Here is a 60,827-nt window from a genome sequence, read left to right on the forward strand (position 1 = left end):
GAACTGTCTTCGTCACGGGCCGGGCTAATGTGGTTACACCTCCATCAGTGGCAGATGGAAGTCTCTAGTGCTCCTCTGAAAGGTAAATAGTTGAGAATGGACTATTACTAATGAAATTATAATATTCCCAAAACGCTATCTACTGAAGAGGAAGACCGTGTTGCAGTTCAATGAAGCGTACAGCTGAAAATACCACCAATGATTTGATGAGTTTTCCAGTTGCAATATTCATAATCACAACCATCGGCTCTTTGTTTAGAAGAAGAAGAATCGTGACTGGCAAAAAGAACCCCCAAAGCTCTATTGTAAAATGTCAACTCAGCCAAATTATGAAACAATATATACATTTATTTTATCCAAAAAAGTGCTTAAATTTAGGATGGAAGCAAGTTAGGAGGCAGGTATCTCAACATTTTTATTTTTTTATTAATTTTAGTCATCATTTGTTCCCTTTTAGCTGTATGTTTTCAAGAATTAATTACCTACAAAAGATAGCACTCATTAGAATTAATAGAGGATGTGGATGGATTGTATTGAACCTTTTTTTGGCCATACACGATATTGACATGATATCACTTTAATAAGCCAAGTGCATAGGATGCCAGGGTGTGACTGAAAACCAGCCCACATTCATAAATATTTCAAAATAATGAGCTGAAAGATGCAAGAAATTGCTCCTTGAAGCTGAGTTGATAAATCTCTGTGGGAGAGTTAGACAGTCATTTGATGCCATTAGCAATCAAACCAAAAGCCCATTTGTAAGTGGTATACGTCTATACCAGGAAAAGGGAGAAAAAAGGACTCAACTTTAGCTTACATTAAATATTAAACACTTTACTAGAGGGTGCTTTAATATTTGATCAAATCAGGATTTTCTTCAGATGTTGTTTGTTGATAATGTTGTTGGTGTATTGGTGCATTGTGGACTCAGGGTAGCTGGTAGGCACTATATATGACTCATTTAGGTCCCATGTTTTTGCCTGCTGCTGTGTCTTTTGTTAGCATGCTTTTAGTCTGACCACATTGTCCGTTTCACATGTGTTAGTGTGTGAGGCTATACTAACCACCCCTGTGGTGTCTTCTCTGCCTGGGAGAAAATGGGATTACATAATTGAGTCTTTCATCAGCAGCCAACAGGCAGCCAGGGTCCTTTGCTCGGCCCCCTCTCCACCGTTTATCTATTATCAATTCACACTTCATTAGAGATGCCAGAACAGTTTGGAAAATGACTTTGTTTCACGAAAACTCTTTGTACCATGAGCTAATGTATTTCATTTTTTTTCCTCAAAAAAAGCTTTTAGCATAAATTGACTGGTAGTTCTGCATCAGGAAAACCTGCGATATGTATACTGAATGTATATATCAAGATAACGATACCTTTTCGATATAGTGTGCACCCCTTACTGGTATAATAAGTATATGTATTTGTTTTTGGATAATAAGGGATCATACTTTATAATGCAGTGAGAAAGCTCCACAGCTGCTCAGTAAAGCCTATATATGCACACTGCTATTTGTTATTCATAGGCAGAGAGTCAACCACAGTCACTCTCATTGCAGTATCTGCAGCTCGTAAAACGCTGATTGGATGTTGATGGGCTGCCTCAGACGGGCCTCACAGTCTCCTGGTACAAAGGTTGTGACCATGGTGATGAAAGAGGGCCGACCAATCAGATGACACTTCAGAGAGGGAAAAGAAAATGTATTTGATCACTGTGTGCAGAGATGGATGTAGAGGATTCCACTTAGCCACACTGTCTATAGTGGGAGATTTATAATCAGCCTCTGCATCTAACTCACTGACCAGATCTTATGTGACACAGTGGACTGAACAGGACCTGTAACAAGGAGCCACCTTTTAAAGCACATTGCAATCAGTAAACTTAAAATTATCTTTACAAATAATAATCCTTTAGGAAATCAATATGTATGGAGGATTGCATGAAGTTCTTGTTGAATGTGTGTTAAATATCCATATATCTTCGCTTAAAAACATATTTCAAACTTTTCTGCATGTTCAACTCTCAGCTGTGTGTAAAAATTGTCTCTCTTTTCCAGTAAACCTTTTGGGCTATTATAAGGGAAATCATTTTGCAATGGCTAACCCCAACCTGGAAATAATTATTTAGCCCTCCTTAGTATGTAGCGTATATATTTCAAGATTCACCAGTTTGATCTTTTTAACAATAATTGAAGGTTATTGTTGAAGGTTTTTCTATACAATTTAAACATTGGCCATATAACATGCTTTTCAGTGATTTCAGGCAGCAAACATCGGGCAGTTTACAGCATCAATAGATGACACACACACATATTATATTCCCTTTGGGGAGTTATATGGATCAGATTTAATAATTCAATAATTTTTTTTAAGCTCCATGATTGATATGTTTGCATCGCTCATCAATCCCTGCACATTCTTCTTACAGGGGGATTGATAATGCCAACGCACACAGTGCTCTCCCCCTTCCCCTGTTCAACATATTTACCTAGCTATAAAACCTCCCTCTGTACCCATAACATTATTGTTCTTTTATGGGAGCGGTGTAGCCTGTTCAAATGACAAACATTACGTAGAAGCGAACTGAATTGATTGCTTGTTTTTACTGGCTGCTGTCATCTGAAAGCAATAAATTCGTACACTGAATATTGTAGTGTGTAGCCAACTCTCTATGCATAAGGATGAATCAGCACCGTAATAATATTCAAACACATCACTCAGGTGCCTGGAAAATGCAAACAAGGTAGTTTCCTTTTTGTTCACTGTAGCCCTTATCTTTAATGCATTCTGCACTGTAAGTTACATTGTGTGCCGTCATGTATAGTCTCACCTATACATTTCTGGAGGAACGGTGAATCTGAAGTTTGGAGTATATCTCTTGCTTTCAGTTGCTCTTTTGCAGTTTTTTTTTGTAGCCATGAAATGCATTTTTTTCTGTGTAGGAATGAGCAGGCACAGACATCATGGCTGACAGTGACACAGCCTTTAATATATTCTTAATGGAGCAATCACTTTCAAAATTGCTTCCAAGATATAGATTTGAGGAAGTGAGGTTAGGTATTCAGACTGTAATGGAGAAAGAATGCCAGACTATTTCAGAGGAGAAGGGTTTATTACTCACTTTCTCTACAGTTGGTTTTTGTGGGGCTTTTTGGAGGCAGACTTTAGTACCATTCAGCTGTGGCAATATCCCTCTGGAAGGAAATTTGTGGCATATAATTTACGAGGCCAGTTTGGTGCTCAATTATTTTTAAATGTATCGGTGAAGTAATGGGTAATCAATGTCATGGTACATCTGTTTTACCAACCGAGCTTAGCTGAAAGTAATGGTGTAGATACGAAGACAGAAATACTTTTACCACACACTTTCCTGCAGGTAGCCAGCTAGCACTATGTGGAACTTTCATGAAATGTACTATATATAAAAAAAGGTATTCTTTATTTGAATAACAGATTAGAAAATACCTACAATACCTTGATGATATTATCCAACTGACTCTATACGTTTGTGTTTTATGTGCATGGTTCAGACATCTAGGCTCATCATTTTGCACTATAATTTCACGAGTTGGTCATTCAGTTTTCACAAACATACTAAACTAAAATGAGCAATTCACAGGATGAGATCCAGGCCGATGACAAAGCACCAAATGTCTTTCACAACATTTGCTCACATGTGATGCTGCCCTTCAGAGGGAGAAAGTGTCCAAACAAAAGAGCTGCAGTTTGAATAAGAAACGAAGGATATTGATGGATATATGCAGATATGGTAAATGGATAAATTTATTTTTTTAAATACAGTTAGTTAGAGTAACCATAAGAGATAGCATAACTTTAATTTGGACAGTAGACACTGTCTTGAGGAAAATGTGTGAGGCTGAAAATCTAAAGCAGTAAATCTGTTACTCAGCAACGACAATGTTTTTTAGCAGTCGGTGTGAACACAGCCTTTAGTTAAGGGAGCAATTGAGCAAGACTTGACACAATGGCATGGTCACACAGGCGATATCGATTTAGCCCTTGCAGCTTGTTCCAACAGTTCAACCTGATGTATTTGTGTTGTTGATTCCTAAATATTGGTCACTGGTGCAGTTCAGGAACCTGTACATCCCCCTGCTTGTTTGGTGTCACTAATATATCGACAATGTTTCAATCGAATGAAGTGGTGAGGTAAAGTTCAGTCCATCTGTTTGAAAATGAAAATAACTCTAGATAGGAAATACATTTTCTATATTATATTATTTCAGTTTGTCTTCCATTTTGGTCCAGACTGAAATATCTCAACAACAATGGATTGATGGATATGGATATTGCTCCCCAGAGGATTTAGCCAATTCTGTAATCTCTATATTTATTTTACTAAGGCTATTCTAGACCAGCAAGTGTGAGTGAAGAGAGATCTAAGAGAACCACTAAATAAACCTCCCCCCCTTCTTCTCTGGTTTCAGTTTCGGCCTACTTTCAGTGAGCCTGGTCTTAGCTAGCCAGCCGTCCCAGCAGACCTGTGTTGGGTCGTGTGATGTTAGCTTGGCAGCAGTCTGTGTCTGTCCAACACCCCTGAGGCTGTACAGGAAGCTTTCATAGACTCCCTCCCTGCTGCCCGCTATACCCTCCCCCCCCCTCTTCTATGGTTACATCTGCTGTTGTTTTCTTGCTGTAACCACATTATAGTGCACTTTGTTACAAACATAATGTTGTGCCAATTGGTTAAGAACATCTTAATGAACAGGACTCAACGATAATAGTCATGTCACCAAGGTTAGTTTGCTGTTTATCTGCACTTATTCTGTGTAATTTAAGGTGGCCCCTCCACTGTTCCCAATATTAATTACATGGCCCATTGATCTATTGATCATTAAACTGTCAGTGCGGTTGCTTCCTAGACATCGAGACAACAATATCAGCGCTGGGGGCTTAATTGATAGCATGATGTCGTTTGTAAAGGCCAACATACATCGCATAAACAAGAATGTACAGTGTGATCCCATGATGCATTATATTTCACAGGTTAACTAGCTGTTTATGAGCGAAAGTATAAGGAATAGATTAAACAGTGTGTTTATGCTGCTCTAACATTGGCTGCAGTCGTTGTAGATGTGAATAAGTTAACTGCAGCTAGCTATGGCTGATATAATGTTAACATGAAGCTGCTGTTCTCCGCCACTGTCCGACATAATGCCTCCCAATGTTGTTGATGTAAGGTACATGTGCCATGCTGAAATAGAAAGTAACCAACTATTACTAACGCTCAATAGTAGTCTCAGTAGCAGTCAAGATTGCTCCTATTCCTTTGTATTCCTCCTAATTTCCAGCTCAAGCATGTATGAGACGTATGAGAGAGGTAGTTGTTAATTAGTTAGCAGGGTTGGACCAAAAATAAACAGAGAGAATGACTCATAAAAACTGGATGTGAGCCCGCAATGCTCCTTCAACACCTTCCTTACTTTTGTTGTGGCTGAAGACATTGGACTGAAACTATTTGATTTAGTCCATGAAATTTAACCTAGGTTGATTTTCCATTGCTTATTGCGAGAGGTTCTGGGTGTCTCAGATAAGCTGTTCTGTGAAGCATCACATAGCCTATTGAATAGTGCTTTGCAGGAAGTAAAAGTACTGGGGTTGGGTGAAATAGTAAGAAAAAGTGTGAACGGGTATATGACAGCAAATTTAACAATCAGCACAAAGTGGAAGTAATTCTTTTTTTAATTTGAATTGTAATGAATGACAGAGGCAGACGGTGCTGTTCCCTTTGACGTGACAGCATTCTGCAGGGCATTGAGCGAGTGTTTGTGGTCGTGTTGTTGAACATTTTGTCTCTACTCTCCCCCCATGCTGAGCTGCAGCTTCTGCTCTTTTTAAAGAGACTGTGGGAAGCTACTAGAATGACTTCAGTGTGTTGGCTACAGCTGCAGTCTACCCCCCAGAGACGTGCTGTCTAGGGGCACATCATCTCTGCTTGCTCTCATGGGCATACATGTGCTGGAGATGTTTTAAAGTTGCAGTCAGACATATAGTAAACATTCTCTTATTTCTAAGACATTGGACATGTCAAGCAGAGGTTATAGGGCTTCAGTAGAACAGAGTATAGGCTACAGTTGGGTGTTGAACTGAAAAACTGAGTAGTCCCCCCCATTGATCAGAAAGTTATTATTGAACAGTTGGTCAGGCTAAAAGTCTAGTTAACTCCCTTTTTGGCAAAGTTATTGTACTGTATTGTTGCTTGTTTTGCCAATTTTAACTGATTGATAAATGTGTAGCAGCTTTGTGTGTATTAAAGCTACAATTTGAACACGTCATAGCATGTCCAGTGCTCACAGAAATACATATGTTAATATGACGACGTTCTCCCTGCTGAGTTTGATTTACCTATTTGTAGCACAGCACGACTTTGTCATTGAGTAGAACAAAGGCAGCATCACACTGACAGAAGTGTCACAGAATAGAGCAGGATAGCCTGATGATAGAAGACAATGGTTCATTCGGTTTGTTTCTGTGTTTTCTGTTTTTTTCATTTTTGTTAGTGGAGACAAGAAATGCCAATGTCTGTGTTTCGCTAATTGAATGGTTTGGTATTCAGATTTTGATTTGAAATCGATGAAAAATTCCACCTTAGCAACTTCTACATACACTGGCCTAGAGCACATTGCAGCTCTGCTTGTTCATTACAGATGTCTGTGTCTCAGCGTGGTCCGGTACACGTTAACTCGGCGGTGTGCCATTGTAAATGCCACACTGTGATTTGTGCTGTGCTGAGTGGAGACCTATGAGATAACTGCTGTTCAGTCAATACGGGCTGCTGAGCTCCTCGACTCCCATGTCAGCCCCTTAAAGCTGTCATGTCCTTTTTTTTTCTCAACCATTAGTGCTGAGCCACACAATGTGTCCTGCCAAAGGCCACGTGATGTAAAGGCCAATGCTCCTCAATGTTTCAGTACAAGCTGGCTCTGATCTAGATTGTTTAAAATGGATGTTTCTTCCTCACCTGCGCTAAACTGCCAGAGTGATAAATCATTCTAACACAAAACCCTTGTCTTTGTTTTTCTATAGGATTAAGTATCTGAGCACACGCTGGCCATAGTCCAACCAGCAAGCAGTCCAGTGGAGCAGAGCAGGGGGGAGCTGTCCGCGGTGCTGAATTCCTCAGCTATAGCACACTCATGTGCTTGGGCCGCTCCTGATATTACGTCCCATTTCCTAAAAAAGAAAAAAAAAGCAACCACCGACCACCACCACCGAACCCTTCCGGATCCAAGATGGAGGACGACGGGCGTTACAGAGACGGGCGCTCGGACTTCATCCGCGGCGCCAAGGACATCGCCAAGGTGGCCAAGAAGCAGGTCGGCAAGAAGGTGGGCAAAGGCGTGGACAAGATGGGAGACGAGTACACCAAGCGCTCCTACAAACGCTTTGAGGAGGAGGACGATGACGATGACTACGCCGGCGTCCAGGGCAACGACGACGGCGGAGGAGGAGGAGGAGGAGGATATTACCGTAACGACAGCCGGGCCAATGACGAGGAAGGACACAGCGACTCTACAGAAGGTCACGATGAAGATGATGAGATCTACGAAGGCGAGTACCAGGGCATCCCCCGGGGAGAGACGGGTAAGGCAGGAGGAGGGGACATGGACGGGGTGACGGGGGCGGCCCACCAGGCGGGACAGTTCAGGGATCTGTCTGCCTACGAGGCGGAGAGGAGGAAGGACCAGGAGGAGCTGGCCGAGCAGTACGAGACCATCCTGCAGGAGTGCGGCCACGGCAAGTTCCAGTGGACGCTCTACTTCGTGCTGGGCCTGGCGCTGATGGCCGACGGCGTGGAGATCTTCGTGGTGGGCTTCGTGCTGCCCAGCGCCGAGAAGGACATGTGTCTGTCCGAGCCCAACAAGGGCATGCTGGGTAAGATTTTTTTTTTGTTTGTTTTGTATTTGTTGCAGATATCTCTATGTCTCTTTTTTTGCTTCCAAGCAGAATTTTCCAAAAATACTTGCTTACATAAAAACAGTTGTATAAAGACACATAGCCGTAGGGATTTCACGTGCACACAAAAACACACACACAAACACACACACACACAAACGCGCACAGACACACACACACGCAAACACACGCAAACACACAGCACCAACATATTGTTGTGTTGTTGGCAAGCATGCAATTTTTTTTCAAAGTCATCTACTGTCTTCTGTTCCCTTTATCTTTGTTTATTTTGGTCTCAGTGCTTCCTGTGGGAGATTGTTATGCCACCGCTTCACATTTGATCTCTGCCATATCTTAGATGTTACCTTTGCAGTTTACCCCAAAGTAATTGCTTTTTTACAGCCTACTTGGCAGAGGAACCACAGCTATTTAAGATTCAACTGCCCGTGCAGTTTCTGAACAGCACTGGAATGTTAAGTCAAACACTCAGCCAATCCAAACACAATGTTCTCTGCATTCACTTCAGCTGTTTTTGAGCAAGACAGTGTTTGTTTGTATATGTGTGTGTGGGAAGGTGATTGTGGGCAGTCTATTTATCTTCCTCCTGTTTGCCTTCCCAACAGTGTAAGCTGCGTGCCCACTGCCCATCACTGTGTGTGTCTGTGTGCCGTGAAGCTGGCAAGGACCTAATGATAATTTCCTATCCTCAGGGCCGTTGTCCAATCAGAGTCCAAACCTGCCTCACCATCTGTCATTGGCTGCCCAGCAAGGACACTGTGCACACGGGCCACAGGTCTCCTGGGGGTGGCAAATTCATCCACAATGTTGTGTTTATGTAAAGAGCGTAGATATGAAGTACACTGTATAAAACATGCCAGGAGACACAAAACAGAACGATCTTCTATAGAGATACCCAGAGAGGTGCTTTGTGCGTTTTATTCCACTGAATGAATTATGGATCTATAGTTTGACATCACACCACGATAATTCTTTCCAGCATCGTTGGAGCATGCTGGTAGAAGATGTCAAGCATTGTTGTCGTTTTACAGCATGCCAGGGACACACCCATTCTTTGTAGACATACAGTATTTCACCCACTGAAGTCCTGGAAGACATTTACAATCTGAAATGTCCTGATATTCTGCACAGAATTCAACGAACCGATAACACATCAGATCAATCAAAAGCTATTTCACTTGGGTCGGATGGTTGAATTCAAAGTAGAACTAAATAGGCTTCTGAATCCACTTAATCGTAATTATAAAACAGATTGAAGTAGATCAAATCTGATGAATCAGTAGCTCTGTTAAAATGAATATGTATCCACAATGTCTCGACATGGACTAACATTTTCAGTTGCTTAATGAATTTCTATGAATTGGATGAGATCCTATTACATATGTTTCACTGTGCACTCCCTCAGGAATTTGACTGTTAAACTCTACTGCTGCCACATGGATGAATTTTGGCCTCCATGTAGATAGGGATGGTGCCTGTGCATTGAGCATTTGTGCTGTATGCAAATGAACACATCGTGTATTCAGGAATCAGGATTATTTCTGGCCCCTATGCAACAAACCGTATATTGTCATCCTCTGTCCAATTCATTTCCAGTAGACGATGGGGTCACGTGCCTTTTTCATTTGGGAATTTTTCCTATTTTCCAATAAACCTTTTCCTGTCCGATTGCGTGCAGTTGTTTCACTAATACACTTTATTTTTTTGTTGTTGCATTTGAACAATTAGGCTTCTCTATGTTGTACACACATTCGTAGTATATTTGTACACCCATACTGCTACATTTGGCAGGCAACCATGCCTTTAATTGGTTGCTGGGTTGTGTGATTTTTCCCAGTGGTCCATGTACAGAACAAGGTATGGATTTGTAGCTTCGACATGCACAGCGACCGACCTGTGTGTGAATGAATATGCATGTCTGCTTATACGTCCATAGCAATTAGCATGTGTATTGCGTTTGAGTCTCGTAATGTGTGTCTATTCTAGTGGGAATAGCAGCCGCAGTAGGAACAGCCGTGTGGAAAAATACTATCATTTTCAATTAAGAATTGAATTTTAAAAGTATTCTTATTCTGAACACAGGGCTTTGGCTAAGTTAACTGGTATTTTGACGTGACTAAGCAATGATATGCTGCTGTGAAAATCCATTAATAAGGACTGAATAGACGAGAAAAAGGAGAACTATTCTAAACATGGCCAGTAGCGCTGCACAATAAATTGAAATGTAATTAAAATTGCAATATGGACTGCTGCAGTTTTCAACTCGCAGGGAATATTGATTAAAGTAAAAATGTGAGTGTGATTATCATATAAATTCAAATATTTTTCGGTGCTGCCCAGTTGTCCTGGCCTACACATCATATTTCACAGACTTTAAGACTTTCAAAATGAACATGTTCAAAGTCTCTGCAGCCTCCAAATCAAACACTGTCTTACAAAGTACAATATTTCTCTCTGTAATGTGGCTGAGTAAAAGTAAAAGTACATCCTATAACATGATATAACTAAAATACCTCAAATGTGTTGTACTTGCATTACCTTTGATTAAATATTCTCAGTTACTCACTTCCAACTGTGGTCCATCACATCTCTCCCTCCCTCCCCTCGCGTCTGGTTTGCTCTGGTCTGGGTTTGTGTTATACCAGGGGGGGAGCCAGTAGGGAGACACACAATCGGCCCAGATTCCCTCCCCCTCTCTCTCCCTGTTACGCAACACGCCTGACTCATGCTACAGAGCTTTCTTTGCTCATGCCTCTCTGCGTCCCATAGAGTGTGTGCTTTTCCCCAGCCTCCCCCACTTTCACCCTGCTCTTCTCCTTCCCAACACGGTCCAATTAAATCACAGCTTCCTCTTTGTATATTAGCCGTCATAGTTCCCGCCACTTATACTTGATGCACTGTGGCGGAATCATGTATTGTGTGTGTGTGTGTGTGTGTGTGTGTGTGTGTGTGTGTGTGTGTGTGTGTGTGTGTGTGTGTTCATTTGAGGGTTATAACGTCTGCAGAAAAATGAACTCTAACCAGAAATTGTTGAGATTTTACTCAAAGAGAGGACTTTGACTTTGCCAGATGTGTTGGTACAAACTGTACCAACCCACACACACACACACACATTCATTGCAACACTGACAATTCAGATGAAATAAGGGAATTAGGAGCAGAACATCCATAGAGAAGCTCTCAAATGATAGTGGTGTTGATGCCTGTGGTGCAGCGTTTTAGCACGTTGAGATACAGGAGACACTCTCACAGGCGGAAGGGAAGGACAGAATGCTTGTCATTGATTTGTCCTTGTTGTGAAGCGGCAGAGGTTGCGTCTGCAGCATTGGGTTTTTTGCCGTAATGAGAAGAAGAAGAATCTGAGGTTTTTGTTACACAGAGCAGCAGAGATTTCTAGCAGAGTGCTGGTTAAGCATAGGCTTTTGAATGTCAAAGTGATGTCACGATATTGGGCCCTAGGTGGACTGCTGTGACAGTTTGTTGGACGAAGAGAGAAATGTACAGTCCCCTCCATAAGTATCGGAACAGTGAGGCCAATTCCTTTATTTTTGCTGTAGACTGGAAACATTTGGGTTTGACACCTAAATATGAATATGAGACAATAGATCAACATTTCAGCTTTCATTTCCAGGTATTTACATCTGGATCTGATACACAACTGAGAAGATAGCATTATTTGTAAAGGAACACCACATGTTTAGATGAGCAAAAGTATTGGAACAGATAGACTTAAAGTAAATTAAAGTGAATAAGACTTAATATTTTGTTGCAAATCCTTCGCTTGCAATAACTGCATCAAGCCTGTGACCCATTGACATCACACAACTTTTGCATTCTTCTTTTGTGATGCTTTTCCAAGCCTTTACCGCAGCCTCATTCAGTTGCTGTTTGTTTTGGGGGTTACACCCTTCGGTCTCCTCTTTAGCAGGTAAAATGCATGCTCTATTGGGTTTAAGTCTGGAGATTGAGTTGGCCAGTCTAAAACTTTCCATTTCTTGCCCCTGATGAACTCCTTTGTTGTTTTTGCAGTTTTTTAGGGTCATTACCTTGCTGCATGATGAAGGATCTTCCAATCAGTTTGGTTGCATCTTTCTTTAAATTGGCAGACAGAATGTTTCTGTAGACTTCTAAGTTTATTTTGCTGCTGCCATCATGTGTTACTGTGTTGTTGTCAAGATGAACCTTTACCAAAGTGATGGAAAGGCTAAAGTTTGGAGAAAGAAAGGATCTGCTCATGATCCCAAACATACAAGCTCATCTGTGAAACACGGTGGAGGCACTGTCATGGCTTGGGCTTGCATGGCTTCTTCTCGGACGGGCTCATTATTCTTCATTGATGATGTAACACATGATGGCAACAGCTAAATGAACTCAGAAGTTTACACAAACATTTTGTCTGCCAATTTAAAGAAAGATGCAACCAAACTGATTCGAAGATCCTTTATAATGCAGCAAGATAATGACCCAAAACACACTGCAAAAACAACAAAGGAGTTAATCAGGGTCAAGAAATGGAAGGTTTTAGACTGGCCAAGTCAATCTCCAGACTTAAACCCAATAGAGCAAGCATTTTACCTGCTAAAGAGGAGACTGAAGAGAGTAAACAAACAGCAACTGAATAAGGCTGCGGTGAAAGCCTGGAAAAGCATCAAAAAGGAGGATTCAAAAGTTGTGTGATGTCAATGGGTCACAGGCTTGATGCAGTTGTTGCAAGTGAAGGCTTTGCAACAAAATATTAAGTCTTATTCACTTTAATTTATTTTAAGTCTATCTGTTCCAATACTTTTGCTCACCTAAAAATGTGGTGTTCCTTTACAAATAATGCTATCTTCTCAGTTGTGTATCAGATCCAGATGTAAATACCTGGAAATGAAAGCTGAAATGTTGATCTATTGTCTCATATTCCTATTTTGGTGTCAAACCCAAATGTTTCCAGTCTACAGCAAAAATAAAGGAATTGGCCTCACTGTTCCGATACTTATGGAGGGGACTGTATATGTATACACTCAATGTGCTGGTTATCATGATGTTTCCAGCCATACTTCTGTTTCATATTCTAGGAGATTGCAGCTACAATCTTTAGTCATTGCCTTACAGCAACAACCAAGATTGCCAGCTTCTTTTTTTCTCTTATTTTTGAGAAAGCTATTGCACAGTTGCACCGGGGGCTAAAAGGAACCTTTGTGTATCATACTGTCTTTTGGGCCTTTACATGAAAATAGAATCAAGAACTGAAATTTAAGAATGAATGGAGAAAGAAGGAGGATGATGGAAGAGAAGAAGTACCTGTGTGTCTGTTTTCGTTATTGGCTCCATACGGAAGAAACCTGACAGATATAATGAAGTATTTCAGCAATAAGATTTTGGTTCACATTGTTTGTATATGCTAGGAAAGACAGCTTTTAGCTTCAGTGCCCCTGACTCCTGGAACAACTTACAGCAACAAATTAAACTAAATAACTTCATATCCTTTAACCAATTTAAACAAACTATTTTAAATCTGCCAAACTCTACCTGTAACTGTTTTAATTAGGCTATATTGTACTCTCACCCATTTAATTTTAATTGCTACCACTTAATTTCACCACTGTGTAAATGTTTCAATTGTTTTTCTCTTCACCTGTTGTTGTGTATTTGATGTATTTGCGTTGAATATTGTTAATGTATTGTTGTTTTTCCTTTGAATTTGTTTGAACTCGACGTCATTGAAAATGAGGGTCACCCCTCAATTGGTCTCTCGAGGATAAATAAAAGTTAAATGAAAATGAAATGAAATATGGGAATGAGTGTCAGAAATTTGAATTCATCTTACATATTAGTATGCAGCCTGCATCTGACAGTAAATATGCAAGCTATCAGGCGACAGCTGGTTTCACTTTTTTTCCCTTCTTCCCCATTCTGTTATCTGTAATGCCGTGTTTGAAGTGTCAAACAAAGCTGTTAATTAAATGTCCTCTTTGTTGGTTTTATTCTTTGATTTTTCCATATAAACTTTGATCGTGATATTTAAATTGACGCTGCCATATGTTGGAGTTCTTACAAAGAATCGACAGCACATTTTTCGTTTAATATAATTAGCATTGTAGGTGATTGGCTGATTGTCTTATCCATAGTAACCAATCAGAATGAAGGTTGATGGTATAGGCAGATAGTTTTCTTTTTCATACTTTAAAATAGCGCTAACAAAAAAGTGAGTGTTGCACCACCATTGACTTGAAATGAGGGTAATGGTGTCATATCCGTCCATGTAAATATGGCTATATATATGTATACGCAGGTAACAATTCAACCAAGCAGCTTCTTTCACACGTTATTCCCACGCTCAGAAGACGTGTTGATGACGTGTGAGCGCTGCTGTAGTGTCTGTTAGGCTTAAAAAAAACCTGAATACACGTCATACAACAATCACAGGGTGAGACCGCTGCTGGAAAACAATTCACCGTCTTTCATTTATCTTTTGCCCGGCTTTCGGTGGTTAGCAGTGACGTTTGTGATGGCTGAGTGACCAAGTCAACTGATGAGGGACTACTTTCTCTCCCGGTTCCCGAGGAGCTTCGGCCGCCAGCCCATTGAAAAAGCCCTGTGCACTGTGGCAGAAAGGGAAAAAAACTGGCTATAAATAGTGGCCCCCTGCCCTGCCCCCTCCCTCACCCATGTAGATAAATGCACACCCCTGCAGTGGCACACACTTTATCTATCTATGTTCATACACGCACGCACGCAGGCACGCGCACACACACACACACACACACACACACACACACACACACACACACACACACACACACACACACACACACACACACACACACACTACCCTGGAGCCCTTGGGAGCTCTGTCACAGCGCAGACTGGCCACCATCGTCCCCTCCTCTTTCCTTTTTTTCGCTCTCTCTCTCTCTTCCTTGTTCTTCATCCTTCCCTCCCCCCACTTCCTCTACAGAGCGCTGAGGTGCTGAGCTGTCTATAGACTACTGCTTCTCCTCTCTTGCGCCTTTTCAATACTCATCTCTCTCTCTCTCTCTCTCTCTCTCTCGCTCTCTCTCTCTCTCTCATTGGGTATCACCTCTATCTGAAAAGAAGTATCTCATAATGTTACGTATCATTTGAATTATTAAAGAGTGGAAGAGACATTGCACATCCCCCACACTTGACTGTACAGTGTGTCCATTCGTGGGATTTTTATTTATTCATTTAATTTTGAATAAAATCAAAACTACCAGCAAACTTCATCGATATAAATCAATAAGAAAATTATTTAAATGAGCAAAATGCATAATTTAAGGTATGAAATTGTCAAATAAATGTAACATGAATCAATGGTTGGCAGATTGCGCCTGCTGGATGTGTCAAAGGACAAACGTTGATGACAGCAGAATCATTGTCAGCAGTGTATATGTCACCCTCAAACTTTGCCGTGGCCTTTGAGTCTGCTTACTGCTTTTCGGCCAATAAAAACTGACAATTGCAAATTCAAACCGAACCGCACAAAACTATTTTAGAATATTAAGCATTTTAGCGAGGGAAGTAAAGTACAGGTGAAGGTAACCTTTCTTGCAATTCAATTATTTTCACCTTTTTTGACAGGTGGAAATGGGGAGAGAGAGTTGGTGTGACATGTAACCCACTCAGCCGACAGACACCTATGCAGGGGTTAAGACATACAGTAGGTCTCCACAGAGAAGATGTATTTCTCTTTTTTGCTGCACTATGCGGTTGCTCCGTTTACAGTTTAATGTCAGCTGCCTTAAACCCGCAATAACTGATTGTGTTGGCTACTTTAAGGCTTTGGAAACAAGATGTCAACACCACATAGACTTAATGTCACTTTTTAAGCTGCTATTTTTACACCGCTGGCAGTTACAGAACAATATTAGTACAACTTATAATTAGTAGGACAGTATTGTTTCTGGCCATTTGGATACATGTAATGTCTCTTCAAGCTTTTGCTCTTAAGCTGCTGCTGCCGAAAACAGAGTCAGAACCAAAACAGTGATGTTGTTGTAAAGCTTCACTGCATCGAGAATTAAGATGGTAAAAATGTGTTTCTTAGACAATCAAAAACTGCTTTGTACTTCTATGGTGGGCCGTTAAGTACACAAGTATGATCTAAAAATATATATATTATGTCCCTGTGTATGACTAGTGTGACAGACTTTTCAGGGCAAACATACTGTATTTTCTTCTTGTGCAGAAAATAAACCCACCCACTGTCAGACCATGATCAGTTAATCTCTCCCTAATGGTCCTAATTGTTGTTATTTAGTGGCCGAACTGCAAAGTGACACTCTGCTAGCCTTTGTATATTAATGATAGCAAGATTTGGCTTCTGGTCAGGCTTTGCACATTAGTAAGACTCCTAATGAATACAAAACACTGTGGAGGGTCTGTGTGATCTAATAAGACAATGATGTATTACAACACTGGTGCAAGAAAGCAGACTCCACATTATTAGAGATTGGAAAGGGTCTATTCTATTTAAAATATGTATCAAGGCTAGTTATACCCATAAGAGGTCATTAAGAGGAGTGTGTATGGCTCCTCTTTAGCTTGCTTGTCCTCCCTTATACACCAACATTCGGTCAGAACAAGTTGCCAACAAGCAAGAAATTGTATTCCCTTTTGAATGGCAAATTATTTAACAGGGATTCAGCAAGTTACATAAAGGACTTCAGTTATTCCACAACTCCTGACCAATTATTTTGTAAAACACATAACATTGATGACTTGGGACTTCATTTCTCATTGAGTCAAATGCAGCTGCTTATGCATTCTAACCAGTTCTGACAGACAGATGTGAGCCAGGCCTAATGTGACACTGGGGGGCTAGCCATCCTGTTACAGTGAGTGCTGAACACGGTGACAGGTCAGCACAGAGTCCCAGGCTGCAGCGTATAGGGAGGCTGGAGAAGAGATACTTCACTGTGGCTGTCTTTCTCTCTTTCTGTCTGCCTGTCTTTCCGTCAATCCACCTCGATGCTGCTGCATTGCGGCGCTAGCTATTGAGCCCAGCAATCATCAGAAGCGGCTCACAGCTGTCTCTCTGCCCACACACACACACACACACAGACACATGTGCACGCACCCACGCACGCACGCACGCACGCACGCACGCACGCACGCACGCACGCACGCACACACACACACACACACACACACACACACAGGCAGAGGCTAGCAGGAGTGTACACACATCATGAGATAATGGGGATGTTGACACAAATTAACACGCAGGACCACATATTAGACACACACACACACACACACACACACACACACACACACACACACACACACACACTCACACACACACACACACCTGGGAACAAGGGGGCACGCCAAAGTACACAAACAAGGGATCCCATGCAACCAATCAAACAAGGGCGTGAATACCACCTTTCCATATTCAGCAGTGCAAAGCTGAGTTACACAGGGATACACAGACGTATGAAATTGATTCACACACTTTTACAATTTATAATAGTGTTTTTATCTAAAAGAAAGGGACACCCTTATTCATATTATGTTAGGTAATCTTCTGATCTTGGATTTTCTTTGCAAATTTTTTTAATTCTTGCGAATACTACATTAACTGCCCGTCCAACTGTTATCATCCGAGCATTTAGACTGTCATGGTTTACGCTGTTTATAAGCTGATCCAACAGACCTGTTTAAAGCCTATGAGGTCTTTTCTCCCTCCTTTTTCTTGCTGAATTGACCCCATGATAGCTTACCTTTCTGGCTCATTCACACAGTTCAGCAATATAAAGCCAGGGGACTGATGTTAAGTCATTGTAGTAAACACCATCAGCTGATGTGTAGCGTTTGTTTTTGTTGCTGGACTCCTTGATGGTTTTTTCTTTGAATTAAAGAGCAAGATGGTCAATGCAACAACAAGTGAGGGATAGGCAGAATATATATTTCTTAGACGCAAATTATTTTACAAAGCACAGTTTTTTGAAGCATGTGAGGAGGGGATCTTGTAGCTTGGAAGTTCATTCCCCGACCTCGAAAACAATAGTTTCAACAACTCAAAAGTTGACAGGAGTTTAAATTGTTTTATCGATCGATCCGCCGTTTGTTTGCCTGCAGTGACGAGGTAGCATTCTCAAGACATTGTCCTTGAGATTGATCTTAAATCTGGAAAATCGATCGTCTTGTCTCAGATACGACGTGATTATCCGTGACTGTCCAATCAGATGCCAACTTTTTTTTCTTGAAGAAAACTGAGAATGAGATTGAAACTTAGATGTCACCACCAGGCCATTTCCTGCTCATTCACTTCAGAGTGATCTCACCAATAACGTGTGACACTGCAGGCAGCACGGAGACTGTTGACAGAATGTCAATAAGGCAGCGATAGTAAAGCGTGCAACTAATGTGTGTGTGTGAGAGCATCATCAGTGCCACAGAGGGACAGAGAGAGAGAGAGAGAGAGAGAGACTTGGATGAGTGCATGGAATGTGAGTCCTGTTAGCACCTCGAATCACAAGACTGGATCGACAACGCTGCTGCCCAGAGCCGGCCCAAGCCTTCAGGGGGCCCTATCTATCTTTGATTGTTATGTTAAATGGCAGAATTTTACACTTTGGAAAATATGCTTATTATCATCTTAAGGTTTGATACCACTGACATGTTGATTTGCTAATCATGAAGCTACAGCCATCTTAGACTAGCATAAAGATTGTGGGCTCCTAAGTGCGCATTGCACTGATTCTAATAATGCTAAATTGAGCTAGGCTAATTAATCGACATCTGATTCTAGCTCCATATTTAATACACACACATGAGAGTGGTACTGATCTTCTCATCTAATTATCTGCAGGAGAGCGAGTAAGCGTATCTCCCAAAACTATTTCCCTTTGAAGCAGAAGTTGTAAGATCCCATCAGTATCCCATTACGGCTGCCAAATGAGCTGATTTTCTAGGCATTGGAAATCCAATCAGAGTGGAAGCAAGTGAGGTCTGGAGAGTAATATCAGTGAGTTTAATGATGAATAATAACATTCAAAACCACCTCTCCTTCTGTACCCCTACCAGGTCTGATTGTTTACCTGGGCATGATGGTGGGGGCGTTCGTGTGGGGCGGACTGGCCGACCGGATTGGCAGACGGCAGACCCTTCTCATCTCCCTCTCCATCAACAGCGTCTTTGCCTTCTTCTCCTCCTTCGTCCAGGGCTACGTGTCCTTCCTCTTCTGCCGCCTGGCCTCCGGTGTAGGGTGAGGAGGAGAGGCATATCAATCACACACACACACACACACACACACACACACACACACGCAAGCAAGCACGCACGCACGCACGCTAAGTCACTCACTCACTCACTCACTCACTCACTCACTCTCACACGCAAGCATGCACGCACACATGCACACAAACACACACACACACACACACACAGGCACATCAACCACGCTGAGAAATGAAAAGTATACCACCTACTGTGGTGTCAACTGACTTGTCAAGCAGAGCAATGTGGCATTGGACTGATAAAACAACACTGCTTATATTAGAAGTAAACAAGCCACCCTCAGACACTTGGTTGTCTTTATGATAAAGTGTTTAAATGTGCTTTCAGATGTTCCTATTTCCTCCAAACAGTTTTGTCCACTGCAGTGTGTTGAACTTGTCTAAACCAAGTCACTGTATTACTGTAACACAGCCACGGGTTCACTGCAGAGCTGTGAGTCTGGATGCGTTGCCATGGGATTGTAAATTGTGGTGATGGAACATGCACAGAGGCCATAAAGATTGCGCTATCGATTGCAGTCAGTCGGGCCATTATTGTTATCTTTCAAGACTTTAATCTTCATTCTTAATCATCTGCAATGCTGCTCAACTGTCTCTCATACCTCACACGCTTGCCTGCTGCTTTTTCTCAGTACCCTTTTCATGTAATGCATTGTGTTTTGTCTCTCTGTTATTTCTCCCTCCATCCTTATGTTACAATATAATGTTTATATAATCTTTCGTCACACTTTCTTTTCCCAGCATTTTAATTCACCATTGTCATCTTCTATGCTTCCATTATTTGATCTGCTCTTTCTCCTCTCTTCTATCTCATCCACCATTTGCTTCTCCTCCATGTGAATCCATTCTCTCTTCACTGTTCTTTTAATTATCTTTCCCTCTTTTAATCCCCTGCCTCTCTTGCGTTCTGCTCCACACAGTATTGGCGGCTCCATCCCCATCGTGTTTTCCTACTACTCTGAGTTCCTGGCGCAGGAGAAGCGAGGCGAGCATCTGAGCTGGCTCTGCATGTTCTGGATGATCGGCGGTATCTACGCCGCCGGCATGGCCTGGGCCATTATCCCACACTATGGTCAGCAAAACAAACACATGAACCAACTCACTGAAACCATTGTCTAAAAAGGCATTATGTACACCAGGTAGTTAAAGTTGGGGAAGGGGATTTGGGGAGAAAATGGCAGTTGGGATAGAGATTAGAATCCAAATAGCTCAACGGCTTCACTTGTTCTCTTTGGTCCCTCCCCTATGGTGCCTCCCTGACACGCTCTACACCAACAAAGTTGTGCCAAAGTGAATGGACAGTCAACAGCCAATAAGAACAGAGAATCGGAGCCTCGCTCTGATTGGTCAAAGTGTCAGCTCATGTTAACTTTGACCAATCAGAAATCATATACCCCAGCTTTACTGTGTCTTTCAGTCAGTTAGCTAAACAGTCTGTCATTTTGAGCATTGGTTCTAGCCTCTCTACTGACAGTACATCAAGAAGAATTCCAAGTTTGAATGATGTCAGCGTGGATACCAGAGCATAGTTACTTTGAGATCATTAGAGGCTTTCTGCAGGGCTTTGGCCTCATTGTTTCTAAAATAGACCTGCACACAGATAAGAACAGCTGTTTAATGAGCTTTCTCTACTTGCCTGGGGCTATAGTCAGGTAATACCTTACCTTAATAGGGATGGTTTATAACACTCTAACATGGAGTTGAAAGCAGATATACATTTTAATTTTCTATTGCATTGTTATGCGATTTAATGTAAAACATTATAAAATGTTGGATATACGTTGTTGCTATTTTCTGTATGGCATGACACAGACCATATGGAGTTGAGAAACGTCTGAATATTCCACCAAGATGGAGCACAGATCACTGTCTGCATGCAGTTTTTAATGACTGCTAATGAAAATAAAAATGCATCAAACCAGAGAAATACAGTATCAATAGATGCAGCATCTTCTCTACACAATTCAGCTGCCTCATAGCTCATGTTTTCTCTCTCTCTCCTCATGTAGGCTGGAGTTTCCAGATGGGCTCGGCCTACCAATTCCACAGCTGGCGTGTCTTTGTGTTGGTGTGTGCCTTCCCCGCGGTGGCAGCCATCTCTGCCCTCACCACCATGCCCGAGAGCCCGCGCTTCTACCTGGAGGTCAGCCTGTCAGCTCTCACCACACTCACACCTTTTTGGCAATGTTATTGGAATACATTGTCACCGCATGAATGCATAAATAGCCTTGAGAGACGGAAAGCGTCCGAGCAATTGCAAAGTGGGTGATGCTGTGCTGCAGACAAAGTGCTGCTATCACACTTTTTTCAGAATATTATGAATTGATATTAAATATGTGCATATGTACACATCCTAGAGCAGGCTTAATGGTAAGGTAATGTAAGTTATTTATTCCTATTCAGTATATTTTGAATACTGACACACTTAAATATTTAGGATGTTTTTGACACGTTCGATAAACAATGGAATCTTTCACAGCAAGTACACAGCGGGCTTTTTTATTTTTGCGGGCCAAAATAATTACCACCACTCTACATGTGCTACTAGGCCGCTTTAAGCAATCGTAAACACCACAATACGTCCATGAATAAAACATTGTTACATTGTTGGTTTATTCAGTATAAACAGGAACTCTTACTTCAGTAGAAATCGACCCACTTGTTTCTACATGTTTCTTTTCCCCATTTGGTTTAACTTTGATGTTTCAAGACCCCTGTTGTCACACACACACCCACACTTCCTTTTATACTCAATGACTATAGAAAAAAACTGGAAATAAACTGGAAATAGACACGGAAAAATGGTTTATATGTGAAAGAACAGCACATTTTTGACGTTTCCACATGAAACTGCGATACATTTTGAACGTCTTAATTAGTCTATAGAGCAAATCCGCAAAAAGTTACCGCTCACTGAAAAACAGACTGCGTATCCTTGAGCCCTAAAAGGATATTTAGACATGTCAGGAAATATGCTATTTTCTTTCTTATAGATAAAGACAGCTAGCCTTGCTCATCCATAGGTAACACAATCCACCCACCAACCGGTGTAGGTCGTACTTATGACAAGATCACATCTTCTTGGTTTAATCTGCATCAGAACCGAAGTGTAAAAATGACACATAGGGGTTATTATTACTGCTGTGAAGGTTGCTAAGCAATCAGGTTCATCACATGACTCACCCTACCTCCACAACCTAGTGGTTCTTACACACAGATATAACGTGTTAATTAATGTGCTTTGGAGGTGTTTATATGATTGCTGAATAAATGCAACGTGCCAAAAAAGTATGTCAAAGTAAAAGCTTCAATGTATTGTAAAACTTTCCTTTATAGGCTGTTGATTTTGAATAGATGTATCCTCTCTGGGAATTCATGTTTCCAAATGTGTCTTACACACTCACAAAGTCCACGATGAATGATCAATAACATAATGGACGCTTCAGAGCAACTACAGCAAACTGTAATAGGATGGTAAAATGTTGAGCATAACTGTGGTTTCTAACATGCAAGCTGGCTAACGTGCACATTGCTTTTTTCTGTTGTTTTCCTCCTGCAGAATGGGAAACATGACGAGGCGTGGATGATTCTGAAGCAGGTCCACGACACCAACATGAGGGCTAAGGGATACCCAGAGAGGGTCTTCTCTGTAAGGGAATCTCATGCTTTATATCTGTGTGCAACCTGTATGTGTGTCTGTCTGTAGGCTTATACAGTGCAGCAGGTTTTGAGCTTCGTGCTGCATAAATTTGCATTTAAATACGTTAAAACAGATTTTCTTTCAATTGAATTAATCTCCTTAAAAGGTTAAAGCCACTGAGAATTATTATAATAATTAAATGAAATATGGTGACAAAAAATACTTCATAACCTCTTCTTAAAACATTAATTAGTCAAATTAATTTTAATATATCTTAGGCCTTAGACATCAGGTGGATCGGTTACCTCTCATTATATGATTTAATGTTGGAATGGAACCTTATTTGCAACATCTGCTGTGCAGATTTTACTGAGTTTTTTTATATTAATTTGAATAATAATATGTAAAGAACCTTAATTCCTCTGAGCCTCTGTAATATTCAAAAGCAAATTAATCAGTGAGTAAAATGGGTATTATAAATTAATTCGATATTTTGTACGTTTAATATTTCATACCTATTAAAGCATGTATTACTCAAAAAGCCATTTAGATATATATTTTCTAAAACTGTTCATATAATTCTGCTGATATCAATTCTATTTGTGTACACATCTCTGAAAATAAACTTTGGAAAGTGCTTTGACGAAAAACAGTTGAAGATGATTAAACACATACATTAAATCTGAATTGTGTATGATTATTGTGCTGTTGTTTCCAGGTGACCACCATCAAAACAGTAAAGCAGATGGATGAACTGATGGACATGGGCGATAGCGTCGCATGGCATCAGAAATGGAGGATCAAGCTCTCCGCACTTTTCCATCAGGTGAGAAAACATACATTTGGTTTAAATTTTTCACTGATTCTTTTTTGAAAATATAGACCGTTCAGATGGAACGGAGAAAAACAAGGCAACATAATTTACTGAGGGCAGATCAGGACTGATGATCTGTGGATGTTATTGACGCTGCACATCTTTCTATAATGTGTCCATCGGTCTGAAATAAACCTTTTCCATACATTTCAGTGCCTTAGATATTTGCTCTTCAGTTTGAAAAATAGAAAAATAAGAAAGCATTTGACAAAGATAAACAAGATACATGAAAGTAATTCTCATTATTTGCCATACTTTAAATGAAAAATGCTTGTTGTCTTTTCACGATGAGAGTCGCAAGAGAAGATTGATTCCATTCTCACCTCTGATTGGTGAATACTATATGAAGCATTATGTATGAACAAAGCAAGAAGCAATTGTAATACTGTGAATGCAATGTTATTTTTTTTAGCATCTTCTTTGACAGACAGATGTATTTCTTTCGAAGGAAATTACAAACTATGCTCAGCTCAGTCTTCAATTGTTCTTGTTTAGTCCTTCTCTTTGCCTACATTTGGCTCTTAGCTTGTGGTGCTGAGGCTATCACAGTTTGTTTACTCTGTTTCCGAGAAGGGATTCTGGGACATGGTGTTTAATTTCGTTCAGCTGATGGAAAGAAACTTGCTTTCAAGAGATGCCTGGTGTGTGTTTACCTTTATATACGACTGCACTGCGCATTTATAATTTCCCCTGTGTCTCTGTGTTTGTGTGTTCCCGAAGGTGTGGAGTAATTTCTTGACCATTTTCTCCCCCGAGTATCGCCGCACCACGTACATGATGATGGCCGTGTGGTTCTCCATGTCCTTCAGGTGAGATCAGGTTAAAGAACAGTGAGGTGCTGCGGGGGTTTTCTCTGGGTTGTATTGGGACTTACAACTATTCAGTGAAGTTCATTTATTTGCTGCTTCCAAAAACTAGTGTTGATCACATCACTACTGTGTCGTTGTTTGTTTACAGAAATTCGGTTTAGATGAGGCGGGCTACGCTCTGGTTCTTATGACACAAAAAGTATTTTGAACCAATCACGGCAGTTCTCTTCCTGAATGTTCTATAAAAACAATGACTGTTGCCACGCCCACACAGTTCTGTCAAACGGTCAGGACAGGACTACGTTTTATAATATTTATGACCATTTTTATTCAATCAGATTTTTATAAAAGCGTAATAAGACACATATCTTTGACATCATATATCGGTTTCTACTATTTTAGACCAAGTATTCCAGAGGATGTAACAGCTTGCTGTCAGATAGCAGTGGGCGCTCATGTGCTTCTTTAATAAAGGCAACATGGGGTGACTGTGGCTCAGTTGGTAGAGCGGGTAGGCCGATGATCAAAGGGTTGGAGGTTCGATCCCCGCCCTGCCACCTGCGTCATAGTTGTTGTGTCCTTGGGCAAGTCACTTCACCCACCTTGCCTTGTGTGAATGTCGATAGTTAGCCTGCTATCGGTGTATGAATGTGTGTGTGAATGGTAACGTGGGAAAGGAAAACAGGTCTCCCTTGCAAAAGAGTCTTCGGTCTCAATGGGATTAACCTGTAGCCTGGCATTCCCAGACCTGCCACTAGGCCCTGGCAAATTAAATTTGCTGCCCGTGTTGGTCTGGACACGCTCCGTTGAAGCTTTATCAAGAAAACCAGAAATCTGGCTATGGTTTCAATTGGTTCTATCTAATATGGGCGCGCCAGAGCCCTTTATATGGTACTCTGGGGAGGACGTAACCGGATGACGACAGTGACGTTCATGCGACGTCGAAGCCGTGATAGTAAACATCAAAGATGGCTGCGGATATGTTGTGTGAGTTTGAGACTGCTTTGGCCTCGACCCTTAACGATTTGGAAGACGGCACTCAAATCTTTCATTAGCAAGTAAGTGGAATGTTCTGTTTTGCCGACCGACAACGGCAAACGTTTAATTTAACAGTTTAACAGCTGTTCGCTAAACGAAAGGGGCTTACGTCACCTTGTGCATCGCTCTGATTGGTTGTAGTGCTATCCAACTGCGTGCAGTGGCATTTGAAATGCACGAGTAGGAGCCGCCCCTTGAGTTGGAAATTACTATTGATCGTGGCCAGACCCTCTATCTTTCAAGATATCAGGGTCTGGATTTCCAGGCTAATTAACCTGTATAGAAAAAAAAAAAAAACATCTATTCTCTCTCTTTGCTCTGTAGGTGTTTCTAAAGATTCATATTTTCCGTGACAACCTTCTAACTTTATGCCTTTCTCCACCTTTCCTCCATGCAGCTACTACGGTCTGACAGTGTGGTTCCCCGACATGATCAAGTACCTGCAGAAGGCGGAGTACTCCTCGCGCACCAAGGTCTTCACCAAGGAGAAAGTAGAACACGTCACCTTCAACTTCACCCTGGAAAACCAGGTCCACCGCCAGGGAGAGTACTTCAACGACAAGTGAGTCGGCTGCATCCCCTTCATTAGGGATTTTAATTGTTTTTAGCACGTATAATTATCATGTTGTGGTGAATTACAACAAACAAGACAAGATATGAAATCAACGGATGTTTTATTCCGAGCATTGCTTTGATTGGACGGAAGCCCTGTAAACTTAAAACTAATGTTTCATGTTTAACTAGCCTGTCTTTGATGTTTCCTTTGCATATTATTTGAGCTGTTTAAACTGCAAACTGCTATTATGGTAATACAATATCTGACAGCCTAATAGTTTAAACCCCAGTGATGAAAGACCTTTCCCTATTTGTTTTTGTCTCTTGCTGCTCTCCACTCCCATGTTCTATCAATTCATTTTCTCTTTGCCTACATTTCTCTATTCCATTATGGCCGCCTGTAATGGTGTATAACTGTTGGTGTATTTTGTTTTCACTTTTAGGTTCATGAATCTGAGAATGCGTTCTATGGTGTTTGAGGACTCGCTGTTTGAGGAGTGTTACTTTGAGGACATCACCTCCAGCAACACCTTCTTTAAGAACTGCACCTTCATCGCCACCCTCTTCTACAACACAGGTAGGACACACACACACACACACACACACACACACACACACACACACACACACACACACACACACACACACACACACACACACACACACACACACACACCAAATGAGACACAAACACAAACGTAGACATGGCTGTATACCCTCAACTTTTATTTAATTGTTCCGGAGGGACAGGTGAAAACCATACATGGAATAGGTGATGTGGGGATCATGTGGGTGACTGGTGAAGTGTAATGAATACACAGTTTTTTAAATGATCTCATCCTTTAAAAAAAACTAATAAACCCTACTTGACTTGAATTGTAAGGTTCAATTTGTACACCTGTCTGTGATAGGCACATAGCTCCTGGTGTATAACCTGGCCATCATTACGTAACCTATATCTATTTTAGCAGCAGAATCTGCTCCAATGTGCTCCAAAATCACTCAATCGCTTTCCTCCCCCCCTCCCCCCCTCTTCCCCTCTTCCCCACTGACTGAGTGGCACTTCATCAAATGCAGCATTGCAGCGCTGCTATGTCTCCTAGCAACCCAGACCGAACCCCCCCTTATTATTTCAGCTAAAAAAATTGCAGCGCTGTCTCTCACCACAAACTACACTATTGATTTTTCTCCACAAAGATGTCACATGTAGCAAGCTGCTGGGAACTGTATCTTTGTATGTTTTTGAAAGGCCACACGTTCCACTGTAAAGTCAGCAGCTGTGTCCACACACACACATACACACTTACATAGACATATCAGCCAGACCTTCCGCTCCGCTTTGTTGTTGTTGTTTGCAGTCTTAACACACGCCAAGCAATTACTCCCAGCTGCTATCAGTGCCGGACAGGAGTTTCTCTTCTGAAGGGGAGTTAGAAACTTGTTTGGTTATTACAGCTTATATCTCTCTTTGGACTGCCTGTTCAGAACGTAAGGCTGTCTGATAGTTGCCATAGTGAACCTAGCTACCTTATTACCACAATGCAGCATGAATGAATGCAGTTTATGGTTTCTCCTTTGTCCTTATTAAATGTGTTGAGGAACTTGCTGAACCAGCTATTGGACCAGATACAGACTGTGTATATTCAACCATAAATCAATAGCCACACCTTGATTACTCACAGGTGATTTGAATAGCTACAGTATGCAACCACTGCACCAATGCTGATGTAGACATACTGTAAAGGATGTGTGGAGCAACCAGTTCTTTTTGGTTTTATGTAGATATTTCTTTTCACTCTGAGTTTAAAGCTTGTTGCCACTGACCGTCAAAAAACCTAAATAGGTTCAGTGTTCTCATTCATAAGACACTACAGAGGGCTGAATACTATCTCCATGTACATTTTATTGTCATTAAATAATACAAATGTGTACACATGTAACACTTAAAATTGACAGAAATTAGCCTCTAGTGCTAAGAGTCAATAGCGTATTGGATCACATGGCGAGAAAATAGTTGAATCACTGTTGGAACAGCTTACGCACACTTAGATTAAGTTGTATTCCATAGGTAAAGTGTGCACACTTCTGTTTTCTAATGCATAAAACATATGTACACATTTGTATTGAAGCTACAGTGCAGCTGTAAGAGTCAAGCTCCTAATGGGCTCTGTCCATGGTGCTGATATAACCTTTTACCAAAATCTAGGCAATGGTGTGCTAAGCGATGTTAGCAGTAGCCATGACTACTGCTACCATTGCTTAGCACGCCATTGTGTATTTCAATTCTTGATGCCTAGCAACTCCTTCCTGATGACATCACACACATCTAGATTGAAAAATCTAAAGTTGGAACTTGCAATCCTCTTCAGGTCAAACCCGCCGTCATCATCATTCTAGAACGCACTTGCACTATGACGCACTGTTCTGATCTGGAACTCATAGGCATATAAAGACCTCAGTCACTGAAAAAGATTCTCAGATAAATCCTGCAACCGATCTTCCGGATTATATGCAGAGACAACCATATTTGGACATGGGAAGACATGTACTCCCACCACTCCCTTTTCCACTACCTCCACTGCAGACATGCCAGTGTTATATCTCGGCCTAGTTGTGGTTCCTTGGCTTACCACAGCGGCTGGTCACGTCATCAGGGCCGGTCTGGGATGTAAACGCTCCAGTTCACCCGTAGATGACACAACAGAAAATGTGGTGGGCTTTGATTCACCTCCAGACCTAACACCGGCCCCAGACCAGAGTGAGACAGACCTCCAGATCAGAAACTACCAAAGTCTCAAGTCCATGTATCATGATCCAGGCCTGAACTTTCTGAGTAGCGATGGAACACAGCAACGGACACAAGAACCGGATAGCCCCTCTGTGTGCGAGAGGTTAAGGCTTCTTCCTCTCTCTCTCTGCTTGTCTATGTCCCTCTGTCTCCCTGGGTCCCTGAGTGAGGCACCCTTGTTGGAAAACATTGAAACCCTTGACACAGAGACACCAGAGACACCACAGCCCGCAGGCCGAGGGTCTGAAGAAGAAAATGAAACTCTACTGTCCAAAGCCCGGGCAACAATTACACATGTTTATTCCAGCACCAAAGAAACTGTTGTGTCCGCGGGCAGAGCACACATTTCACCGCTCATCGCCAGGCCCAGACAACTAATCAGAATGTTTTTTGCCATGGCCGGAGCACGAATTTCTGCAGTTTTTTTCACCATCGGTGGAAATATCGCTGCTTGGTTTTCGAGTGCCTTTCCCTCATCCCGTGAAGAGGTCGAGGAGGTTATTTCCAGGGCCCATGATGGGTCACCGGAGCGCGGCCTGCTTCTTGTTCTGGGTTGTTGGGTCAGTGTACTTTCTGGTCGACTCTACAGATACGTGACAGGTGCTTTTTCCAGCACCCATAGAAGAATTCAGGCTGTTTTTTCCCGCAGGCTGTTTTTTTTGTCCGCGGCCAGAGCACACATTTCACCGCTCATCGCCAGGCCCAGACAAATAATCGGAATGTTTTTTGCCATGGCCGGAGCACGAATTTCTGCAGTTTTTTTCACCATCAGTGCAAGTATCGCACGTGCCATTTCCACAGCCGGTGAAGAGGTTGACGCTGTTATATCCAGGGCCCATGTTGTATCACCGGAGCTCGGTCAGCTTCTTGTTCTGGGTTGTTGGGTTAGTGTACTTACTGGTCGACTCTACAGATACGTTGCGGGTGCTTTTTCCAGCACTCATAGAAGAATTCAAGACCTTTTTTCTCGCTCGGCCATCGAAGTAGTTGCTGCTGATACGAACAGAGAAGATATTGAACCTGATACTATATCGTGCTATGAAGTAGAGCTGGAGCAAAGTCGGCTCCAGGCTCTGGGTTGGCGGGTCATCACAGCTCCTCGGACACTCTTCAGGTATTTGTCAGCTGCCTTGTCCAGGCCCCGAAGGAAAGTGGCGCGTCTGTTTGCCGAAGCCCGAGCACGAACTGCAGCTGTTATTGCCAGGGAACTACAGAGGATTCGGGCTCTGTTCGAGAGGTTCTCAGAAGTTATTGCGACTATGTATCCATGGTTTTAATAGTATACTGTAGCTGTTTTCAGGCCTGCCACACTGTTCAAGCTTGCTCCATTTTTCCTCCCACATGCCAAATTAGATTATAAAGAAAATGAAAAATAAAAAAAACATTTACCATAAAATAAATCAGTGTTGATTTCATGTCTTTTTTATGTTGATTTAGTGGAGAAGCTAGGTGATTCACTTTAAACACCATTCACACTACTTTGGTTCACATACTGCTTCCTTTTCTGAGGAAAAGCCACAAAACCTAAGAATTGCTGTCACTTCATTTGAGTCTACAAAAAGTAACAATCTATGTTTTGTTGCCTTTCCAAACATTCATTCATTCTGAATCTGAACCACTCTCATTTCTTGTTTCATGATATTAACCTGTTGGCAACAAAACTTTGCTGTATATGTTTCACATTTAAAGCTTCTACTGGAAGGGGTTATAGTTACAAATATCCAAAAGTTCCTTGTGCAACATTTATTTTAAGATTAATTGCAACCATCCAAATCTTGTCAACAGCCTTACTGTACTTATCAACTCCTATAACCCTGTTGCTCCATATCTGTCTCCTCTCTCCATCATCTACCCCCTCCCCCTCCTTTCTCCCCAGATCTCTTCAAGTATCGGCTGGTCAACAGCAGGCTCATCAACAGCACTTTTCTGCACAACAAAGAAGGCTGCCTGCTGAGCGACGTCAGCGATGAAAACAATGCCTACATGACATACTTCGTCAGCTTCCTGGGCACCTTGGCTGTGTTGCCGGGCAACATTGTCTCCGCGCTGCTCATGGACAAGATCGGTCGGCTGAGGATGCTGGGTAATATTGCTCATCTCCTCATCACTCAGTGTTTTGTGCATGGAAAGAAAATATGATTTGGAGTTTGGGAGGTTTGTACATCAATGGAATATTGGGTGTTAAAACTTGTCGGAAACACTCTCCTCCACCTTATAGAATAATTTTTATTCTACACTAATTTAGGACGGAGATAACACTTTCAACCACAACTCTATGTTTGCAGTATCTGAAAAACCGGCTTGATTTTTGTTAAATATACCTCAACTTTCAACTGGCGTTTATCAATAACATCTAGATAATGTAACTATTGAAGTCTGTCATTGATCCTATAGTCCGTGAGTGTTATAAGCATTCAAGTGCCAAAAGAGATTATGTGTTTCCTACATTGTGTTGTACACAACAGCTAAATGATTTGGACATAGCACTGAAGGAATCATGTTTTCTACATATTTCTGGCCTGTCCCTGTCTGGTCTATTTTCATTACAGTTGAACATTACAAACTAATTCCAATTGTTCAGTCAGTTGATACATATGCAGGATTTCCTTCATTTATTCACACGTCACTTGTTTTTTTTCTCTCTTTTTTCCCTCCTCTCTTTCCCTCTCTCCAGCGGGCTCCAGTGTGATCTCTTGCGTCAGCTGTTTCTTCCTGTCCTTTGGCAACAGCGAATCGGCCATGATCGCTCTGCTCTGCCTGTTTGGGGGAATCAGCATCGCCTCCTGGAACGCCCTGGACGTGCTGACCGTCGAGCTCTATCCCTCTGACAAGAGGTAGGTCATTTAGGCCGGTTCCCCAAATCTATTTGACACATTAATACATGGTCAGTAGTAGTGCTGAATGGCTTGTTAGATTATGCCAAATAGGGAGTTGCTCTACAATGATTGGTCGGCTGGCAGGGATAAATTACATTGTGGGTTGAAATCATTGGTAGTGCATGTTATGTATAGCGTTTTGCTGCCTGGTTGCCACCTAATGGCTTTGGTAGGATGTGCTTTGAGTTTTTCAGGCCCCAAACAGCTGAAAATGTATATAACATATGCATCTCATTCATACTATAAAAAATGAAATTTGAATATTTGTGAAGAACATAATTCAAACATTTTACCAAAGGAAAATAAAAATGTTGTGCTCTGTATTCAGTGTAACAGCAGCTTCTCAGTTTTCAATTCATAAGCCATAGCTCCCCCTTGTGGTTAAGGAGAGCGCCTACAGCCTTTAAAAAGCAGAACGATGTGTAAACACATATACAATTCTTACTCTAACCTTAACAGTGTATCTCAATGAGGATTGGCTGTATACCGGATTCAAAGTGGAAAAAAAGACAATTTTCCGTTGATGTTAGACTGCACTGCTCGTCTCCTTTTGTTTTTTTTTAATTCAATATTAACCCATGATCAAACGACAGACACATATCTCACTCTGTTCTTTATCTGTCCTCTCTCTTTTTTCTCTCAGATGCACGGCATTCGGCTTCCTCAACGCCCTGTGTAAACTAGCGGCGGTTTTAGGCATTAGCATCTTTACCTCGTTCGTGGGTATCACCAAGGCCGTGCCCATCCTCTTTGCCTCGGGGGCGCTGGCGGTGGGCAGTTTCCTGGCCCTCAAACTGCCTGAGACCAGGGGGCAGGTGCTGAAATAGTGTGGCGCCGACAACTTTCTGTAGGGAGGGCGGGGGGTCAGAAGAGTTTTTGGCCACACTGTGAATGAACAGCTCAAGAGCCCTCAAAATCCTATTCTCCAACCCCTTTTCCTTGATAATGATAGAGTTGACTGACACAGATTGGCTGTAAATATTTGGGATTTGGGATTCTAGTATATAGGGAAGATGCTACAAAAACTTTGAGCTGAGATTCAAATTGTTGATAAATGCTAAGCTAATACTAACATGTTCAGTGAGAGCATGATATTTCATTCCCTTGGAGTAATAGTACAATTATTTATTCTGTCCCCGCACTTTCAAGTCCATACACCTGGGGGTTGGAGGTCAGGGGATGGGGGGGTTCTTGATAATGAGCAATGCAAATAGACTTAATAGAAATGACCACTAGCAATCGTTGCAGAGTTCTCTCATAGTCACCTTCATTCTTCTGAGCAAATTCAACTCACCAAGTACTCACCAAGTTTTGAGTACTTTTGCCATTGTCGGACATAGTATCAAAAATGCAACATTTTTATGCCTTGTTTTGAAGCATTGTTGACTTTGCTGGGTAAAACCAAGACACAGCTTGCTTGGCTTTCTCTTTAAAACAAAGACCTGTCCTCATCCGTTTATCTCCCAAGGTTCTTGTGTTGGTGTACAGACTAACTGCCATTTTTATAGATTATAGAACATTCCAGGTTTGCTTTCTCTGTTGTTAGAATGTGACAAGGAGATCAATCAAGCCCTTTCTCCCTTTAAAACATTTGTTTACCGATCACCTCCTAATCAGACCATTCTAATTTGTTAGTGGATACCGTTTCCCATTTTTGTGCTGTCACGATTTCTATTTCATCACAACGATGAAGCTCTATGGTAACATCTACATTGACACCTACACATATAAAGCACAACCATTTGCCAGTGTGTATGTCACTAACATTTTCTTGACCTGATGGAAATGTTCAGAATCTCACACTCGATCACCGTGTTTCAATCATACCTTTGTGAGAAATGCTTTTTTTTAAGTATATCTCCTCCTAGACTTTCAGTGTGTTTGTCTCTTCTAAAATATGTTTTGGAGGGTGTTATGCATGTCACAAAGTATGTATGTATGTAAATTTATGAAAATTGAGAGTACCACACGTGAGCAGCATTCTGGACAAGTTGCATTTGCTCCTCGATTATGTCTGGATTAATGTACCGTGATACCTTGGCTTCTCCTACCCACAAAAGGCAGCACAGTGTTGTAGGTAGCAGTGATAACATGAACATTGATGAACCTTACTACACTCTTTTTTTGAGCACACTCCACGGGGTTTGTCCCAAAATGAAAATACTGCTTTATTAACTGAAAGCATAATTTAACATGTGGAAGTAGAGCAGGTTAATCAAAAGGGTAGGAGGATAAAAAAGTAAAAGTAACAAAAAAAAAGTTCCCCAAAAAGCCTACACTTTTTTATGGTTTCGGTGCAGGCACATGTTGTGTTAAGTGTGTAAGAGATGACAGATAGACTATAATCTAATTATTTGTGTGAACTGACTGTTTATATTATTGTGAGAGTGCTTCTTAGTGCAATATTGAACCTCTGTGCAATATTGTGATTTTTTCCCCCCGCGCCTTTTACCATTTCACATTTGGCAAACACTATTCTTATTTGTGAAAGGTTTTGGGGTAGCTGACTTTTGACTTGTCCTGATAACTGAACATGGTGTGATAACACACTTTTTAGCTTGTGGATAACAACATGAAATATTAGAGTTTGGTGTCAGTAGATTAAATATTAAAATGTTTGGAAAACACTGCACCCAAAGTAACAATAGTGGACTACAGCAGAGAGGTTCTATTATAGATCGTCCTAATTTGGTGCATCTATGTCCTTGGGTCACATTACACAAAATGAGGGTATGGATTTGAACAGCACTGGGATCTCGTGTGTACTTGTGCTCCATGACACAAAAGTAGCAAGATATACCATGAGATTCACCTTTGAGAACTCACTGCCAAGGGCTGATTGTCATTTATCCCACATCGGTAACAGCACAGAGTGTTGGCGAAAAATTATTGCCACATTCCCCTGATCTAAAACAGCAAGGGAGATATGTTCACAATCACATGGTAAACAGAAAATCAATCATTAACACTTCGGAATAACAAAAAAAAAATTCACCCAAACTGCCATTTTGTAGGATAGCAGCCATACGTTAGACTTAAAGACAGTTGAATAAATGGACAACCCATTGCACTAAATGTACACTCCCGTATATGCACAATCATCGAAAATGCCCTGAGTTCTTCATGACAGTCTAAAGCAGCCTTTGCTTAAGATGGACTGAAGAACAAGGTGAGCATTTGGCAAGAGCACAAAGACCAAAACCTACCAAATGACAAGGTTGTGAACATGATTGCAGTTGTGAACATAGGTGCTTTGGAGCCTTGATGACCTAACCCCCTCACATTTCACTCCCTCCGTCTCACACGGATCTAACTCCAAATGTTCAACATCCGCCCCATTATCTATGAGTGTGCCATCTCTCATTAATTATTGCCAAATATTTTGTATGGCCTGAGTTTACACATTACACCATCAAATAATCTGTTATAGATATGAATATATGTAAATAAAAGTACTTATAATGTAATCTTATAATGTAATCTAATAAAATAGCTATTACAATCTTTTGACCCCTGGAAATCTGCCATCAGTCTTTGTGGGTTTTTAGCCATCACGTAAAACAAGAACAATTGGACTTATTTATGGTAGTGAAGGCTTTTCGCAACTCATTTGAGAGGCCGTCTTTGAGAGTCCTGGTGCTCTTGTTTCAAAAACCACAAGAAAAGATGGCTTTAAAAGCCAAAGTCAGAAAGCGAAATCTGCCTAGATTCCCCCTTCAGAAGCACATTATATGAATGCACAGTAAATGTACAAATATAAAGGCAAAGCGTCAGCAGTCCTATTCTCTCTATGTCGTCCTGTATCACCCATGAAATTAAGAACAAAGATGTCAAGATAACTGTTGTATTTGTTCAACATGGAATGCTGTCGAAGCGCTAACCTGTCTCAGTGACTCAGTTCAGGCTCCCTCCAAGTCAAAAGTGTCTCTCGTATAGATACGTTCCTCAGCTTATGTTACAGGGTTTCTTTTGTATAATTAACTTGTTGCCTGAGCAACAGTCAATTGTGAGTGCAAAAGGTTAACAAAGCAATAAGTGTTTGGGCATTTGTGTCTTATTTTCTTCTTTGAAGCTATTGGGAAGTGGAGCACATCACTATATGCTGGCCTTGTCCACTAAAATGCTGAGTGTTGGCCTACTAATGACACAGGACTTAACAGCTATAACATTCGTGTGTACTCTCTAAAACAACCCTAAAAGTCTTGAGGCTTGTGTCAATAAGATTGCATTGCCATTAATTAAGTGTAACAAAGAATTTATCACCTTTGTCATTGTACCGTGCTGTAGAAACTGTAGTTGATCGTTTGTAAGTATAGAAACTGTTTGTGGAACCACAACTATATAAAAAAAAAAAGTTATACAAAAAAAAAAGTGTAAATGAACAATGCTGTATGTTGTCTTTGATTTTGTGTATTTTGTAAATGAGAATGGAATATAAGTAAATACATCAATGTTAAATACCGGTTATGAATCATAGTTAGCCTAAATGTGACAACATCAGTTTTGTTTCAAGGTGTGTGAGACTTTTTCTTATATTTTTCTTATTGTTGATTTTTGATTGGGTTTGCACTTTGCCGTGCAACAGACCCTTTGGAATCACAATGGATAACAAAGAACCATGAAGAATAAACAAGTGGAAAAATGATGAAAAGTCAATCTGTGTCTTTCTGTCTTTAAATATTGCTTCACATATTTACAACACGTTCCAATCATGCAGCAATGCTGCTGCAGGACTACTAAGCATCAAAAACTACACTACCCATCGTGCACCACAACCTTTGACCACTTCCGGTGAGTTTTGTGCAACGGTATCAGGGCAACCGACTTTACAGGCAAGGTGAGTAGTTGACAAAAATAAACCTTTACAAGTTAACTCCATCGCCTAATATTAGTTATTGAACACAGACGGGCCTTTAATGTTGGTTTTTCGGCATAGAGACTTCCTTATATTAGGGTGTTGTTACATATCTGTTGATATTTATTATAAAAGCTAACAGCTAACGTTAGCAAACAAACATTGCATTAGCTCATGTTTAGCTTGAACATCGCCTTACTATCTACAAAACGGGCACTTACACTTACACTCACATGCAACTATAATAGAGACTTATAACGCCATATGTGGTTCTATTCATTTGAGTGGACAAGGCTCTGTTTATCTTATACGAGGCAAGTTTCACTGTATAACCAGGGCTTATTTACAGCTAGCTCAGTAGCTGGTTTTGTGTATGGCTGATAGGAATTGCAATTGTTATTCTTTCGTTTTGGATGGCAGAATATATAAAAATCTTCTGAATAATGCAGCCCCACTACAACACTACCATTTATTATGAGCTCAATGCTAAAACCGATAATTTAGGAAATAGTTGTTGCAGTTGTTTTGTATTGGATGGCCACTGAACTCCGAGTGTAGGCTAATGTACCAATCCAAGCTCTCTGTGAAGGTGCCCTTGAGCAAGTTATCATGTGTCAGTCATGTCATGGTTGATACCAGATCTATAATAAGACTAATATTAATAAGAAAGCACTAATACTAATCCAGCATAGTTATAATCAAGAATTTACTAATCTAACACACAAGATGACACCATCATTCAAACTAACACTATATTCTTCCATCTGAAAGACATCTGTACCTAAATATTAACTACATAACCAGTTGTCAGCAAAAATGTCAAGCAGAAAATACATTTCTATCAAATCCTCAAATAGCACATCACCTGTGTTTATACCCATCTGGCTTTCTGACCATAGGTGGTCTCCTGCCACTGCCTCTGATGCTGCCGACTGTCCTCCGCTGTGCTCGTCCCGTCTCTACCAGTCTTGCCTTAAGCCGGCCTCTGGCCCATTTCAGACCGACCATGGACCCAGACCCGAACCGGCCCGTTGAGAGGGCTATCAGAACCAAACTGACCGACACACTCAATCCCAACCACCTAGAGATCCACAATGAAAGCTACATGCACGCCGTTCCCCCCGGGTCTGAATCTCATTTCCGCGTCCTGGTCGTCAGCTCCCAGTTCGAGGGTCTGCCGTTGATAAAGCGCCACCGTTTGGTGAACGAGGCTTTGAAGGAGGAGTTGAGTAGCTGTGTTCATGCACTTTCTATCCAGGCAAAGACTCCAGAGCAGTGGGGCAATGACCCCAGCCTGGCCAAGAGTCCGCCCTGCATGGGAGGGTCACGGGGAGACCACACCGTGGAGGAGAAACTCAAGGCAGGCAGAGAGTGAAGGCTTGGACTATGAAGCAGGTTGGCTCTTGCCTTTGGACTGAACAGTGAAGAATGCAGGTGAATTCTGTAGGAAAAATATAAAGATACATGTTTCCTGTGTACTTCAACATACCCGGGATCGGGGCGACTTGTAATTGTATTACTTTATTAATGAAATAAAGTAATACAAATTACTTTTTTGTTATTCACATCCTTGGTTTGATGGCAGTCAAGATAATGTTGCAGATTTCTATACAACAATGGGCTTCTGTGGTTATTCTATTAAAAAAAAACATGAGTTGTAAACATTAAATCAGTAGTGTGTTTTTGAGGTATATTTTTTACACAATCCAAAAAATGGGATAATATCCCGGTTTACTACATGTCATGTGGTGACAGGTGTTTTGCAAAGTTGGTACACCGGTGTAACAATACACAGGAAACAGTCCAACTCATTTTAGGACTTTTCACATCATTACTCCTGCTCATAGCTCTCGTTTCAGATTATTGTAGTAACTAGCAAATTAATACAGGAAATGCGCCAGACAGTCTTTGATTTTTACTATAACTGAATTAAGAAACATTTTTATTTTCTATTTCAAGGATATGTTCACATATTTTTCTATTATTGTGACATTTGACAGTAACTATTTACTAATGCCTCTTGTAGTGTCAGTACCACTGGCTCACCACTGGAGGGCAGTATGTGCACAAATTATGACGGCAAAAGTAATGATTGGGGCGAGTGGGCTGATGAATACAAGATGTGTTCATTATTCTCCTTTATGTCCAACATCAATTTTTCCAGTCACTTTTCATGTTCTCATTTTGATTGAATAGTCCTATTAAAAACAAACTAGTAATACAATAATATAAGTAATGCCAGTGCAACGTTTTTTTAATAACACACCGCTTATTATGTTTAAATAGTTAAAACATAAAAATATAATATCCAATGTCTAGTTTACAACACTTAGGAAACAAATAAACTGATAAGTAGTCTATGATAAATGGCAACAATTTACTTTGATTAAAAATATCCTATTATTTTGTAAATTACTGCTCAATTCTATTTATTAGGTGATAATCGTCTCAGCTTTTCAGTGATCGGCTGAACAAAGCAGAGGACAAAAGTACAAAATGTCCGGTAGTTTGCGCTTGTTCTCAGTAAGACGCTCTCTTCCCTGTGTGTGCATGCACACGTATGTGGGTGGGCGGCTATTTTTGTCCTGGGGTTGTATGTGTCACCGTGAAGGTCTTCTTGTCTTACCCCTCAACCCCTATGACGGCCAAACATCACTTCTCAAGCTCATGAAAGTGATAACGCGACAAACTCCCTGCTACAACGATCCGTTATCCCAATTCTAATTTTTACCGTGAGATGAATTTGCTCTAGGATATATATTCTTAGGGAGATATGGCGGCGTACCACGTGAAACGAGGAGACGCCAAACACACCAAACATTTTATTGCTTTTCTGCTGCAAAGCTATTCAAAGTTATTGTTAGCTCATAAAGGGCTGGCCTTGGGTGGAATGCGGTGTCACCTCAAGGTAATGCGTGTCGTCTTCTACAATCATCCTCCGCCTGGAATTGACAGCCTGTCAGGCCTCACAAAAGGGCCCCGGTGAGGAGGGTGAACAACTGGTGTCACTGGTTTGGGAAAAAGGCAAACAGTAACACACCAACCACTTTATGACCCCTGCTCACCCATTAGAGCCAGGGCCTTAGGGGGCACCGAGCAAGGTCGGCGCTAACTGGAGAAATGGCAATAAGCCTGGGCCGTTCTGCCTGGGGACCCGCAGACTGTCTCTGCCGATGAGATTTACGTGTCACAATTCCAGGTGCTGTTATGATGGAGAGGTTAAAAGACGTCAAGTGTGATTAGGGTAGAGTGCAGAGACTTGTCTTGCACTTAAACAAGGTTGGGGCTGCTTTACATGTGTGTGAGTAGTACATCACCTATTTAGTCCTGTGGCAGTTATACAGTGAAATAACAGGTTTCGCTCAGGTCATCTCAATAGTCATCGTAACTTGTTTTTTAGCCAGAGGTGGATGTGTAGGTGCTCTAATCTACAAGCTTTCTTTTGTGTTTTGTTAAATTGTATGTTTGCGTTCAAAGACATGTTGACATTATCATCAATTCAACTACTTTTGGCAGGGAAAAGCGGGGATTCGAGAGTAGCCTAAAGCTGTGCGATTAAGGCCTAATCAGGAGGTGTCTATGTAAGTTTTTTTCTGAACCATCTGTGAGAACTTTCTTGTAAACAAGGGATGTTCAGTGGGGTTTCAAATTGAAGGATGCCAAAGTTGGACTTTTCACAGTCAAATATTTGATCATGATACTTCTACATGGTCATATTATTCTTGTACTCTGCCCAATGTACTTTTTTATGCAGAAGTTATTATCCTCTATATTAGAGTCTATAAATGATATTGCACAGCTGTGACAGTCTAATGAAAAAGGGGTTGTTATAAAGTAACAGATTGTCCATTTATGATTTTTTTTATATAAATTAAAGGTTATGTATGTACGAGCTGGTACAAATATGGTTCGTTTTCCATAACTACAAAGCTACAAAAAGGCTCTGTTTTAAACCTATTATAAATAAGCAAAAACCCTGCATCAGAAAAAGGTACCATTATCAAATTGGACTGAAGTTGATATACTGTACATTTATGAAGATTAGTCCACTAGTTCATAGGGGGTTGGGCCCCCTCCTAAGATTAATTTGAGGGTCTGTGATGATTAATGGGAAAATTCCCCTTTCCTTTCCTTTTAACTTTTTTTTGTTATTGTTGAATATATTCAGAAAATCATATATTTTGAAATATTACAAAGCTATTCAAATGAAACCACCTCAGAAGCGTAGAGGAAAATTGACAGCTAACAAATCAGACATTTGAACCTTGACATGGGGCCCCAACTAGACATTACTTTTGTGAAAGGAGCTGCAAGCCAAACATGGTTGGACATTACTGATTTACATATTATACATTATTACATCATTTTTTACACAAGAATGTATTTGAATAAAATAGATCTACAATAAATGTTAGCATTTGCTTACATCCACCAGATTTCATATATATACTGTCTGACTGTCAGAAAGGTGATAATCCAAAAAAGAAATCCAATTGACTGTTGGTGAAGTTCCAGATTATAAAATGCATGCATTAGTGTACGTAAAACTAAACATAATGTGGTGGTGTTATTCTGATGGTGTGCCTTTTTAGCCTTTAATATGTCACCTTTAAATGTGTCCACTGTATAAGCTTCCATCAGAGTTAAAGACCTCACCGGTTGGAATATGAAGGTGTATTGACCTCTGAGATCCTATGTAGTATAAATGTGTAATTTTTGTTTAAATCGGATCATCCTAGCCTGAGAAAAGGCAGAAAGAGTGTTTTATGGTCTCACTGTCTAACCCTACATTTTCCTTCTTGTGACATCACAGTAAGGGTCAGGATTAACAGGACAGCTGGGCCAAGGGAAGACTGAGGAAAGAAAAACCTCATTCATTATATTATAATAGTGATTTTATAATGATAGAACGCTGGTTCCGTATGGGTGAAGTATTCTTTTAATATACAGTAGATCTATACCAACAGCTTTCACCATGTCCAGCAGACTCCAGTATGATGGATCAGACCCAGGTCCAGGGTCTGGCTCATTTGGCCCTGGAGGGTGCAGCAGGTCAGTGGGAACCCACCTTGGCAGCGCTGCTTCTGCGTCAGAGCCCCAGGACAGATGGTGCCAGGCTGGGCTGAGACCACGGGCAGGGCAGGGTTCCCGCGATGGAACAGCCACTGATTTACGCTGCGGCTCCGGACCGAGGGGCTGGAGTGGGTGTGTGGTGGGGGGGCTCCCTTCTGCGCAGCTGACCCTTACTGGTTGCAGGGTCATCCATCGAGAGGGAAGAGGAGTAGGAGGCAGGGTTGGGTGTACAACAAATGGGTGTCTGAGAAAGGCTGCTTCGGTCATCCCAAGGGACTGCCTGCCTGCCTGCCTGCCTTGGTCTTCTGGCCCCCCTGGTCAGCTGCGGGATCTGTGCAGCATGTGTGCAGGGAGAGAAGCCTGTTAAAAACATTTAATTTAAAGCCCCAGCTAGAAACAACAATCATTAAGTTTATGGTCTTAGAAGCCAAACCCTATGGCACTGCACAACAGAAGGCGTTTGTCAGTAATGCAAGACACTGCAGGTGAATAGGGTAAAAATGTAAACTTATAAAATATCATCATGAAAATTTGCCAGTTGATTACTTATTAAAACTATAATTTTATTTAATACAATATTTTTTTTTAGAAAAGTTTGAATAAAAATGCTCATTTGTCAATATATATATATGTGTACATTTGCATCTCTTCATAAACCAAAACATCTAGATGTTGGGTGAAGCCAGAGTTTAAAATCTGTATTAATTAAAAAAATAAATAATTTAAGGTTATTTTTGGCGTTTTTTTGTGTTATGAGAGAGATTTTGAGAGAGTTGAAATAGGGCAAAGAGGGGAATGACATGCAGAGAACGACCACGGGTTGGACTCTAACTGGGTCTGCTGCGATGAGGACTGAGCCTCTAGGTTAGGAGGACGCTCTAACCACTACACCACAAGTGCTCCCCTTATTTTATTTTTACAACATAGGTATCCTACATTTTAACAGAACATTTTATAAATCAATAAATACTCTGCACAGGTCTAAGAAAATGCAATTTCGTCATTGTCCTTTTTAAGAACAAAATGTATCATACATCGGATATTTAACATGTGAAAAAATCCTTCAGTAATGACTTTCAGAATAGTGAATTAGTGAAAAAGTATTGAAAAATAAAAAACTCACTTTGAGCCAATGGCTGTTAATGATGGTTGTAAAATAGGAGACATACAGTACAAACATAGTAAAATAAACACCTAAATGTCCATTTTGGACCTTTTATTTATAGTATTAGGAAGAAGACATTTTACGGAAGCAAAATACACTACAAATCTCTAAAATGACTAGTACTTTAATGTTATTGCCTGCTGTGTCACTAGCACAACTTAGTGCCTGTAACCTAATATTATAATATTACTCTATAGTAGTCACTGTTGTAGCAAAACCATTATAGAAGGCAGTTCAAATCATCACTCCTAATTATAGTTTATTAATCACAGAATGGCTTTGTAAAGCTCCCTTGCTGGCTTGGTGATTAATCTTTAGCCCGTTTCATGTTGTTAAAAAAAAAACTAAACAGAGTTGAACTTAAGGTGATGGTAATAGGCTATTAAGGCCTTTTAATTGGAAAGCCCCCCTCTACCCCCCAGTGCCAACTCTCTCACACCACACCGCCAACTAATGAAATGAGTGAATAGCCAGCTTGAAAGAGAAGGACAAAAGAGAGATAGGGAGAAGACAATATCCTTGTGTGGGAGAATTAGTTACACTCAGTAGTCTAAGTATTCAAAGCCCACTGCAAAAAGCAAAAAAAAAGTAGGGTGGGGTGGTTGGGCTATGGAGGGGGATTAAGAGAAAAGTCCACACAGGTGGGTTGCTGGGAAGGAGGAGGGGGTCACATGACAGGACGTTACCTCGTTTGATAAACAACAGCCGGGGCCCACAGGAAGAAGGAAGGGAGTTATTTTATAGGTGGAATTAACTGCCTCGCGACATCAGGTATTCATTATGGTAAATCTCCCAGGTGTGCTGTACATGCAAGTGAAGGCTAACATCTTAGCAGGGCTGGATATGTCTCAAAAACAAACTGAAGTATTTATCTTAGTAATGCAATTTTAAGTTTCGTTTTTATTTATTTTCTGTAGCAGAACTAACGGGCCTGGATTTCACATGATTATTATTATGCACTTTGGAGAACAAGATAGAAAATCACAGGTGGACCTCTGCGCCTTCTACTTTTAGTTTGTTAATGCGTCGAAAGAATGAATGATGTGTTGAGGTTGTGTAAATATATAATATCAAGTTGCAACTGCCTAACAACTGACTTTGCAGCATGATCGATGACACACCTCTGTGATCAACACTCTTTGAGTTTTCAAATGAACATAAACATGGCCGCAATTTCTTTTAAAGTGTATTTATTTTCCCTTGGACCGATCACTTCGCAAACTACCGAGGGTCAAGGGGTTAATGCCACTCTAGAGAAACAAGATAGTATCAAGTAGTAAATTCTAACCAAACACTCTCAATGTATTTTACTTTTATGAGACTGGGAATGATGGACGTATATACAGTCATGTGATGAATGATTTCCTACAACTGCTGAAATAGGTGACCGCGGAATTACTTTCAGGAGGTTTAAGTTGATCATTTGCTTCTAATGAAAAAAAAAACTAGTGGTAAGTTTATGGAGAAAAATTGCAAAACAATCAGTCATGTGTTGGAATGTCACTTTTAAGTGGTTCACTCCTCTGGCGAGAATAAAAGTTAATGATGTAGGTGATTTATTAAATGTTTGGTTTCACATCAATAATAAAATTACTTTGGCATTTGATGACAACTCACACATAAATGTTTTGTTTTCCACCGTTTATGAGTTTAAGAAATCCCGGAATACGGATGTGGTCATCAGACTGTTACGTTGCAAATCTGGTGATTCTGTGTCTTTCCCAAAATGACCCAAAAGAAAAAAGAGATGCCGCTGAAGTTTGTGACAAATCAGCTGACAAGACAGCCGAGATGAAAAGTGAATGGTAGAAGAAAGTACCTTCTGTATCTTCTCTGATGTTTGACAGGCTTTTTGTTTAAACGTTTTTGTGTTCCCACTGCGCCGTTCACTCAATCACATGATCACAGCAGTAGTAAGTCATGGGAGTTTTTTCCCGGGGGTGTTAAAGCATGGGGCTGGTTAGGCTGGTTTTTGGGCCAGAGTGCACAGGCCAAGGCCTTAGCCCTAAGCCCTGCACAGTCAGTTACTGACATGCATGCAGCTCCCTTTCCCTCACCTCCAGGGCACTAACCAGAAGAGTGTGCATGTCAAGACAGATGGGTCACAGATAAGACTCTTTCAAGGCCTTCTCTTTTCGGGCTCCTTCTATACTACCCTCTCTCAACTCCCTCTCAACCTTTTTGCCCAACCTCTGTGATCTTCCCACTCCTGCTCCCCCTAGCTTTGAACCTGTTCCTCATTCCTACTGCACCCCCACCCCCCCCCAACTCCACTCGCTGTCAATCATATCGTTTTCCGTGCTATGACCCAGCTTGCACACTTTTTGGCTAGTTGGTTACACCTTGCCTTAAAGGAATTATTCAACATTGTTCATTTTAAGCTTTTTGCCTAATGCTGGGCTTACCCTAGAGGACTTTGAAAATACTTTGAAAAGACTGAAGACTGAAACCCTCTTACATCTAAAGACAATCAACTCACACCTGAAAACAACTAGTCATTAGTTTTCAGTCACAGAGTGAGATTTTGAAAAGACAGGGGGTCTCATATTGCAAGACTACAACTAGATTCCTTTTGAGATTAATATTATTTCCGCAAAAGCGATAGTGATTATTTAATTTAAAAAATGTTAATTCAATATTCCGAGCGGGGGACTTCCTTTAGTTATTTGACCATCTTTATTTGCTGATCTCGTTCCTCAAAAACTTTAACTCCTGTATTTGACGGTAAAGTGTTAAGGTTGCGCGGCTGTCAGCCTGGTTCTCCAGCCGAGGCTTCAAGGAAAAATTGTCCGCAATAAGTGCCTGCACAGGCGGACACATGGTGCATGCGAGAGTGTGACAGTGTTTACGTAATTTTGCTTGAGCCAACCCCTTAAGACTAACGATAATATCAAACATGTTTGATAATGTCGGAACGTCAAGACGGGGAGAAGACTGGCTGAAATTGGGTCAGATGACCACCATACACCAAACGACTGAGGCCCTGTTCTCACGGCAACACGAAACGGTCCAAACGCAGAAAAATTCCCGCGGTTGCGCTATATCATGTACATGAAAACAGCAAACGCAGGCATGAAACCGCAAGTTTTTGAGATCACCTCCCAGGGAGGATTTTTTGGAAAACACAACGGTTTTGGTTTCTTGTAAACACCGAAACCATTTCCCCTGGTAACGCTGACGCCACGGCTCCACCCTCACACATGCGCATTGCGTTTGGAGATAAATGGGCATGCGCCGTCTTTGTAGGTCCATGTGCGCCAGTTGGAAAACAACAACAACAACAATGGCGGATCACCGAGCTGTATTCGCTGTGCTGTTGCTGGATACTGCGCCAAAAAGGACGCCAAAATGTCCACATACTTAGACTGGCACGATTGCCATGTTTGTTGTTGTTTTTCACAGAGCTGAGAAAAAGAATCGTTCTTGCGCAGGCGCGCCTTTTTATTCAATTCTTACAGCCGACAGCGGATGCACCGGAAATGCTATTTACTACTACCTTGTACCGCCAACTGCTGGCCTGGCATGCTTACTACATTGATTTCGTCCCGTTTCCTCTGAAAACATGTGTACGGGTGAAGATGTCAGATAAATTGTGTCTGAACGGGGTTTTAAAAAAAAACAAAACGGGAAAACTGTCACGTTTTCACCGTGAGAACAGGGCCTGAGATTACGGGCGCGCGCCACAACTCCAGCACGACCTCTGTGATTTCAGTCCGACATTGGAAGATTGTCTGCGACTGTCAAATCGCGTGAAAAGTCGCGTAGTGTAAACCCAGCATAACTCGCCGGCTCAAGAGAAGGCAACAGAAACCGGCTAAGTCTTCTTGTCTCAAACTTCAAACTAACCTCACCCTGGTTTCCTTCCACTATGTATCTGATTCTAAAATCTCCCGACAAGCACACAGGAGCATTTAGTGATGTTGTGAAGTTTGTTTATCTTTAGACTGTCAGCAGAGGCGGGCTAACGCTACCCTTGACCACCAGTGTTTGAGCTAAGCTAACCTGGATGAGCGACCCTTGCCCATTTCTTCATCAGAAATGCATGCACAGTTACAGGAACGGTTTCTGGCTCATTTTTTTTAAGCCTGAGAGTGAGGCAAAAAGCTAAGAAATTAAAAATGTTGAACTATTCCTTTAAGCCCCTCTTTGCCACATAAACTTCTTTTGACCTCCTATCAACTTCCATTCAGCATATTAAACAGCCCCTCTTGTGTGTTGCTGAGCTGAAAATTCTCCACGTTCCTGCTCTCAGTATAATGATATATTTTGTCCCTCACCCTCTCCAGGGCTGTCATTCAGTCATGGCTGAACCCTGACACAGGACTTTCTCTGCCTTCTCTTTTCACTCCTTGTTTAGAACTGTGTCTCAAACAGGATTACATTCACTTAACCCCCCGGAGTACTCAACACCCAATATGATCATGTTAATATCTCACGCACAGCCTGAAGCCATTATCATATCGCCTTTATTATGTTATTTTTTCCTTCCCCTCGGGTATTACTCAGTGCTGATGTTTTCAGTCAAGAGGTTGTAAGTTATTCAAACACCAGTGTTTAGAATACTTTGTGGGATTTGAATGACAGCCAGCATATACAGCAGACCTATAACGGCATATGATATTCACATAGCAGCTTTTATAGGCGCTGCAGAAAGACCCAGCCACACTCATAAACCGCCACTCCGACATGTTTATCATCATAAAACCAAAGGGAGAGTTAACAGAGATTGAGCGCATTTATGGCTCAGCCTCAAATATCATAAAATACTAAATTGATTAGCCCCAGATTTCTCATGCGGTCATTGGTGTCACTTTGCACCTGCTGTACCCTAGTTTTAGGTGTCACACATAAATATTTGTTAGTTATTATTTCTCAGGTTTTAGGCGGCAATGTCTGTTGTGTTTTGACAGTCCGCCGCTTTGGCCTGGACGGAAAATTTCTCAGAAACTACTGAATAGACTTCCATGGAATTAGTTACAGGCATTCATGTGCTATTTAGATTAAATTGTAAGAATTTGTTCAATCAATATCATTTCAGCAGTTGCCCATCAAAAAGGTTCATGACCTCAGCTGTATTCTGTGTTGCACGCTAACATGCACAACTACACGGCAAACTAAACATTATATCTGCTAAGTATCATAAAGTAAGCATTGGGATTTTTAGCATATTAGCCCACTGACATTTGTATCTAGCTTGAAGCACTGCTGTGCCTAAGTATAATCGTATTTTCTTCTCTGTTGTGAGCCTGTCTGTTTTTTTTCAACATGATAGCAAGGGAAAAATAACAACATTATACTTATTAAAACTCAACATTGTAGCATTATTACTGTGAGCATGTTGTCATACAGCTGACTCACAGAGCTGCTAGCGTGGCTGTAGACTCTTAGTCATGTTTCACTTTCTATCCAGCTGAAAACAGTTAGGTGTTGATAATCTCTCAACGACACGCATCTCTCTTGTGTTAATTGTATCCCGTTCGCTTGTGAGAGGATGATTCACTGATGCCACCTCTATATAGGGCGTCTTTGACTCCTATATTAACCCATAAGCGATATTGTTGAAGCTGCAGTTGGGGGTCAAAAGGGGTCAGCCATACGCCAGGCCAGTAAACATAGGATTAATCTGGACTCCTCCAGATGTACCGGCCAACTCAAAGGAGCTGCGGAGGCTCCACTCGGACTTCCACAAAACGTGATCTATTGTTCCTCTTGTCAGCAGCTCCGTGATATATTCTATCCTACACTCGTGGACAAAACGTACCCTGGCCATTTATACAAGCAGGGGCCATTGGCCCCGCACCAACGCCCGCACGGTGACTGTGGACACCAGGCGGCTTGACCTCGAGGTCTCCCGCTCCTTTGTTTCCACTGACCTCTGTTTTTTTTTACCCCCATCTGAACCTAAAACCTCTGTCCTTCCATCGCCGCCCCCCCCTTCCCCTGCCTACGTCTCCCACACACTCTACACACACATACAAATAAAGAAATGCCCCCCCACACCCACCTCCAGTTTATTTTATTAGCACTTTGAAACCCAGGCCTTTTATAGGGGAGTGGAAGGGGGGAAAATAATAGGTAGGGGCTTTAATTAGGAGAGTTATTAGGGCTCAAATAAAAACAACAGGGTCAGGGGGAAGAGCTGGGTCAACTGGGAGTGTGTGGGCTTTGATATGAGGACTTTGTCATCTTTGGGGTTTGACCCTCATATCCTCGGAATAGGACAAGGCTCAGGGCTACACTGAAGAGCTTATACAGAGTGGCGTTTAATGGACATGCACACTTTCTCTGGGGAGTGTTTGTAGCGGCAGGAGCGATGCCTTTATGAATGCTGAGTGTGTGAATTAATTGGTTCTTCTTGCTGCTGTTCTGATTGCAATATTTTTTTTATCTGATGCTTATACAGTATGTGCAGGAGGATGCATGTCACATAGATGTAGCACTATGTACAGTTGCAGCTGTGTGTCTGTCTATACATATGTGTTTGTTTAATGCCAGGTGTGCCGCCCCCTTCCTTTTGTTGCCTTAGTGTGGATTGTGACAAGGAAGCTCCCTGCAATTTCCTTTGCTCAGCACTTTACCGACTTCCGACTCTTGTCATATCTCAGTGTACATTAGACTCCCTTCTGTCCCCCTTTTCGCATTGCCTCTCCACTCCGTTCAGAGTTCCTGCGGCTTTCCTGCTGTTTACCAAACACACCAGCAGCCTCCTCCTCCCTCTCCCCTCGCTCCTGCACATGCATGCCTTTGTTTGTGCTCATCTGAGTAGAAAATGGTTCCCAACTAGAGACAGGGCTGCTGCAGTGTGAGACAGGAGGCCTTGAGGGGTGCTCACCGAGGGGGGAAGCGGGGGGCTGTGGGTGCCGCCGAGCACCGCCGACTCTTCTTCCATCTCCTCTCTGGGTGGTGGGGGGCGTGGAGGGGTGAGGGAGGGTGAGGAAGAGGGGCTGGAATTCACCAAGGCATCTATAGCAACAAAAAGAAACTGGGAATGATGTTGTCTTCATGGCATAGCATCAGAGGCAAATCGCATGATTTGACTGTGACACTTGACACTTGTCACACTTGTGCTGATTTAATGTAAATGACTATTAGATTATAGTTACTGCCATAGACAGAGAATCCTGATCCTTGCATGGGGGATGCATGCAGTGTTGACATGTTACATATAATGTTCATCCCTTTATGAAATAAGTCTAGGACTGCGTTGTTTTCATCAAAGAAAGTCATCCCCACATAAGTCGATGTGAACGCTGTAGCCCTCCACACATGAGAGATCATGAGAGATTTGGATTAAAAAACAAACAAAAGAGAAGGGAGGGTAAGGGCAATGCATTTCCCAGAACCCAGTGAGCGGTCAAAAACAATATTTGACACAAAAGGATTAAACCTTTATTTTTAAACTTTTGCATTAGTCTCAGTCAGATGCCACCGCTAAAGAGCCTTGTAGAGGGGCACAAACCAAACAACAGATGTGGGAGACAGGTGTGTGTGTGTGTGTGTGTGTGTGTGTGTGTGTGTGTGTGTGTGTGTGTGTGTGTGTGTGTGTGTGTGTGTGTGTGTGTGTGTGTGTGTGTGTGTGTGTGTGTGTGTGTGTGTGTGTGTGTGTGTGTGTGTGTGTGTGTGTGTGTGTGTGTGTGTGTGTGTGTGAGAGAGATAGAGAGAGTGTGCTACTGGGTAAGATGTAGGTATTATAAGTGGCTTGCTCCGGGATGACCAAGTAGGTCAAGAGAATCAAGGCGGGAGTGAAGGGGCTCACAAAGCTGTGAGGGGAAGGTCAAGCGTGAAATCCCTCCCTCCTTGCCACTGTGACCCCCCAGGGAGGAGCTGTGGACAAGCAGTGAGGCGTTTGTACGTGTGTGTGTGTGTGTGTGTGTGTGTGCGTGTGCGTGCGTGCGTTTGCATGCGTGTGTGTGTGTGTGTGTGTAGTCGAAGCACGTGGATATCACGTGCCATGCCATGTAACAACAGTATGGAACTTAATCTCCAAAAAGTATCTAAAGATTATTTTTGTTTATTGGTAAGAAAAAGAGAGACCATGCTAGACCAAACACACACCTGTTTCTAAAATAGCAAAATAGTATTTGTCCGAACGTGAACAAACGGCAGCCTTGATAAACAGCCTCACCTCAGGCTCAGTCAAAAATGTGTCAAATACAATAGATAACGGTTCAGTGAACTCGCTGACTCCCCGAAGGTAAATGTTTCAGATGTCCAAGCCTAGACCCTTTCTGTGCTCTCTTTGCGTATCTTGTCGACAGGTGAGGTTTGAAACGCAGACATCAGATGTTGTCTGAAGAGAAAACTATCAAACTGACCACATGTAGAGGTAGAACCGCATTTACAGTATGTGTAGCATGTACATCTAATGGAGCGCACGTGTTACAGGTGGGCAGTGCTGGAAAGTGCTTCTTCAAGGGGGAGAAATCCAGCGTTATTTACGTGTGTGAGTTTGTGTTTAACTGCTTGGGCCTGCCAGTGTATGCCTGTCCATTATATTATCTCTATTTTATGAAGGCGTCCTATGTGCCTTTATTAATGGGCATTAATTAATTTAGAAATGCTTTATATATACGTTTTAAGCCATTAATAAGAACATTTGTTTGGGTTGCCGGGTTGCGAACGAGTAGGCCTATTTAAACGATATGATCAGTTGACATCAAACGAACGGTTGTTGAAGTTATGGACCAATATCTTATTGCTATAAGTTACAACACATTTTTTGGATTGGATAACTGATTCACAAATAATAAAGTCATAAGTTAGAAAAAAGTATAAAGCATTTTCTAAAGGGTGTCATAGAAGAAACTGGTGCATAGGTTTGACCTGCCTAATATCTGTGTGTGTGTGTGTGTGTGTGTGTGTGTGTGTGTGTGTCTTTGCGCGAGAAAGTGAAAGATTCCTCCTTGTGCGCCCTGCAGTCCGATGGCTCATCCTGTCACACCCTGTCGCCTTCACATCACTGCTGCACAGTGGCTGCTTTTCTCGCCCTCTCTCCACCTCAACGCCCGCCAGCGGCGACACGCCCACCGTCACTCACTCTCCACTTCTCCTAAATGGTATCAACTAGTTTTTTTTCTTTCTTTCCTTTCTGCAAAGACTAAAAGTGTCGGGTTCATTTAGGCTCTGGTGCCATCAACATTCTTGATGGTCTAATTGGGCCTTTTGTAAATCACTTTCAATAGAAGGGGGATTGGGCAATACTCAAACCATGCTTTTCAGTGTCAACATCTCTTAGATTCAGAGAAAAAAAACTTAAAGAAAAAGCTTCGCTATAAACAACTTGATGATACCAAAATACTGTGAGTTAATGTTTAGCCTATTGTCTTGGCTTGCTGGAGTCCCTATGTTGTTTTGCAAAGTAGTTTTCTCATAAGATCCGATCACACCAGAATTTTTAAAAAGCTAGTGAAAACAGTTCACTTTATTGGGGTAATTTGAAATACTTTTGAGTCATTTTTCATGTTGAGGTCAACTTTGGTGACCTCTGTGAATTTGCAGCTTTAGCCTTTAGCAATCTGCCTTGACAGTGTTACATGATGAGGCAAAATAGAGTAGGACAAAATTGTAAAATGGTGGAGGCTTGAGAATCTTATTAGCTGTGTTGCATCATCCACTTTAACCTCCTGTGGAACCAACTGCTCTTCAGAAGAAGAATGTTCTGCTTTCAGTTATGAAATAAGAGACAATGGTACAGATATCATACAACCTAGCCTGGCTCTGCCCACCTACCTACTTCCGCCCAAATTTCATTTTCCCTTCAGTAGTCAGTCTGGGCCTGCGGTGAATTCACGTGTTTGAGCTCAGGAAAATATCCGGCCGTTCAATCAGCGAACAGAGCGAGTGGCTGAGAGCGATGACGTCGAAGTCGCGCTCCAGTTTCAGTAGAATGCTCCGACCAAACGTTATGCGATTGGTTTGGCTGATCCAGAGTGGCACTGGGCAGATCCAATAGTTTTAAACTTCAACAGAAACCCGCCTCCAAGTGAGTGAACGTTTGCCAAATAGAGCAGTTCCAGACCTTCTGTACAAATGAAATGAAGTACGATGGTCTGGTAGCACCAGGCTAGATACAACCCAGATTAAACAGTTTCAATTTATTGTCCCATTAGTGACCAACTACAGAGCTTTTTTCCCTCATCAATAAGTCTTAAAGCTCACATATTATGCACTTTGCTGTCAATTTTATATGGTCTAAGTAGTCCCTAATACTTATTTTTTTAAATGTTTGCTGAAAAACCCGTTCAGATCATTTATTGTAGCAAGCCTCTATACCCTGATGTTCCTCTGGTCTCCGGATGACCTATATTGGTGCGATCTGGCTAGCCCCTCCCACCGTCTCTGCCGGGCTTTCTTTATATGGGCTCTCCCACCGTCTCTGCCGTGCTCTCGCGATAGAGAGACACTGCGTGACTTCGGCCGGTAAACACCCGGCCGAAGCGAAGCCATACTTTGACATAACAGTTTGACATGATTAAAACCAATGAAAACAGTAGCCTCACAGTTTGATTTATACAGGAATAACTTCCCACCCTTTGTGGTGTTAAAAACGAGTCATTATTACACTCCAATGGGAAATCTAAGTTAGTGCAATAGGCGCAAACGTTGGATGCTAAATCCGAAGCTACATGCGCGCTAACGGCTAAAAATACCCCTCAAAATCAGTGAAAACAGTAGCCTCACAGTTTGATTTATACAGGAATAACTTCCCACCCTTTGTGGTGTTAAAAACGAGGCATTATTAAACTCCAATGGGAAACCTAAGTTAGTGTAATAAGTGCAAACGTTGGATGCTACTCCCGAAGCTACATGCTACACTAGGTAAATAACAGGCAAACAACCATTGAGGAGATTCCTTTTAGTTTCACCGATGGAATTACTACACAAGTAGTTCCCTAAGCTTTGTCTCGTTATAAACGCAGCATTATTAAGACTGCTGTGATTAAGATAAATGAGTGGATTATGAGCAGAATGCTTCTGTGTTGGTTTATGCAACACTCTGCATGGTTTGCTGCACTATGGGGATCTTGTCGCTTAGCGGGGAAAACAACATGGCAGCCATCCATCGGATCTCAGAGCCGTGGACCAATAAGAAATGGGGGGGTGGGGTTATCAGACTTTTTTTTTTTTTTTTTTTTAGACAACTGCACAGTGGACTTTACTAATGTGGGGGGGGGGGGGAAGCATCGGAAGCATGGACATATAAAGAAAATATGGGGATGTGGCTGTGCCGGCTGTGACGACATAGCCGGCGAGAATTCTGACTGGAGTAAATTGGGGGGGAGGGGTGGGGGTTTCAGAAAGGGGGAGAGTGAGAAAAGGATAGATTGTTATTTTTTTTGATATTTTGGCAGTCTCTAGGCACACCGTGGCCCCATGGATATGTTAGAACACATTTAAAAAGTGCATTTAGCATAATATGTGACCTTTAATTAAATTAAATTATGTATAATCCTGAAAACAAAATGCCTGTGGGGGTAAATGACACAGTACGGGGGGAAAAGAAAGAAGCTTAGGAAGCTATTGTGACTGATAAGCTCAAGAATGTCCCGACTGGGCTAGCGTCTTAGCAGTTAGCCTGCCAGCTACAACTAACCCATGTGAGTAAACAATACATCACCAAACTTGAAGAACTTAATACTTTGCAGAGATAAAAGGATGCATTTCGCCATGGTACTTTATGTTATGAAGATTTAAAAAAAATAAATGCGATATCTTCCATCAGATAAATGTCAAGGTAGCTTTAGAATCAAGGAAGGCTCTACCTTGATCTGTATATGTTATTGCACAGAAATTCTAAATTTCGAGAGAAACACTTGTGGTACACAGTGAAGCTATAACCTTACATTTTATCCACTGAATAGGCCTACCCTTCTTTTGAGTAGATATGTATTTGTCAATGTATGTACATTATCATCAGACAGTTGTTTTGTTAATGGAAGCTGTATGGTTATGTGTTCAATCCAAATTTCTACATTACTTGTCTATTGTATTTAGACATATGCATGTTGTTTGGTTAGGGACTCTTTAATACTTAACAAAGGAAATAATTATTTAGGATTAAAATGGGATCACGACCTCAAAACATGGGACTGGGTTGGATTAAGAATAAAACATCTGGATAGGGCAGGCCAGGACAGGAAGAAAATGTGTCCACCTAAAACCCGACTGAAAAAAGGCCAACTTTCTGATTCTTACTCCCTTTGTAATTAATTAACCACAGAACTGGCTCTAGGTAAATTAACCTCGAAATGCTTAATTGCTAAACTAGCCAATGGCTGCTGGCCTCCTTGGCAGTGATACATCATCATCACAGAGATGGACATTACATAAGAGCGGAGAGATTGATTTCCCCTGTGTGGAAAGGTGTTGCACTGCTTCGGGCCTCGATAATGAATGACCAGTAAACTATTTTAGCCTTTGAGTGACAAGGTGTAAGTGATGACTCTGAGGTTTCCTTTAACACGCGGTCCCATAGATGAGAAACACAGCTGTTGTTGAAGAATGTCCAAATGCATTTCTGTTGTTTTTCTTCACTTGAATTTAAAGGTCACATATTATGCTAAATGCACTTTTTAAATGTGTTCTAACATATCCATGGGTCCACGGTGTGCCTAGAGACTGCCAAAATATTTAAAAAAATAACAATCTCTCCTGTTCTCACTCTCCCCCTTTCTGAAACCCCCACCCCTCCCCCCAATATACTCCAGTCAGAATTTTCCCCTTTTCTGACCTCACAAACTGGAAAGTCAGAAGCTTCCACTGTGCAGCCCACACCCCTATTTCTTATTGGTCCACGGCCCTGACAGACAGAGGGCGAGGCGTATCTGGCTTCGCTTCCGGACAGGGGGCGGGAGCAGCTCAGAGATTGTATATTTACAAGGGGAGTTGCAGCTCTTTTAAAAAAATAGGCCATTGTGAGATTAGCTGAACATCAGCATAGTACAATAAATTATCTGAAAGTTTTTTTCAGCAAACAATTAAAGAAAAACGTATTAGGGACCACTAAGACCATATAATATGGTGTATAATAGTACTGAAAAGTGTATAATATGGGAGCTTTAAAGTTTTGCATGACCCGTAGGCATGGAATAATCTCCAAAACAGGTTAAATAATAGGAGGTGGTTTTGATCTGTCAACAGCCATAAGCTGTGTGGGAGGGAAGGTTAAGTGATGACAGAAGGCTGCTGTGTGTTCCTATGTAAATCCACCGCTGAATTACATTACATTTGTCACTTTAAAAAGAACAGTTGATGCCTCAGTGCATTTGCTATAATCTCAATGAGTTGATTTCCAATTTAACCTCAATTGATGGCATGTGAATATTTGACAAGATTATTTTTGGAAATAATTTAACAAACACTTATGTGTTGTTATGGTAGTTTCAGAGTGGAAAAAGTAAGTGGATCAGTTTACCCCACAGCTGGGGTACACAGCAACATTTTTTCTTTTCTTTTTTAAAATATGTTGTATATAACTAAGAATGTATGATAACAAGTATAGGGAAATTATAGAATAGAAATAACGAGTCCCCTATTTTCTATATAAGAATACATCAGTGCATATTTTTACTTATATTCAGTTAACAGTTATATTAAACTGTTAATACTTAATGTACTCATGTGAGCACTTCATAAGATAAATAAATATATCTTTATCACCGATTTAGATGAGTGGCTGGACTGTTTTTTTTGTTTGAGGAATCTTTTGAATGGGGTTTTAACTGACACCTGCCAACCAAGCATTTGCTGTGGCCATGGTGTAAGTTGTTAATTCATTAAATTGTCTTCTTTGTGTGTGCACACAATGTAGGGAAAGAGAGGCAGATAATTTGTAACAAAGCCAGATTCCATCAGGGGGACATGGCAGTCACGTCTTATGGCCAGACCATGCTTGAAACAGACAAGTTTGTACGATGTGACGTGTCTGAAAGCAAAAGTGACAATAGCTGTTTTTCCTAATGACAGGCCTGTGAAAAGCCAGCCATCAAAAAGGTGGTGTGAAGACCTTTTTTTTGACACATTTTGCAACGTTAAAACAGATGAATTGGAATTGGAATCGATTTCACTGCATTGGGGAGTAAACTGTTGTCATAAATGATGGAATAGACACTTGAACATAAGAACAATCCCTGGTTTAACAATGCCTAGTATTTTATAACTTCATGTGTTTCTAAGTGTAAAGATTTATTTAGCCTAAGTGAATTGAGTTGTATCTATAGCGGTTAATTTCATGTATTGGGTTGAAAAGTACAATAGTTTCTGCTGAAATATAGTAGAGGTAAAGATATTAGGCTAATTAACTTAAATTGCACTTATGAACAGTGACTTTGGTGACTGTGCTTAGTTACTAATTCCATCACTGCTGGCCACATGCATCCTGCAGTCCTGTGCCAGAGAGTGAAAGTGTGTATATGTGTATTAGTGAGCGGGAGGCGGGCCTGTTGGCGGAGCAGGTCAGCGGGCAGAAAGGCGGTGGGCCGAGCCCTGGAGTCTTGGCCCCTCCTGGGGGTCGAGGCGGAGAGGATGAAACCTGTCATTAGGGAGGTGAGGGGAAGAAAGCTCTCAGCGGGGGTGGCTATTGTCCTGGGGGCGGGCGGGTGCGATGGCTCTTTAGTGCCTCAAATAACACGGCCCCCGGCAGCCATTGTCACGGAGTGAAAGGGCCCAATGGGGGGGTCACAGGGGTGAGGGGGCAATCCTGAACAGTGGTCAGTGGGAGAAAGGAGTCCGTGGGTGAGTGAGTGAGTGAGTGGAGTGGGGGGGCTTTTATACAGTTGTTTTCCTCTTCTTTGTTGACAGCTCACCCAGAACCTGGATCTCATGGTGTGCGTGCTAAAGAATCAAACATCATATTTTGTTTATTTATTTATTTTACATAAAGGTGTGTTTCTGTTACTTTAGTATTGCATATATGCATGTTTGCAGGTGTGCATGTGGTGCATTGTTGCATCCTTGTTGTGCAGAGGGGGGTGTATGAGCGTGCAGCTTGAATAGCAAAAGGTTGACATCCATGGCAGAGCTCAGTGCAGAGTCAGGACCTTTCACTCGTCCAAAGTGTTTTAAGGGGATGGGTCACACAGATAATAGGGAACCTGAGAGAAAATACCAAAGCTTCCCGCTTTACTGGAGGTCGTGGATTCTCTTTGACGGCTTGTCACTTCTCTCAGCGCCAGACAACAAATAGGACACAATATATCTAGATGACAGCTAAGGTTTTCATTGCAACCGATTCTCTCCCAGCTTTAGGGATATTGAGTGAGTGCACAGGGTTGTCAGATAATAATATATAATTGGACAAATTACGTAATTTAAGAAAAAGTGTTTCGGGAGTTGAGAAAAAGGTGCTTATTATATATGAGTTTTGACTTTATTCGTGTGAAATGAGACAGGTTTTGTTGGTCTCTAGATGTTGATTGACATAAATTGAGACGCAAAACTCAACTGTGATGTAAAATAAATATTGCCCATATTTTTAGAATAGTAGTTCTAGTAGTTCAAGATCTCAAATCCTTACATTTAAAAAAGATCCCGCTACTTTGTGTTCTATTTTTTATGATTCATCTTCATAAATAACAACAGAACCTTAAAATAATCTTTTTAAACAAATGTTTTCCCAGCGACACAAAGTCATGCCAAAGGTGGATTTGACCAGAAGGAGCCATTTTCTTTGCTAATGGTGTATACTTTACTTTATACGTCAAAGCTGTTCCCACAGCCAGAGCAGCTAATAAACTGATAAACTGGACCAATTACTGACTCCATTAGAGGAGCTTTCATCCAATCCCGATGCACTGATGACTTTAGAGGGCCAATAAAACTGCTAGGTTGTGACCTTAGCGTTAAGGGACCTTAACAGAACGAGAGGGGACAGACAGGGGTCAACAACATCTCACACTTGTCACACCCCGGTGTGAAAGTGTGTTTACATCTCATTTCTGCATCAAAACCGCTCACACTGTCGGGGATGAGGCAAATTCAAATGTTCGAATGTCAAAAAGGGAATTAAAACATAGAAATGTAAACAGAACTGACATATTTTTAGTTTTTTGGTTTAAAAAAATTGTGGAATCATTTTGTTTTTCGCCAACTCAGGCAAAAACAATTTACACTAGGCAGGCCGGAACATCATGTGTCTATGAATGGTACTAAATCAAAGTTTGCTTGGCTTTACCATCATCATATAACCATTATTAATCTTACATGTCCACATAAAAATACATTCCTTCATCACAACGCATCATGATCTTTCACTCGCTTCCTAAAGAAATGCACACGCTTGGGCACTGGTGTCGTAAAAACAATACAATCTTTTTTCCAAAAGTGCTGCTAGAATCAATAAAAACTGAAAGTTTCTCATAGCCACTGAAGTCATGGATGTGATGAAATCATTTATTTATTTATGTTTGACTTTTATTGGGTTGTAAAGTGGCTGAAAGAGGACAAGAAAGGGAGAAGGTAAGAAGAGGTTAAGTTGCGTATTGCATGTGTATCAGTTGTGTATTGAGGAATGAAAGTCTGCATAAATGGTACGTTTAGTGAGGTGAAGAAATTAGCAGCAGGCCTCAAGACTGTATTGGAGAGAAAAAAACGGAGGAAAAGTAGTAGGAGGAGGAGGAGGAGGAGGAGAGATTTGGTCCTAATCACTTTCCCTGCTGACTTCACAGGAGGGAGGGAGGTAAAGATCACAGCTCCACCAGCACATTGCAGCCGTCCTCCCCTCCTCTCCTGCCGGCCTTTTGAAGGAGGGCCTGGGGTGCCTCCATCCCTCCCTCTGCCCACTGGGCTATTGAAGGAGTGATGGATGGCTTCATAAGGAGACAACATCCATCTCTCATTCACACAATCTCTCTCCCTCGATAAATGACTCATTCATTTTCTGCACGTCTCTCTCTCTCTCCGTCTCCTTTCAGTTTCTCCCTGATGTCGCCGATATAACAGCCCCTAACTTTTTGTCTTTTTCTTTAATGTCCCTTCTTCTTTCTGTTGGTCAACTGTGTTTCTCTGATTCTTCTTTTCTTTCTTTCTCAATAATGAAGGAATGTCTCTCTCTCTCTCTCTCTCCGTCTGGTTCCCTCTCCGTCTCTCTGCCCGAGGCTTTGGACAGATGTGAAGGCCTTCCTTTCCCAGCATTCCCCGGGGAGAGTAGGGACAGGTCTTAACACCCTTTTGGAGAAAGGGGGGGAGGGAGAGGGGGAGTGCAGGGTTTGTTGTCCGAATGGTCACGTATTGGGAGTCAAGTGATGCATAAGTAATGCTTTGTTTGGACTGATCTGTGGGAAGGAATTTACTGGATTTGGCTGTAATTGGGTTATTTTCCTTTGAAATGGCTTATGAGGCAAAGATTGGGAAGAGGTGAAAAAGGTCAGTGCATTAAAGGGAAGCCTTGTCAAAAGTCAGGGAAATTGTCAAAAACATCAGATTTTATAATGATAAATCAGTGCAATACTAGGGGGGAAAATGCAGAAAGTATCAGATTTGTTCTCCAATCATGAGTTATGCTGTGAAGCAACCAACATCCCTTTGATCCTTTATGGGCTTTTTAAAAAAAATCCTTATTAATTCGATCACAACTGCAGCAGTAAAAATGAATATGTGACGACACCATATGCTTTCTGTATGATTACATGCAGAGAATTCACAAACCCTTTAACTTGGGTAAATCGGTCGGGTATGAAATTTGATATGCCCTGGAGGTCAGTAGTCAGATTCCTCCCTACCCTGGACCTTATTTTGGAACCATGGCTGACTCATGTAAGTGTAGTAACGCTATACAAGACGCTTGCATCCTGCACTCTTTCTTCTTTTCTCTTTTTGAAGTATTTGGACTGACAGCACAGTCGTGAGGATGGGCCTTATTTTCCCAAAAATGTTGAGCAATGTTCAGCTTAAAAACAAGGTTCTATGACTACAATCTCTCTCCTTTCATCCTGCCGCTCTGCTGTCACAATGATATACTGAAGACTTTT

At 41.5% G+C, this 60,827-nt stretch overlaps 2 protein-coding genes across 2 annotated transcripts; both read left to right on the plus strand.

The window, feature by feature from the left end:
* Positions 1-7,254: 7,254 nt before the first annotated feature.
* sv2a (synaptic vesicle glycoprotein 2A) lies at positions 7,255-32,595 on the plus strand (the record flags this gene model as incomplete). The annotated part of the gene is made up of 12 exons (XM_080039037.1): positions 7,255-7,897; positions 18,977-19,157; positions 20,109-20,260; positions 21,198-21,331; positions 22,748-22,837; positions 23,547-23,654; positions 24,423-24,511; positions 25,947-26,111; positions 26,548-26,681; positions 30,769-30,975; positions 31,567-31,726; positions 32,412-32,595. 12 exons carry the CDS (start codon positions 7,255-7,257, stop codon positions 32,593-32,595), a joined length of 2,247 nt encoding a protein of 748 aa, XP_079895163.1.
* Positions 32,596-36,540: 3,945 nt separating this feature from the next.
* Positions 36,541-38,276, plus strand: bola1 (bolA family member 1). The gene is made up of 2 exons (XM_080039016.1): positions 36,541-36,605; positions 37,523-38,276. The coding sequence occupies exon 2, from the start codon at positions 37,546-37,548 to the stop codon at positions 37,996-37,998; it is 453 nt and encodes a 150-aa protein (XP_079895142.1). The 5' UTR covers positions 36,541-36,605; positions 37,523-37,545; the 3' UTR covers positions 37,999-38,276.
* Positions 38,277-60,827: the final 22,551 nt, after the last annotated feature.

This window comes from Ammodytes marinus, assembly GCF_949987685.1.
Source record: "Ammodytes marinus genome assembly, chromosome: 13".
In the NCBI taxonomy this organism is placed as follows: Eukaryota; Metazoa; Chordata; class Actinopteri; order Uranoscopiformes; family Ammodytidae; genus Ammodytes; species Ammodytes marinus.

Coding starts and splice junctions, on each gene's coding strand:
- bola1 (XM_080039016.1), top strand. CDS start 37,546: ATGCTGCCGACTGTCCTCCGCTGTGCTCGTCCCGTCTCTACCAGTCTT.